Raw genomic sequence first — 72089 nt, forward strand, 5'->3', positions numbered from 1 at the left:
GTGTTCATCCTGTTCATCTCGTTTATCCTATGTTCAAGGCTCACTCGTTCAAACTAAGGGGAAACAGGGGCACGAAAGCCCCCTCCACTCCACCAGTTCCAGTTTTCCTAAGGTATGGCACTATTGGACTAAAAAAGATGAACCTTAAAGGTCCCAGGCAGGGAACACGAAGCACAGTGGCAGAAAAACGCAAAGAACAGGGAGAACTGGAAAACGGGAGCAGAAAATACAAGGGAGGGGTAGTGTGACTTACCAAAAACAATTGAAAAGTGAGTTAGGTCTCGAGAGCTCGATTGCAACGTCAGGAATGGCAGACACAGCAAGGGGCAGCAACGGTTGGGAGCTTGGAGCGATGGGAGGCTAGGGTTTGGAGCTCTGGAAGAAGATGGAGAGTGAAGGGTTCGAATGACCCTTGGTCTGTGCATAAAAAGGGGGAAACCACCCAAACGGCGCAGCCGTTTGAATTCTGCGCGTGCAGAACAACTGGCTACACGACCCAATGGCGTGAAGCCACGTGGCACTGGAAACACGACTGTCAGTACGGCTGTACGACCCTTGACAAGACTGCCGACACGATGGCCGGCCGAACGGGATAGCTCGGCGCCAGATATTTCCCCATGATGCTCGGCTCGGTAATGGCGCAATTCAACCGATTAGCTCAGTCACAGAGGCAAACCCAATCACGATAGCTCGGATGGGTTTAAGGGGCAATTGAGAGGGGAGATTTGCACCAGACTGTACGGCCGAGCTGAGATAACGTTAGACGTGACGGACTGCGTAGCGCCGAGGTAATCTCTTTTGACATGGCCAGCGGCCTGCCTTGCACGGTCGGAAATATTGACCGGTCAGGCAGGCCGGTGCACCTTGGACCGGTCAGTCGATATAGAGTGGCTTCGTGCGACCAAGATTGAAGGTAGATCGATTGGAGGCCGGCATGCATCACAACCGGATGGTCATGATGAACTGACCAATGTTAGTTCGGCCGAGGTGGGCAGGCGTTCGCCTGATTCCAAGTTATAGGTCGGCAACGCATAGCTCGGTTATGAGTTGTAATAGCGACTCTCCACAAGTGACAGGCCGGTCGTGGCACTCCAGTTAAGTATGCCACATGGGCCAATGGCGTGAAGGAGAGGACATCCGCTCCATGCACGCCTCAATACCGTTGGACAGTTCTGTGTGTACTGGAGGGAGGACTGAGCCTTTACACGCGTAAGGTGGAGAGAGGCGGGCACTGCCACCTGTCCAAGGAAGGACAGCAAAGGTAGTGCGCGCACAATCTTGAGGCTGCATGGCCAGCCTAGAAATATGGAGGAAGAGGGACGTTGGAGGTAAGCGAATTCATCCTACCAAAAATTCTCTCCCTGATAGCCTTCTTCTTCAGCTAGTGGTCTAACTTGATCGTTGGAGGGTCTTTCCGGCAGACCACCACCAGGTAGCTCACCATTCTTGTGTTGCAGAGATAGACGCCGTTACAAGAAGCTTGACGACCAAGGAGTACGGAGAACAGATGATATTTCGCCCCCGTACAGTACCTAAAAGGAAAATCTGGAGAATCTAAAAAGTTTCTTACAGTTCAATTTATAATGATGTAATTTGACAAGTGTCAGTTTTTTTTATTAGTCATGTATGGAGTTCACCATCTTTGCTATATTATTATGGGTGCATTTGTAGATGCAAAATGTGAATCTCTAATATTATTGGTACCTAAAAATTGGAGTCTTGTACACTATTTCCATCAAACTAATTATTTTTATTTTTTTAATCAAAATGGTAAGTTATAAAATTTTAATTTCATCCAACTAACTATTAAATCAACTATTTTAATTTTTATGAATATTGTGTAAAATTTTATATATATATATATATATATATATATTTTTTTTTTTTTTTTTGACAACATCTAACATTTCCGTTTAGAATTATCAAAACACCTGTTTCTTATTCTTATTGTCATATCATTGCCACCGACGAAGATTTGTATAATTTTTCAGTTGAAAAATGACATTCATGATGAAAGCAATATGTAAGAAAGTATAGAACGTACAATAATAATACTATACATTTTAAAAGATATTTTTTAAGTTTTAAAATTTGTGAAAAAATTCAACTTCACCGTGGTCCACAACAAATGAGGTCATGGTGAAATAAATTTGAATAATTAATTATAATTTAATAAATTATGAGTAAAAAATTATTCTCTCCGACTTTAAATTTGACCAGATATGTCAAGTATTAAAAAAATATAAAAAATCTAAATAAATTGTATTGCTTACTCAAGTATTTTCTACAACACACTTGTGTGGAATCCACCTACACCATAAGTAAATTAAATAGAAAAATATTACATATAATTATATTTTTTATTTCATTTTCTTATTCTTAAACACTATAATACAATTAAAATTTATCTAAAAATATTAATATATGATTCAAATTCATTTTACTTTTACTATATATAATTTTAATCTACAATACACAACCCACCCTGGTTCAAAATCTGTGACCTAAATTTGGGTCCAATTTGTGTATAAAAGGGAGGCAACCTTTTCCTCTCCTCTTCATCAACCAAATCATTTGAGAGAGAGAGATGGGTTCCATAGGTGGAGTTAACAAGCCCCATGCAGTGTGTGTCCCATATCCAGCTCAAGGCCATGTCAACCCAATGCTAAAACTAGCAAAGCTACTCCATCTTAGAGGCTTTCACATAACCTTTGTCAACACAGAGTGCAACCACAACCGTCTTCTGAGATCCAGAGGCCCCAACTCCCTCGACGGCTTGCCGGACTTTCGCTTCGAAACCATCCCTGACGGCCTCCCTCCTTCGGGTGCCGACTCCACCCAAGACATCCCTTCTCTCTGTGATTCCACCTCCAAGAATTGCTTAGTTCCTTTCTCCAATTTAATCTCCAAGCTCAACCACGCGTCATCATCGTCCGATGTGCCGCCGGTGACGTGTATAGTCTCCGATGCGTGCATGAGCTTCACTCTTGATGCTGCTGAGGAGTTTGGTGTTCCTGAAGTCTTATTTTGGACACCAAGTGCTTGTGGGGTTTTGGGTTATTCTTACTACAAGCATCTTGTTGAAAGAGATCTTGTTCCTCTCAAAGGTAAAAATATTATACTACTATTTTTTTAATCATAGATTTCTCTAACATGATTAAGATGGGATTTATACATTTTTTTTTGGGGAAAATTACATATACCTCTCGAGATTTAGTAAAATTATAGATATCTCTTAAAGTTTAAGAAATTACAGATATTCTTTGAAGGTGCTGTTTGCATAACAAATTAGGGGGCAAATTGTTATGAAAATATAAACCTCATGGGACAATTTGTTATGAAAATATAAATCTCAAGAGGGTATGTGTAATTTTCAAAACCTTAAGAATATCTGTAATTTAGTTAAATCTGGAAGGAGGTATATGTAATTTGCCTTTCTTTATTGCGTCCCACTTGATGTGATATGGTTGTTTGTAGTGAGTTCTGTGATGAAGTAGTCTGCACTTTGAATCTGTAATATAGGCTTGACTTTTATTTAAATTGAAATTTGAACATTATCGATATGTTGGATTTGCGATTCGTCACGAGTATTGTTATGGTTATTTTGACTGTTTATTTTGTAAGGAGTTTTATGCATATTATTCATGAAAAATGATGAGGTCCAAAAAATGGGAGGTTTATTTTATTATTATGTTTGTCTTTAAAAAATAAATAATTTTTTTTTATGATCCAAATATTTTATTTTGTAGGGCCTCCAGGTATATCATTTATGAAAAAATTATATCAATTCAATAATCGTATTGAAGACAAATGTATTTTTAAAACTATATCATTTATATTTTTAGAGACAAATATAATAAAATAAAAATATTATAATTATTGAATCAATTCAATTTTTTTCATACATGATATGTATAAAAGGTCTTACAAATCAACATTTCAAATTATCAAAACATGATTCGTAATGAGCCTCACAAACCCATCAAATTCTCTCAAATTAAAATTTAAACTTGAGAAAAATTCAACCTAAAATATTTACGTACATGATATTTATTAGACACACCTGTTAAAGTAGATTTAATAATTATGATAAATGTTATTATTTAATGAATGCCTCTAACAAAGTTTTAATCAATTCTACGATGCTTTATACACAAAAGTTCTCACGTAAATGCAGACCACACATGGGATCCATGTGAGAGCTTCTGTACGTGCTACATAATATTGTTTTAAGAGTTATGCTAAGGCGATTCAAACAAATTATTAAATTTTTTATCAAACTTTTTACGTGGGTGTGAGATCTACATACTTGTGATTTGTGTGAGTTCCACACCTATGTAAGAGATTTAATAGAAAATTTGATAATTCATTTGGGTCCATAGCATTTTCTTGTTTTAATTAATAAAATTGTAAATAACAAAGATATCATTAAAGCAAGTCAACAATATTATAATGAAGTGTAGGAAAAAAAAAATAAATCAAATGTCAAAACTCAAAATTGCCAAACATTTACTTTCCATTTAACTTAACCAAAAAAATAAAATAAAAAGCAATTATAAAAAGAAAGAAAGAAAGAAAGAAAAGAATTATAACTTATATTTCTTAATTTTTAAAATGTAAAATTAAAGGGTTGTTTGGAGTGTCCTAAATAAGTGTATTTTTTATCTTTTTAGAGTAAAAAATTGGAGAGAAAAATATGGATGTTTGGGTTAACTTTTTGACTTTTTATGAAAAAATGTGTTAAAAAATTGTAAAAATTGGTATGTAGGAGAAAATTAAGATTGAGAATTGTGCAGTCGTAATTATTGACTTTTAGTGAATAGTATTAATTTTTTAACTTTTTAACTTTTTCTCAATATCTCAAACTTGGCCTAAATATTTATGTTTGACACTCCCACAAGCACATTTTTTTTTTTTTTTGTTCTTTCTGACAAGAGATATATAATCATTATTAAAATATTATAACATCGATGTATTTTTTAATTAAGATTCAACGATTTTTATTTAATATTTATTTATTTAAGGCCATGCACGATGTGCCATGTGGTTTATCTTGGTATCCAGCTAAACAAGTCAAATATTTTATTTAACTTTTGTCTTTAGTAATTTTTTTAAAATTTATTTCAATTTTTTTTATTTTTATAGTCTATCTAAGATTAAAAAAAAAAAAATTCCAAAGAAAGTTCACTAAATTAAAAAAATAAAAATAACAAAGTGACTTTTTTTTACTTTTTTATTTTTAATAATTTTTTTCAATTTTTTATTTTTATTTTTTTGAATGGTCTAGTCCAATAAAATTTAGAACTCTAAAACTTTATATTTTTATTTTTGAAAAGGAGAATTGTTTTTAAGGTTCATAATGTTAAGATTTTATAAGAAAAAAAATATATAATATTTTCATTGTAATTAGAGTCCCTTGATATTTTTACAGAGAAAATTCGACTCAGAGAAATTTGTGTCTAACTCAGAGAAATTTTAGTCTCGGCACAGAGAAATTTCTTTGATTTCATAGAGAAATTTTGAAATTTCTTTGGTATAATCACAGAAAAATTTTATTGAAGGACCTTAGTTAATAAAAAAATATATTTTCGACCTCTTCTACTATACAAAGTTAAAAAATGATGTTCCACTAATTTCTTCTTTTAAAAATCATTATAAAAAATATAAAAAATTGAATCCCGAGCACAACTAACGTATATACATGTTTTTTTGGTGACTTTTGCAATGAAATAGTGTTTGAGAAGTGAGTTTTTATGTAGGTTTTTTTAAATTGTAGGTTTTTATTGGATAAAAAATTTTTAGTGTTTGGGAAGATAATTATGTTTTTATGTGATTGGATGTGATGTTTGTGAGAGAAAAAGTGAAATGATTATGAGATTAGATATAATATTTTGTTTGGATGTGATTTTTTTAATTTTATAAAAAATTTATCTTTTATAGTGTGTTTGGTTGGGGGATTTGGAGAGAGATTTGGAAAGGAAAAGAGAAAAGGTGTGTGAAACTATGTGAAATATAGGCATGATTTATTCACATTTCACCTACCTTTTCCATTTCTCTTTCCAAATCCCTCTCCAAATCTCCCAACCAAACACAATATTAGTAAAAAAAATGAGAAAAAAATCCGGAACCTAAGTTCCCAAACACCACCACAGATACGAGTTGCCTAACAAATGGATATCTGGAGACAACAATTGATTGGATTCCTGGAATGAACAACATCCGATTGAAAGATCTTCCAACCTTCATCCGAACCATTGGCAATGACCCAAATCACTTTATGTTCAATTTCCTCATCCGCGAAACAGATCGAACTAACAGAGCCTCTGCGATCGTCATTAACACATTCCACGCGCTCGAACGAGCCGTCGTCGATTCTCTCTCCTCCACCTTCATTCCACCTCTCTACACCATCGGACCACTACACCTAATGCTCAACAACCAAATCTCCGCCAACGATAAATTGAAATCCATAGGCTCCAATCTCTGGAAAGAAGACCCCGAGTGTGTCGATTGGCTCAATTCGCAACAACCCAACTCCGTTGTGTACGTGAATTTCGGCAGCATCACTGTCATGACCGCCCAACAACTCACTGAGTTTGCTTGGGGACTCGCCAAAAGCAAGAAGAACTTTTTGTGGATAATTCGGCCCGACATTGTTTCTGGCGACTCTGCCATTTTGCCGCCGGAGTTCGTGCCGGAGACCAAAGATAGAGGGGTGTTAGCCAGTTGGTGCCCTCAAGAGCAGGTCCTGAACCACCCTGCTATTGGAGGGTTCTTGACTCATAGTGGGTGGAATTCGACGATCGAAAGCGTTTCCGGCGGTGTTCCAATTATCTGCTGGCCGTTCTTTGCCGAACAACAGACGAATTGCTGGTACAGTCGTGGGGAATGGGGAATTGGGTTGGAGATAGATAGTGATGTGAAGCGAGAAGAAGTGGAGAAGCTTGTGAGGGAGTTGATGGAGGGTGAGAAGGGGAAAAAGATGAAGAAGAAGACCATGGTGTGGAAGAAGGCGGCGGAAGAGGCCGCCGGAGCCAGTGGCTCATCTTCCCTCAACTTCGACAAACTGGTCAGTGAGCTAGTGAAATAAATAAAATACTACTATTATGTCATTTTAAGTATTATTATTATTATTATTTTTTTTTTTGTGTGTGTGTGTGTGTGATGATTTTCAAATTTAAATAATTTTTTAATCATTGTAATTTGTGATGGAGTGAATCTCAATTCATTAATTTATGGAGATATCTCAGGTTTATTTGAAGTTGAAGACTAAAAAATTAATTGGAATTTTTTATAATCTTTTCGATTGTAATTTTTTATTTATTTTTATAGTTCAATTTTAATTTGAAACTCAAAACATTCACTATTCAAATAATTTTATTTATTCTAATTACAACTTTTTTGCATGACAATTACCCAGCAGCTATTCTTTTCACAATCAAAACAATTTTAAAAAATCTGATAAAATCAGCTCTAAACTATTTAATTTTGAGTCACAATTATTAATTCAAAATTCAATTTTCTGAAAATTACATTTTTTTTTTGTTTTTAGTGAATTTATATATATATATATTTGGCTTTTTAGATGTACCTAACCTATATGTAGCTAAAAAGCAAAATATTTGTAAAGAAAAATATTTTAAAAAATTAATAAATACACAAGAATATAAAAATGTATTAAATTTTTGTTTTTTGTTTTTTTTTTTGTTTTTTTGGTATTTGGTGATTTTTTTAAAAAAAATTACAAATATTATACTTTTTAATTATATTTATATAAACTATATCTAAAAGGTTATAAATTTTTTTTTAAATAGTAAAAAATATTCACTAAAAACTATAAAAAAAAATATGAAAAAAAATTCAATTTTTAAAAAGATGAATTCCGAAAATTAAAATCAAACAAAGTATAAGCCTTCAACCTTAAGGACTTGACCATGTGGTCAAAGCACGTGGCTTGGGATATGCTTCCTCCAAAATTTCAAGATAAAAATCTCTTAATTACAAATAATTTCTTAAATGCCCTGCCTTGCATATCATTATAAGTATGTAACTAGCATATCACCCGTGCTATGCACGAGATTAAATTTTAAAAAAAAATTATTTATATTATGTCAAACATATTTATAAATTGTTAGCATAAAATATATATAATTTTAAAAGAAAATATTGACATTGCATAATTAAAGTAATAAAAATAAGAATTTATTACATTTGTTTGAAATTCACTAAATAAGTAAAACAAAAAAATAACTAAAATCTAAATTGTTGTGAGCATTCCATCAGCATTCCTGCATTGTCAACATGATAGTTAGGTGGTGTTTAGTTATCATATTTGGCTAAATAATCACAAAAAGATTAAAAAAAAATATATTCAAAAAATCACAGAAAGCCAAAAATCACAAAAAGACAAAAAAAAAAAAAAATCCACTATTCCAAAGCTGAAAATCCAAAAATCCAATCAAGAATACCAAACGAACAAAAAAGTCACAGGCTAAAAAAGTCAAAAAGGCCAAAAAGCTAACTAAAAAAGTCATTGCCAAACAAAGGCTTAGTATTATAATTAATGAACAATACATATATTATGTATTTATAAAATGTTATAAAGTAAAAATGTTATACTTACATTTTTTTTTTAACCTTCTGAAATGTATAGACATTCTTCTGACCAATTTACATTTAAAAAAAATAATCGTTGAACTAACTACAATCACATTTTTTTCTTTGTGAGTGTTTATATTTATCTAACTTCAATCATATTAAAAAATCAAATTATAATTTTTTTTGGATAGACCAAATACAAATAAAAAAAAAATGAGATAACTTCAATCATACAAATCACAAATATTTTTATGCTATCTAACTACAATAATATTTTTTTCATAATAAAAAAATAATTATAAAGAAGAACCATTAAAGCAGTAAATAAAACGATTAAATCACTATAAAAAAAACCATTGAACAAACTACAATCATATCACGTTTTTCTCATAATAAAAAAAAATTAAATGAAAAAAAAGAACCATTGAACTAATTACAATACAATCACATTAAAAAAAAGAACCATTGAACAAACTACAATCATATCACATTTTTCCCATAATAAAAAAAACAAATGAAAAAAAGGAACCATTAAACTAATTACAATACAATCACATTAAAAAAAAAGAATCATTGAACTAACTATAATCACATTAAAAAAAAAGAACCGTTGAACTAACTATAATCACATTTTTCTCTTTGTGAGTGTTTATATTTATCTAACTTCAATCATACTAAAAAATCAAATTATGATTTTTTTTTAGCTAGACCAAATACAAATAAAAAAAGAAAATAATTTCAATCATACAAATCACAAATATTTTTATACTATCTAACTACAATCATATTTTTTCATAACAAAAATAATAATTGTAAAGAAGAACCATTAAAACAGTAAATAAAACAATTAAATCACATTAAAAAAAAACATTGAACAAACTATAATCACATCACATTTTTCTCATAATAAAAAAAAGTAAATAAAAAAAAGAACCATTGAACTAACTACAATACAATCACATTAAAAAATAGAACCATTGAACAAATTACAATTACATCACATTTTTCTCATAATAAAAAAAATAAATGAAAAAAAAAGAACCATTAAACTAATTACAATACAATCTCATTAAAACAAAGAATCATTGAACTAGCTACAATCACATTAAAAAAAAAAAAATTGTTGAACTAATTACAATCACATTTTTCTCTTTGTGAGTATTTATATTTATCTAACTTCAATCATATTAAAAAAATAAATTATAATTTTTTTTTTTACAAATCACAAAAGGAGATAACTTCAATCAAAAGAACCATTAAAAGAACTATTAAAATAGTACACAAAAGAAGAAATTGCTAAACCAAATACAAATTATAATTTTTTTTTTTGGCTAGACCAAATACATCAAAAAAGGAGATAACTTCAATCATACAAATCACAAATATTTTTATGCTATCTAATTACAATCATATTTTTTTTCATAATAAAAAAAATAATTGTAAAGAAGAACCATTAAAATAGTAAATAAAACGATTAAATAATTATGAGGGAGTTTTAACCAAATCTCCCAAAATGCATGGAAATTGAGAGAAATTAATAAATGCTTAGTTTTTTTTTTAAAACAAAAAATTAGAAAATTAGGATTGGGATATTGGAGCTCCTACAAGACTTGTGGGTTAAAAACCTCCTTTTGCTTAATATATAATATAGATAGATAGATAGATATATATATATATATATATATATATAGATACAGATATAGATAATATAATATAGATAGATAGATAGATAGATAGATAGATGTGTTGAATTTTTCAAGAAATTTTGTTTATGCTGGTCTTTAATGCATTAAAGTTTAATTATGAGGGAGTTTTAACCAAATCTCTCAAAAGGCATAGGGATTGGAAGAAATTAATAAATGTTGAGGGTTTTTTTTTTTAAATCAAAAAATTAGAAAATTAGGATTGAGATATTGGAGCTCCCACAAGGCTTGTGGGTTAAAACCCCCTTTTGCTTAATATATAGTATAGATATCAAGATGATCCAAATGATCCAAAGATACTTGTTTGGGATAGACTATAAAAAATAAAAAGTCAAAAAATTATTAAAAAAGTTAAAAAATTATCACTATTCATCAAAAAAATATCCAAAAAAAAGTACAAGCCAAATTTGTATTGAAATGATGGTACAAGCTCACATGTGAACAAGAACGTGTTAAAAAAATAAATAAAAAAAAATTAGATATATATCTATGGATGAGGCTTCCCTCTTGTCCTTTATTAGACTAGAGGGTACTGTTGGGCCCGTGGGGACTCACCAAGGGTCTCGTTCGATAATTCAAACTGTTCAATATGTAGAACTCGTCTAATAATATATGCCTGTAAAAAATCACGTTGATCGGATATGGATAGCTATGTGATCAAATCAGATTTTTGTTAGTCGTTTATTTTTCACCGTCCATTTTTTTCATACAAAACAGATTTGATCACATAGCTATCAATGTTCGATCAACATGATTTTTTACAAGCATATAGTACGCGACGAGTTCTACACATTAAACGGTTCGAATTATCAAAACGAGACCTGTGATGGGCTTTCACAGGCCCAACAGTACCCTTCAGTTCGATGAAGGACTGGATGGAAGAATCATCCTCTCTATATATATATATATATATTCTGAAGCATGCCTGCCCACCAACTCATTTGAAAGCAATTCGTATTGGTTCTTTCAATCATCACTGTCAGTATGCATAGGGCATAGGGGTAATACAGTAATTTTGCTATTTTATATAATATTTTAATACATATTTTTTTCATAAAAAGTCAAAAAATTATCTCAAACAAGCAATTTTTTTCCTTTACTTTTTTATCTAAAAAGTCAAAAAATACACTTATATAGTTCATTCCAAACAACTCCTTACTACCTTAAAATGCACCATTTGTGAATTGTGTGTTAAAAAATAAATTAATTAAAGTAATCAATTCGGATCTATCTAGACTTAACATATAGGGTTAACATTATTTAAATTAAAATAATATAAAATAAAGCAAAACTTGAGACAAATTATATGAGTGAAAATTTAAACAAATTTTCAAAATGTATTTTGAAATTAATTTGGAATCATGATTTGAAAACTCAAACCAAACGTAGCATTAGAATGTAAGGGTGGATTAATTTTAGAAAACTCTACCAAACACACCATTTCTTTTTAAAATATAATTCCACACTCAAATCATGATTCTAAGGCCTTGTTTGGGACCGTGCTATTTTAGTAATTTTTTTATTTTTGGGCTAAAACATGAGGTAAAAAAAATTAATATGTTTAGAATGAATTTTTAATTTTTTACGAAAAAATATGCAAAAATTTGACTTTTTAATATAAGTAATTGATTTTTAACTTTTTTAGTGATTTTTTAACTTTTAAATTAAAATATTAAGTTGCCAAAAGACACCTAAGACTAAAATGTAAAGTACTAAAAAAAAAAAAAAAAGTTGTGAAAATTCTGCAAACACTTCCGAATGGGTGTAAAAATTATTTTGGGTTATCATTAGTAACTCTCCTAATTTAAATTGTGTTAATACAATATCCAACGTATAAGAAATATTTTTATTTGATTCAACCTAACTCCGTTAATAAGATCTCGTTTGGCATGTAACACTTTTAATTTAAAAATTAAAAAGTTATTAAAAAAATTATAAAATCTATATATTTATATCAAAAAGTCAAAAATTTTCTTTTCTCTCTACTTTTTACACATTTTTTCATAAAAAATCAAAAAGTCATTCCAAACATACTAATCCCATCTTCCCAAATAGAATCTAATTTTTTTTATCTCATATTTTAACTACAAAACCAAAAGATTATTAAAATAACCTGTTTCCAAACAACGCCTCAATATCTTTAAAAGTCAAAGGTGAGTTTGTAATTTCAAAGACCAAAATGACACAAGGGGGATGCACCAATAAATCCCAAATTAATAACTTATGCACTGTTTAGTCTTAAAAGTTTTCTTATAGACTGAAAGGTCCCATTACAATGTTAATAACATCAGATACAATGTTAATAACATCAGAGTCATGTTACAAACATTGGATTTCAAACATCTAATGTTCATCAAATTTCAATAATGTTTGAAAATATAAGATGAAAAACATCTAATGTTCATCAGATTTCAATAAATTTTGAAATTATAGAATGAAACATCAGATCATTTACATCATTCACATCATGTTGATGTAAAAATGGGACTAAATGGAGCATAAGAAAACTTTTAGGACTAAATGGTTCAACGTTTCAAAAACTAGGACTTATGGGTAAATCATACATTTTAAAGAGTAAAAGTGTAATTTTCAAGTAATTTTACTTTAGTGACACAGTTCACATATTATGACATCTATTTTTTTGTTGTAAATTTAGAATATGTAATTAATGACATAACAACTACAATATATATTCTAATAAAATGATTAAAATTTAATTCATTCTAAATTATTTTTCTATACTTTTGAAATAAATTTTATGTTATTATTTAATTTTAAAATTATTTTTAATTATATATTTAGCCTGTGCATAACATGTGTTGATATGCTATCATTTATCCTTGATTCTAACGGAATCTACTGGGAAAGATAGTTTCAAAGACCAATTTTTTTTTTTTTTTTTACTTTTAAAATAATTTTTATGTTATTATTTAATTTTAAAATTATTTGTTTAGCCCTATCACGGGTTGATATGCTAGTATTTAATAAATTAGGATAAATTATAAATACATTTTCTGAGATTTGCTTAAAATACGAATTCCCATTGTGGTTTGAAAAATTACAAATATTTCCCTGTCATAACTTTTTATTTAACAGAATTAATTAAAAATGTGAAATTTCTAATTGTTTACCTATACAATAATAAAATTATCTAAATTATTAATTGAAATAAAATTTTAACATTATTAAAAACTGTTAATTAATTTAATGATTTATTAATAAAATGACCTATTTGTTATAAAATTAGAAACCTTTGAGGGCATAATGTAATTTCTAAAATTACAGGAAGAAATTTGTAATTTAAGTAAACCTTAGAGGGTGTGCTTGGAATTTACCCAATAAATTCAAGAAGAAATTTTTTTAAGTGTATTTTCACATTTATCCTTGATTCTAATGGAATCTACTGGTGGAGTTGGGTTCAAAGACCAAATTAGAATACTTTTTATAAAGATTAAATTGACATAATTTAATGATGATTAAAATGACACAAATAACAATTATTTGGGGACTAAAAATGTTAATATACCAATTCCATAGTATGCTTAGCATATTCCTCATGATATAAGCATTATTATAAATTATCAAATTTGTCATTGCAACTTTGCTTCAACTTTGTTTTATGAAAAAAGTAATTAAAATGTATATATAAATATATAAATAACTTTAAAATACATAAAAAGAAATATAGCGAAGTTATAAATATTTTAATATTATTTGTTGGTTAACGACAACCCATAAACAATGGCCCTTTTTTTTTTTTTTTTTTTTTTTTTTTTTTTTTTGGTGCTTTTGTGGGTTTTTGTGGAGATTCATGTATTTTATTTTCTAATTAAGTTCTTCTTAACTTTTTTAATTTAAAAATCGAGAGGTTTAGGGGTTGGTTGTATGGATGCGAGTAGCAATAGTAAGGGTATTTTTATACTTCCGAATTTCTCTCGATGCATCTCATCTTCCTGTTCTTTTAATTTCATGCTGTTAAATGAAATTTTTCTTTGCCGATAAAAAAAAAAAAAAATCAGAATGCTAATTGACCTCCGTCAGGTAATGCCTGCTCTGTAGGTGAATTCAAAGGAAAAATTAAAAAGTAATTAGAACTCTCAATTTTGATAAATAAGTTAATTAAGCAATGCCACTGAAGTTTTTTATTTTTAAAGTTTAAAATTTAAAATGTATGGATCAAATTTATTTTTGTTAAAACCTATCATCTACTACACCTACCACCACCTACTCCACTACACCTACATCTCCTATATAAGGAGCCCCTCACATTTGTAATTCATAACATACAATCAATCAATAATACATCAATTTTAACATGGTATCAGAGCAAGGTTAAAGATCTTGGTGTTCTTCGCCTTCCGGCGGGCGGCAACCTTGCCTTAACCACCCGCCGGATCTCAACCAATTCAAACCTCCCTCTCCCTCTCGGCACCTCACTTTCTCTCTCTCCAAACACCCAATTCAGATCCCAATTTCAAACCAGTTCACACCATCTGCGCGGATTCCTCAACCCTTTGTCGGAGGAGAGAAAGAAAATGAAGCTGTCGGCGCTCCAGCAGAGCTACACCAACCGCCGGAGCAACAGCTTCAGAGGATCACCGCCGTTGGAGCCTTCAATCGACGGCGGATCCAAATCTCCGGCAGCGGTATTTTGGCTAGTCCTCCACGGCCTCTGCTGTCTCATCAGCCTCGTCCTAGGGTTCAGATTCACTGGTGACATAGCAGTAATGGAGCTAGTCTCTCAGTCCTCTCTCGGCGTTCGAACTCGCGCCAAGTCTCTCGCTTTACAGAGACTCCAATCAACCACCACCACACCACCACCACTACCACCGCCTCCGAACCCTGAATCATCTTACCTTCAGCTTCGAAGTCGGAGACCCAACAGACCCGGAGTGAATCGACCTCAACCTCGAACTAGGGTGAGGGTTAGAACCTTTTCAGAGGACTACAATGATTTGAATGTTGAGCCTTCGTTTGGAGAGACCAATCTCGACTTTGAAGGCAGAGAGAGGAGCACTAAGGAAAGCACACCCATTCTTCTTTTATTTATTTAATCACACTCACCAAGTTTGTTTTACTCTCATTATCACATCCATACACACCGGTATCATGTTGTCTTTAACTTTCTTTTATTTATCATTTTAAAATACACCCTTATCATGTTGTTCCTCACCTTCTTTATTTTATATATATATATATATATATCTCTCTTTTTATTATATTCTATTACTCAAACTCTCCTCCTTTTGTTTTCAAAATCACTTATTTTTTATTTATTTTTTCTAAATCACTTTTCCTCCTTTTTAAATACCCCAACTTTATTTTGAAACCATCACACTGATATTTTTCATATAATCCATCTATAAATATTTTTTTTATCTATTTTCTTTCTCCCTTGTTTTCTTTCATTTTATTTTTATTTTTTCAACAAAACATTCCACCAACAAAAAAAAAAAAAAAAAAAAAAAAACCAATACCAAACCCATTGCAGGTTTTCACCAAAATCGTGGGCCAAGAAACCCACGTGAACCAATCTCCTTTTTCCCTCACTCTCTTGTTTTGATTTCACATATATTCTTATTATTTCTTTCTTTTTTTATTTTTCTTTCACTTTATTTTTAATCTTTTTTTCCATTATTATTTTTTGCACCAAAAAAAAAAAAAAAAAACAAAAAAAAAACTCATTTTATTCATGTCGGGGCTCACCCCGATCACCATTTCACACCACACACAAAAAAAAAAAACAAAACAAAACAAAACAAAACAAAACAAAACCAACACAAATCGGAACAGTGGGATTTTTCTTCTCTACTCTGCCACCGGTCTCTTCCTCTTGCCTTCGTCCTGGGCGGCCCTTGACGGTGTTGCCTCCGTGTTTCCCACTCCACTGGGCACGATCACTACTCCCTGCTCCTCCACTGCAGCATATGGCGGATCTCCAAATCGGAACATCATGGTGGCCTTCCGCTTCAGCTCCTTATTTTCCGCCTTTAGCACACTTATCTCTGCTCGCGCATCCTTATACATGCGCTGGAGCAGAGCCAGTTGGGCGTTTAACTGCTGCACCTCATTTGTCCTACTCTGCAGCCGATGCGACAAGTTTGTGACCGCAGTCATGGTTTCCACACATGACTTCAATGTATACTGATTGGCTTCAATATCTGATTGCCCTGCCATTTTTTGCTCCACAGACTGCATCGGAAAGTTCAACGAAGCAAACCCAGAGGCTCTTGGTTGAGGTTCCCGGGCCACCGCACTAGTTATTTCTCTTGTGGACTCGTTGAGGTCAGGAAAGAAAGTGAGCAGACCACGGGAAGATGAGGCCATTTTCTGTGCAACAGAGTGTTACAGAGTATCTCTCTCAAGACAACGAAGAGTTTCTCAGAGGTTTTTAGCCAGTTTTTTGTCTTAGCCTCAGCCTCAGCCTCAGCCTCAGCCTCAGCCTCCGTCTTGGTTAAATAGCCAAGGCAGACACGCGCATCATGCGCCGCTCGGCGCTCGACGACAGCATGGGCGCACCTTTTGATGGCACGCCTTTTTACGGATTGGGCACGCCTTTTTATGGCACGCCTTTTGAAAGAATGGGCACACCTTTTGAGGGTGCAGCTTTTCCAACGGTCCGACATGACCCCATAAACTGTCCCGACATTTGATTCCGGTTAGCTTTTCCAACGATCCGGCATAACCACATAAAACTGTCTCGACATTGATTCCGGTTAGCTTTTCCAACGGTCCGACATGACCACATAAAACTGTCCCGACATTGATTCCGGTTAGCATCTCCATCGGTCCGGTGTGACCTCGTCAACTGTCCAGACTTTATCTGCTACAACGGTCTGCCACAACCATACAGTGTCCTCTACAACGTTATGACATCACCATACAGTGTCCTCTACAATGTTATGACACCACCATACAGTGTCCTCTACAATGTTTGACACCACCATACAGTGCCTTCACCAACGGTCTGACACGACCATACAGTGTCTCCTATCCTCTTTTATTTTATGTATTAGTCTATTTTCTTGTTTTGTTACTCTCTCCAAACTCAAGTTGGTTAGTTCCTATCCCCCTTGAGTTTGCGGGGGGCTGTTAAAACTTATCACCTACTCCACCTACTACACCTACCACCAAACCTACCATCACCTACTCCACCTACTACGCCTACCACCACCTACTCCACTACACCTACATCTCCTATATAAGGAGCCCCTCACATTTGTAATTCATAACATACAATCAATCAATAATACATCAATTTTAACAATTTTAAATGTATCTCATAAAACATCAAATTTCAAATATACTTTGGCGAAATAATATCTTAAACAGTTACATATTCAGGACCCTTAACACAAATAAACGCATCAACAAGTTCCATATAAATTACTTTTCAGTATAATTTTTTTTTAATTTATTAAAATTCATATACCGATTCTTGAATATTTTGAATAGTTACATATTCAGGACCCTTGACACAAATAGACGCGTCACAAGTTCTGTATAAATTACTTCTCAATATAATTTTTTTTCAAATTTATTAAAATTTTATATACTGATTCTTGAATCTCCACTATAGTAGAATATTTGTGTGGTATTTTCTCAGATTTTGTATTTGTAATACACGTTCCTTTTAAATCTTCAAGCAAAGCTCTTCACATCACAATGCCTATGGTGTTGACTTAGCCTTTCAAAAATAGAGACAAAATAAACGTTCATAATAAAGACGCATACTGTCTACTCTTGAGTCAATATATTTCCATTGTAATGTCCGAATAGATATTGTTACTTTCTCTTAAATCATAATAATATTATTTGATCCGATCATTAAATCGTTTATTTCTCTTTAAAATTCTTCAATGCTTATTATTACACATGCCTGTTGCACTACTAGAAAAATCACCTTTTGCTACCATATAATTTGCGACCACCTGATTATCAGTTGCAAATAATCAATTTATCCTTTATTTTCTTTTATTTTTTTTTCTTTTCCTTATATTTGCCTAGCCCTTTCACAAACACTGATCATTCTCTCTCGTATGTGGTCTCACTGTCTCTCTCTCGGTCTCACATTGGTATGAATCTCTCAGTCTCACATTGGTATGAATCTCTAAATCTCGTTCTCTCACTCTCTCTCTTCTTTCGATCTCACTCACTCTCTCTCTCTGTCCCTCTGTCTCGTTCTCTCTCTCTCTCAATGTTCTTCTCAATCTTGTGCTCTCTTTGTTTCTTATATATATATATATATATATTCTAAAAACACAATTAACTTTTCTCGATTCTTTCGAACTCGATCATTGAAGGTATGCTCTTTCTCTCTCTCAAGTTTCTTTCTCTGTTTCTTCTTGTTTTCAGGTTTGAATCTACACCTAGGGTTTCGATCGAGTTCAAGGTACTCTCTTTTAGAAGGTACTCTCTCTGTTTCTATCTTCCTTCGTTTCTTCTTATTTTGTGATTTGAATCTGCTCCTAGGGTTTGGATCGACGGATGACCCTTGCAATATTCAAATTTGATGATTTATATCATTCCGTGAATGCAATTCAATTTTATTTCTTCATTTCATTTTTTTTCCCCTAAGCCTGAAAATTCAGCATGTTTTTGTTTTGTCTGACATATTTCTCCATTTTGCCTCTGTTTATCTGCTTAGAAATTGTCAAAAAAGAGAACTGAAGAAATTGAGTTTTATTCTTTAGCTCTGTTTTTAGTCCCTTTGAATGAAAATTAAGATGACAATTTTATGCTATACATTTTTCTTATAATATTTATAGTTTTTGCCTATGTTTTGTTGTTGAGAAAATGCCGGAAAAGAAATTCTATTTCATGCTTTACGTTTGTTTTAGTTCTTGAGAATGAAAATCAGCTAAAGTTAGAGCAAATTTTGAGTTTTATGCCCCAGGTTGGTCTGATCATATGTTTTGATTTTGCCTATGTTTGGTTGCTTAGCAAATGCTGAAAATGGGAAGAAAAGGAAATCGAATCTTATGCTGTAAACTTGTTTTAGTTAGAAATTTCTACTTAATAGAGCCAAAATTAATTAAATCATGGACATCCTTGGGTCTTCAGTGTTTTTGTATTGTTGAATAGAACTGATAGAAAGGCTGTTGGGGCAAGTTTTGATACATTGTTGCTCAATGATAAGGAAGAAGTAAATTAATTCTTTGTAGCCCTCCAGTTTTTTTGAACAAGAAAATTAGAGCAATATGTGAATGTTCAATGGGTGCACAAATGCAAACCAAACTAATTATGAAGCGGTTGGCTCTCTCTTTGTAAATGTCAATATATTGTAGGTATAAATGCTAGCTGTATTCGGTATGTGGGGAGAATTAAATCTTCTAAAAACTATAGGATGATAAAGCATGTGAAAGAAAAAGGGAAAGATTTGTGAAAAACATTAGCTTGTATTTCATTTACTTTTCACTCCACAAATCTCTCCCCAAATCTAAGTTCCAAAATAGGCTTGCTTGGAGCTTTACAATGGCATGTTCCTTTTCAAGGAAAATATGAACCCCCCCATCTTCCAAAAAGAAATGTAGAACGAACTCACCAAGAACACATCAAAGGTCTTCAAGCCATGATATCCTTGGAATCTCCTTAGAAGGGCCCCAACAAATTCCATGTCACAGTCATTAAATGCCCTATTAAATTGGGTGTCCATAAAACTCCTGTAGTAGAAATACAGATAAAATCTGCCACAACTTTTTTATCCACTGTAATCCAACGCAAATCAGGAAGAAACTCCATCAAAGGACAATGACCATACAAAATATCGTGGCAGAAGCATACCCTACTATCATAAACATAAACATTTTATTTATTTATTTATTTAAATTTTTGTGGTGAATGGGGAAATTATTTTAAGGTGCCACTTTGGGTTTGTTTAGAATGTTGTACGTCAAATTTTGTTTTGAATTTGGAAAGGGGTGTGTTCAAACATCTCTCTTGAAGGAAGAAAGTGGGGGAGGAAAGTTCCTCCAAACTTTTTCTTTGTGAACAGTAGTTTTACTGTGGATATATATTATGGCTTACATTCTTAATATGTTGTTTGAATAGGTTTTCAAAGGCAGAAAGATGCCTGGGCGCATGGGTGGCAAGCAACGGACAGTTAAGAATGTTTGGGTTTACAAAATAGACCCAGCAAGGAACTTGATGTGGGTGAGAGGCCAAGTATGATTCTTCTATCCTTTTAATCTTTCTGATGTGAATGCTTAGAATCTGAGTTAAAAGGCAAGGGATTGTGTTCTGCCTATGTGAACTATTGATATGCTGGCAGTCCAACAAAATCCTGACACTGCTGATATCCTACTCCTTCACCCCTTATTTATCATTTATTTTTCTTGGGATCCAATAGTAATGTTCTACACAATGGAGGGATGCCCTCCCCATGACCATAAAACTCCCAATGCTGATGACGGTGAGATTTGATCTTAGGTCTTCGGCACAAAATGCCAAAAGATATGAGCTCACCTTCATACCCCTCTTTTTTAAAGATCCACATGATGAATGTTTGAATAACCATCAATGGTACTCTACTACGAAATAAGTTGATAGTTGACAAAAATATCATGAGATAGATGCATAGGAAAACTCAATCAATGGAAGTCTTTGCATGCTAGGAATTCCATTGTGAACAATACAGCCAAGTTGATATCAGAAACCAAAAAACTTGTGATAATTTCCAATGCCTAGTACTTTTTATTTTTTTGGTGCTAACTTATTTTAAGTCTTTGTGTATCCTTACAGAGATGCTATTCTTTCGCAGGTTCCAGGAGCTGAAGGAAACTTTGTGTTTATAAAAGATGCTGTTTACAAAAAACCAGATATTTCGATGCTTCCATTTCCTACATATTTTGCCCCAGAAGATGAGAACATAGAAGAGTTGGAACCTCTGGTTGCTGATCTCGGGGAAGTAGATCCGTTTATGGTAGGGAATTCCCCAAAAAGTGAGTTTCCTTTGTTGTTAGGTTAACCCTTGGCGTTTTATATTTTTCTTCCTTATCCATGTGCATATGCGTATCACTTATCTTTGCCCTGTCTGTGCATAAATATCTCTATATTTGTGGCATGTGAAGTTTCTTTCTTGTATTTGATGTATGTTTTGTCTATGGTGTGAGGTAGGCTCCATTCATCACTTTCTTTATTAAAATTGATCGTACGGAATTTCTTCTTCTTCTTCTTCTTCTTTTTTTTTTTATTTTTTTTTATTTTTTTAAATGAAATGGCTTAGGTTAGTAGTTGGAAAAAATTTCAACTAGCCAACCCAAGGGCTTTGTTGTCTAGAATTGAATATTAGATGTAAAAAGGTGTGCAGTATGTGTTAGCATGTAAGGCTTGTGCAGGGGGCTTTTCCATCTCTGCATGAATATTGGGAATTTTGTATCTATCATTTACCATCTTCTAATGCAATTACTGTGTTTTGAGTATTTTGCTAACATGTTTGTGTTATTGGGTGAACCTCTTTAGTAGTTAATGATTGAAGGTTCAGTAAATGATTGGACATTATAATTAATTTAAGTATGTTACACTACAAAAAAATTGATTTTTTGCGACGGTAAAATGCCGTCGCAAATACTCAAAATGCCGTCTCAAAAAGTTTTTTGCGACGGTAAGTGACCTTTTGCGACGGCACGTGGGGGGTCGCAACAGAGGGGGTTGCAAAAGGGCTTTAGCGACGGTATAACGCCGTCGCCTTTGGTTTGCGACGGCAAAGAAGCCTTTTTGCGACGGAAAAATGCCGTCGCCATTAACTGTGAAAATCTGACTTTTTTTGAAACGGCACTGTTTTGCCGTCGCTAAAAAGGGTATTTGCGACAGCATAAGTACCGTCGCTAAAAGGTTATTTGAGACGGCACTTGTTGCCGTCGCTAAAGTTCTATTGGCGACAGCAAATTACACCGTCGCTAAAAGTCATCATTTTCAACCAAATACCTTATCTTTTGCGACAGCATTACTGCCGTCGCAAAAAACCACTATTTGAGACAGTGAATAGGCTGCCGTCTCAAAAAAATAATAATAAAATAAAATAAAAAATAATTTATATATCATATTAGATAGATATATGTGCATGTGACCAATTGAGCACTCAATCTTGTGATGTAAATCAGTCAAGCATGAGTATTCTAAAGAACAATTTATATTAGTAAAAAAACTTGTCCCAAAAATATTATAGAAGCAAGAATAGGGCCGCATGCACTACAGGCAATGTATATAACCATCTGTCATTGTCTATCCTTATTTTTAACAGCACATCAGAGCTTCTTTTCCAAGCTATTTTTCTTGTACTCATCTCTAACTACCACTTAACACAAACACTAAACTGAGTATAACCCCTGCAGCAACAGCATGAAGAATACGGTCCTTGCACTTCACATATCTGATACAGACCAAAGATATGCTTCGCTTTCCGTGGCCTGTTTCTCATTCGTCCTTTTAAAGATTTCCTTTTCAAACCCTACAAAACAAATAGAGAGTAAAATATAAGCTGAAGGCATTTTGGGGGCAAAAAATACATCTAACTGAAGAAAAGAGGTGCAAGTAAACAAACCATTACTACAATCGACCCCATCCCAGTGTCTCCCTGGTCTGATGGCATACCGGTTTGGAGGAGCATCTAATCCTCTTTTTAACCAGCTGTGACTAGGAATGTCTTGAGGGACTATAAACCCTGATTCTTTCATCTTATCATCATCTCCTAGGTCTGATAGAACAAGCTCAGGATACTTTTCTGAAACATTGAGGAACAATTCAAAAATCAGTACAAATTTTGGCATTTCAGCAAACTAGAGTCTACACGCACGCAAGTCACTACTAGTTACCTTGACCAAATGTGCCATAGGATCACCCCATCTAACTCTCACCTTATACATTCTGTCATGTTCTGGATCATCTCTGCAATACAAAGGATGTGTACACATAATAAGTTAGGTAATTGAAAAGAAACCATCATTTTCTAGTGTGATTTGACAGACAGACAGACAGAAGATATAATAAAATAATGCATCAGATCAGATCAAGCAACTTTACATTAGATGCTCCATAGTCAACAAATGACATCAAAACCAAAAAAGATCGGATGATATGTGTACCAAGTGCTTTACATCATCGGAGAAGTCATATTATATATATCAAACTAAGATTATGAGGGCGTAGCTATGAAGCACGGGTACGGGTACGAGTACTAGTACTGGTACGTCGATACAGTAAAATTTTTAAAAAATAGAGTACGGGTACGGCTTGGTACACCTGTAAAAAAAATATATTTATTTTTAATTTAGAGTAACGCAAAAATTAATTAAATGATTCAATTTGTTAAGGTCCAACCTACAATTAACATTTAATGTCAAAAGTAAAGGTATAAAGCAAAATTGAATGCCAATATATTAAATAACTTACAAATCATAGTTTAATTTTAAAATCATAGAAGTTTAGTAAGAAGAAAATATTGTTTTAATTGAGGTACGGTACGGTTATATACTAAATATGTCATGGTATGTCAAAAATTAAGAAAAAATTTAAGTGCACGTTTTGTGTACCGGTACATATGTAGAAGTACATAAGAGATAGTACGGCATGCTTTTTTGAAGTACCATGTTTTATAGGGGCATAGCAATGAAGTGTCATACGAGAATCCCTCACTAGAAAATAATTACTAACTATTACTTCAAACAAAACATGCATAAAAGGCCATCACAGATATGAAGCTTAGCTTCACCAGTTACCTTCTTTTTACTCCTTTCCTTCCCCCTTTTTTTTTATCCTACTAATAATATCTTGTTTGCATAGCTAATAAGTCGACCGACCTATGATTCCCTCCTTACAAATAAATAAATAGCACTCTTCATAGAGAAACAACAAGAAGCAATTTCAGAATCAAACCCTTAAAAAAAATTCACAAGCAATTTCAGACAACAACAACAATCAAGCAAGCAAGCAATTTCAACGCAATCAAGCAATTTCCAACAAATTTTAAGAGCAACCAAGCAATTTAAAACGAATTTTGAACCCCAAAAGAAATACCTGGATTTCGACCTTGTTTCGATTTCGACCTTAATATAGAATTTATACATATATATATATATATATAAAATAGAAATATTAGATATGCAGAGAGGGGAAAAAATAATAATAATAAAAAAAAGATACACAAGAGTGTGAACTTTAAGCTACAAATAAAATTTTTCAAAAATAAAATAAATAAAACTAATACTGCCCAGAATCAAATCTTTGCACAAGAGAAGGGATAATATGTAACAGATCTGTTATATATATATATATATATATATGTAACAGATCAAAAACCCCCATATATACACTCACAGATGTATATATATATATATATATATATGTGTCTGTGTGTGTGTATGAAAACCCCTATATCCGAAATCCCGACACAGAGAGAGAGAGAGAGATACCCTTTGAAATCGGCGGTGAGGGAAGATCGCCGGCGAGGGAGGAGTGGCGGTGAGGGGCGAGCAACCGTCAACGTCGTTTGTGAGAGAGAGAGAGAGAGAGGGAGGCAGCAGCGGCGGTAAGGGAGGAGGATCGGCGGTGACGGATGATCGGCGCCGTCGTTGTGTGAAAGAGAGAGAGAGGAAGGCGAAACCCTAGATGGAGAGAGAGAGAGAGAGCGAGCAGGAGGAGAGAGGACGGCTCTGTTGTGTTTGTGTTGTGTGTGTGTGTGTTCTCTCAAACAAAACCCTACACACACCCACAAATGTTATACTTAATGAATTTTTTATTAACATAATTTTTATAGTTGGTGAATTTTTTTTTTCATTTGGTAAAGTTAAAATTTATTTGTTTTATATTTATTTTAATGAATAAAAAAAATTTATTATTTTTTTATTTGGTAAAAGTAGGAATAATATTTTTCATTAAAATAAAATTAATTTTTTTGGTCAATGAAAAATATTTTTTTGTGACCCATTTTTTTTTTTTTTTTTGTTACTAAAAATCAAGAACTAATTTTTTGTGGTAGAAGATAGGAAGTGGCAGTAGTGGTGAAAGTGGTGGATAAGAGGTGATAATGGTGGTGGTAGTGATGGTGAAGAAGATAAGTAGTGAAGTTGTGGTAGTAGTAGAGGAGATAGAATAACAGTGGTAGAGGAGAGGTAATGGTAGTAGTAGTGGTGGTAGTAGAGTGGTAGCGATGATGGATAAGAGAGAGAGAGACAGAGAGAGTCAAATAGACAGACAGAGAGAGAAGAGTGATGAATAAGAAAGAGAAAGAAAAGAGAGAGAAGAAGATGAAAAAATGGGTGAAAAGATATAGACAAAGAGAGAGAGAGACAGAGAGAGAGAAAAAAAAAGCGAAAATAGATAAAGAGAGAGAGAGAAGAGAGGCAGAGAGATAAGATATATGAAAGAGATAGAGAGAAGAGAGATGGACGAGAGACATAGAGAAAAAGAGAGAGATAGACAGATAGATAGAGAAGAGTGATGAGTCAGAGTGAGAAAGAGAAGAGAAACAGAGACAGAGAGAAAGAGAGAGATGGACAGAAAGAGAAGAGTGATGAGAGAGAAAGAGAGAAGAGAGACAGAGACACATAGAGAAAGGGAGAGAGAGACAAACAGAGAAGAGTGATGAGTAAGAGAGAGAAAGAGAAGAGAGATAGAGAAGATTGTATAATTTATAGTTGATGATTTTTTTTTTATTTGGTCAAGTTAAAAATTTATTTGTTTTATATTTATTTTAATGAATAAAAAATTATTATTATTTTTTTATTTGGTAAAAGTAGGAATAATATTTTCCATTAAAATAAAATTAATTTTTTGTGGTCAATGAAAAAGAAACAAGATAGATGAGAGAAGAGATAAATGAATGAGATAGAGAGAAAAGAGAAGAGAGACAGAGAGAGAAGATATATGAAAGAGATGAGCGAGAGAGCGAGAGAGAAAAAAATAAGAGAGAGAGAAGAGAAACAGAGAGAGAAGATATATGAAAGAGATAGAGAGAGGAGAGATGGACGAGAAACATAGAGAAAAAGAGAGAGATAGACAGACATAGAGAAAAAGAGAGAGATAGACAGATAGAGAAGACGACTTTTCTAAATTTTTGCTGATATTTCTTCACCATACCCTCCATCCTCACCTACCCAAGAGACGACAGGTGTCGGAGGGAAAGTCGGAGGGAGGGAAGAGAGGGTAGTCGAAGTTGAGAGAGGAGAGAAAGAACCAGAGGTTTCGCGATTTGTGAGAGAGACAGGTGGTTCAAATGGCATCAAGAGTGGGGAGAAATGAGAGGATGAGGAGGAGGATGAGGTTCGGGAAGTCATTCAGGTTAGGAACGGTGGTGAAGTCACCGGTTGTCTCCGCCGTCGCCGTCTATCTCGAGAGATGGGGGGAAGAACAGATTAGGGATTTTTGGGTTTGAGAGATTGGGGATTTTTTTGTTTTTGGGGGCGAGGGAGCGGGAAAGCTAAGACAAATAAGAGAGAAACAGAGAGATGAGCGAGAGAAACAGAGAGATGAGCGAGAGAAACAAAGAGAGAAAAGAGAGAAGAGAGATAGAGAGAAGAGAGATGAGCGAGAGAGACATAGAGAGAAGACAAATGAGAGAGATAGAAAGAAGAAAGATGAACGAAAGACACACAGACAAACAGACAAACAGACAGATAGACAAACAGACAGAGAAAGAAGAGTGATGAGTGAAAGAGAGAAAGAAAAGAGTGGTGGTAGTTAAATGGCATTTGCAGTAGTGGTAAATGTGGTAGAGAAGATGGGTGGTGAGAAAGAGAGATGAGTGAGAGACGAATAGAGAAAAGAGATAGAGAGACAGAGAAAGAGACAGAATGATGAGCGAGAAAGAGACAAAGTGGTCGCTAAAAATGGATTTTCTTGTAGTGGATCGATAAATCGAAAGAGAGCTTAATAAATAAAGAAGACAGATAATTCAAAACTCTTTTCAAAACTTAATTCAAATCAATTTTTTAAATATTTTAAAAATATTTTAATTTTGTGAGAGACAGATAAAAAAGAGAGATAGAGAAAGAGAGAGACAGAGATAGAGTGATGAACGAGAGAGAGAGAGATAGACAAAGTGGTTGCTAAAAGTGTATTTTCTTATAGTGGATAGATAAATCGAGAAGGAGCTCGATAAATAGAGAAGATGGGAGTAAGAGAGTGAACAAGGCGAACATAGTGAGGGAGAAATAGACAAATAGACAAGTAGACAGAAAGAGAGTGAGAGAAGAGTGATGAGTGATGAGTGAGAGAGAGACAGGCAGAGAAAGATAGACAGAAAAAAAGATAGAGAAAGAGATGGAGAGATAGAAAAAGAGATAGAAACAAGAGATAAGCGAGAGAGAGACACAGAAAAAGAGAGAGACAGAAAGAGAAGAGAAATGAGCGAGAGAGATAGAGAGAGATAAAAAGATAAGAGAGAGAGAGAGAGAGAGAGAAAAAAGAAATGAGAGAGATAGAGAGAAGAGAGATAGGCGAGAGACACAGAGAGAATGGGAGAAAGAAACAGGCAGACATAGAAAGAAGAGTGATAAGTGAAAGAGATAAAGAGAAGAGAGAGAGAGATAGAGACAGAGAGACGGGAAGATGAAAAAATGAATGAAAAGAGAAATGGTATATCAAAAGAGTAAGACGACATTATTTTTTTTAATTTTTTTTGTGACAGAAAAATACCGTTGAATTTATTCAAACCATTTTGTGACTGTATATATATGAAGCTATCTCAAAACCACAATCACTATGCTAGGTTAGAGTTTTCCAAAAACTCTTTTGAGAAAATTAAACTTTCTTGTTTTCCATGTTATATTGTTTTTACTGAATTTTTTAAATATTTTAAGTATTTTTTAAAATTTTTAGACACACCTAACATAAATACACCTAAAAATTAAAAAAATTGTAAAAAAAATCTTTTGAAAATTCACTAAATACCAAAAATACAATAATTCAATACATTTTTTTTGTATTTTTATGTATTTATTAATTTTTAAAAATATTTTTTCATAATTTTTTTATTTTGTAGATACATCTAAGTAAGGTACATCTAAAAAAAATATTTAAAATTTTAAAAATATTCACTAAAAAAAAAACACGAAAGTCACTTTTTTGCGACGGCAGAAAATGCCGTCTCAAAAAAGTAGAGTATTTGCGACGGCACCATTTACCGTCTCAAAAAAGCAGAGCATTTGCGACGGCACTATTTACCGTCTCAAAAAATGAGAGTATTTGCGACGGTATTTAGTGCCGTCGCAAATGCTCTGCTTTTTTGAGACGGCAAATGATGCCGTCGCAAATATTCTGCTTTTTTGAGACGGCATTTTCTGCCGTCGCAAAAAGTGACTTTTTGAGACGGCAAGTGTGCCGTCGCAAATAATTCCGTCTCATATACCCAGTTTTCTTGTAGTGTTAGTTCATGTTTTAAAATTGTAATAGCTTCGAGATTGGTGTTTTAGGCTCAGCTTATGTTAGAGAGAGACATTTCTAGAAACCATAAATGCTATATGAAATAATAACCACATGGTTTATGTATATGTTGTGTCTATTGCAATGGTTTTTACAAAGGAACAATATTGTTTATTAAGTGATGTGAATTATACAATTATTCTCTCTGTCAGCTATGTAATTATGCTCACCATGCACATGTTTTAGCTAATGATTCTTTGTTTCTTGTCAAGTATCTAACTGATTTTTTCAGCATCTTCTTTGTTTGAACTATTAAGTTAGGTAATCTAAAGCCCAGACTCAATAGCTCAAAACATTGTTCTACATTTAAGCTCGATTTCATCTCATGTCTCTCATTCAGCTTTAGAAAAAATTTGTCTTTAAACTTGCAATCATATAGCAACCAAAAATAAATAAATAAATAAATAAATAAAATTTGTGAACATTTCTTTGTGGGGAAATTTTTTGCATCACCTAATGTAAGGCTTGCTTGTACTTGTTTGGATTAGTCCATTTTTTATATGCTGCAGTTTATGGTTTTGATTACTCTTTTTTTTTTTTTTTCTTTGATGGGGTTTGATTTGATTACTCTTACTTAATCATGTTATGCATGGAAGCTGTCAGGAAGATTGATTTCCATTGTCAGTGAAGAGGGCCCATTTTAGATTATTGGCCATGAAGAGAGGATACCAAGAATCTTCTTCGTCGGGTTCTCTTAGACCGCCTCAATCCAAAATCAGACACAACCCATAAGGTATTTTGTAGTTTTTGTGCTGTTGTTTTGGATACTGTGAGTTTCTGTGCTGTTGTTGTTGTATAAAAAAATCCTAGATGTCCAACTGGAACTGAGATTGAAGAATCTACTGTAATTTTGGGATCCAAAGATTATGATCGAGCGGGTGATGTTGGGAGCCAAAGATTATGTTGCACTTTTTTTTTTCTTTTTTTTTTTTAAGACTTGAATTTTTTAGTACAGTGTATTTAAGGATGGTTAATGGATAATGTCTATTATAAATTTAATTAATTTGTTAATTTTGTTATTTTTCATTAACAAAAAATTGTTTGGTGCTTGGAATTAATTTTTTTGTTGTAGCAAACCCGTATATGATTTTTTTTTAAGAAATAATTATTTGCGACAGTAAAACAATGGTCGCTAAAAGTGTTTTTTATTTTTTTAATTTTTTTTTGCAACGGCAAAATAGCTGTCGCAAAAAGTAGTTTAGGTGGTCGCAAATAATTTGCGACCGTTACTTTGCCGTCGCAAAAAGTATTTGCCACCCCCACATTTGCGTCCCCCATTTGCGGTTGCATAGGCCGTCGCAAAAAGTCTTTTGCGACTGTATTTTTATTATTTGCGACGGCTTGTAACGATTGCAAAAAGTGTTTTTTTTAGTAGTGTTGGTACTTGAATAAAAGTTATAGACCCTTTTTAATAAAAGTAGTTCTTCTTTGTAAAGTACAAAAGTGTAATTAAAGCATTTACACTATCAGACACTTCTTCTAGCGATGCTTCCTTAGTTTTTCAAATCATTTTCTGGAACAAAAGTGACCATGACTCCTTTGTGCAATGTTAAGGATACAAAAAAATTATCAAAAAATTTATCAAATACTCACATAAATGTGGGTAGAGATTTGAAAAAGTGAAAAAAAAAAAAAAAATAGTGAAATTTGAATAAAATATGGTTGCATTTCACATATCTTTCACACATTTTTTTTCATTTTCTTTTTAAATTCTTATCCAAATTTATGATCCAAATATAACCTAAAAAAATTTAAAGTGATGAAGCCTCCGTTTGGGAAGTGGGTTGGCTTTTTGGCTTTTTTGGCTATTTTAGCCTGGGGCTAAAAAGCCTGGTTTGGGAAGGGCTTTTTGGCTTTTTTGGCTTTTTGGCTTTTTGGTGAGGTGTGATGTTGTTAAATGATGAAATTGCCCTTTTCCATTTTTTTGATTTTTTTATTTGGGTTTGGATTTAGCATATTTTCGGGTTTTTTTTTTTTTTTTTTTTTTTTTTTTTGTTTATACAAATTTGCCTTTTTGTTGGGAACAAAAATTTGGTTTTTTTCTTTTGGTATTTTTTTTTCCATTTTTTGATTTTTGTTTAAATTTATTTATTTATTTATTTTTGGATTTGGCATTTTTTTGTTATTTTGTTTTGGTATTTTTTTTTCCAATTTTTGATTTTTGTTTAAATTTATTTATTTATTTATTTTTGGATTTGGCATTTTTTTGTTATATTTTTTTTAAAATTTTTTTATGTTATTTTTCGATTTCACGTATTTTGCTAATTTTTTTTTTAGGGTTTGGATTTGTCTTTTTTTTTTGTGTTTATTTTCTTTTTCTTTTTTTTCATTTTGGGTGTCGATCTGCCGACTTTTGATTAATTTGTTAATTTTTTTTTTTTTTTTTTTGGAATTGAATTTGCCATATTTTGGTTCTTCTTTTTTATTTTAATTTTGTTATGTTGGGGTTTCGATTTTGCCTTTTTTGTTGTTTTGTTTTTTTGGAGGGGGGTTTCGCTTTGGCATTTTTTGCTTTACGTTTTTTTTTTTGACAATTTTTGTATGTTGTGTTTCGATCTCCCGAATTTTGCAACTCCAAATTTTGTCTTTTTTATTTTTTTAATTTTTTTTTTGTAGTTTGGCGGATTTTGCGTTAACTTTTTTTTTTCTTTGACATTTTTTTATTTTGCGCTTGGATTTTTCATATTATGCTTAATTTTTTTTCCTGTTACTTTTTTTCATTTTCGGTTTGGATTTGGGGTATTGTGCTTAAATTTTTCGGTTTTTATTTGGGAATTTATGTTTTTGTCTTTTTAAATTTTTATTTTTTTACTATAACTATGTTTTTTTTTAACTATGTTTTTTTTTTGTCTTCGATTTTTATTTTGAACTAAGTCTTGTTTTTTTTAATTGGTATACAATAACTTTTTTTTAATATATTTAAGTGTTTCATTTATTTGTAATTCACGTCGCACTTTACAATTTGTGTATTAGTTTTCTTTTTAATTTGTTTTTATTTGTTTCACCTTCTTTTTATTTTTCCAAAAGCAAAATTCATATGGATTGTTGTTTTTTTAAGTTAGGCACGTCAGCAACTGGAAGGGGTTACATTCCCCTGGCAACTCATACATATTATACATAATAATATATTTGAATACAGTCTGTTCCACGTGTGTCATTACGTGACGACCATACGAACATTATTTCGAGTACTATATATTTCCTAACATTCCGTTATTACGCATGTAACATAATTTGTCACGTATGTGAAGGCGGACCAATGCCATATGGGGGTCCTCATCTCCAACCATTAAACCATCCTCGTCATGTTCAACTTCTGGTATGGCATTTACTATTGTCATAGCCTCTTCCTCGTCACAGATTGGCTGAACAGTTGTTGGGTTACCTGTGTTTCGCCGTATATAATTATGTAATGCCATTGACGCACCTACTAACTGAACTTGCACATTTGCAAAGTCATACCGAGGCATGTCTCGAATAGACCCCCATCGATTTTTCCAGGTACCGAAAGTGCGTTCCACGACACTGCGTAAGGACGAGTGGACTTTGTTAAATAATTCCCTTGGCGTGTTTGCCATCGCGTTTCTTGCAATACGCCGGAATTCTTGTTGGTGGTAACGGTGGCCTTTGAATGGTGCTAAGTAACCAATCCGGTTTGCATAGCCAGAATCGACAAGATAATATTTGCCTGCAGACATGACGACAATGTATGACACCAAAACCAACATTCTGCGTCATTTTCATATAACGCTTTGTCAGCAAATAAATATTTGTTAACAAATCTAATAACATGGCCATGTGTTACCTTCGTCAGGATGTGGGAATGGGACGTTGTCATTTGTTAGTATCTCGTTGAATATGCGACTATCATGCATACTTCCTTCCCATCCGCAAGAAATGAATATGAAACACATGTCAAAATCGACAGCGGCCATTATATTTTGTGTGTGACAGTATTTCCTACCGAAATATGTTGCCGCATCTGGCCCCGTAACCCATGCACTGACATGTGTTCCGTCTATTGCGCCAATGCAGTCCTGTCAACATGGATCATATGTTTTGAGTCGTAACTTTGTAACAAGTGTTTCACATTTGTCACGTGCAGTTAATAACAAAAAACATATATATTTTCTTCACTTATATGTCAATCATGTTTTGCTGAAGTACCTTGAACGGTAGGTATTTCCGTCTAGACCTCACGTATGGATGTATACGATGCTGACTGTATGTGGGCCGGCAATGGACAACAGTGAACTCTTTCATGGAATTTAATACGTTATGCACGTGCCTCGACACAGTCTCCCCAGAATGTTGGAAGCGTTCCTGGATTTCCCGATTTTGCTTCCCTTTCAAGACATGGATAAACATCGCAACGCTTTCTTCAACAGCTAAGCCATGTGGACGTTGCGGGACTTGTAACCCAAAATCATTTACTAATGTCTCACACAAGGCGGAAAACACTTCCTTCGGCATGCAAACATTTTCCTCAAAGCGACCCATATGCCCCCGCATATAGTTCGCATATCCATGTATTCCCGGTTAGTATAGAAGTGCGACATGGCGTTTTATGCATGTGTTTTTGGTACCATTCTGTCGCCAAGTGGCATGCTTGTAGAAATGTGCAGTTCTGTTCTTGTTGCAGCTGGACCGCCATTTGATTCAGCATTTCCATTATTTCATCATGGTTGCTTCCATCCCAGGGATTCATCGCGTTTTCGTTGATGCAAAACCTACAAAAGTGGCAGGCTTTCAATTAGTTTGCACGTGATTCATTGAGTTAAATTATATTGAATTTTGCAATTATACAATGTCGACATTGTTTGTAATGAACGCAATGCTGTCACCAATGTCCTTTGGAAGGCATGATCATATGATTTGCAAAAAAAAAAAAAAGCTGTTCAACGTATGCTTCACAGGGGGGCCATGGTTGTAATAACCACAAAACTAAGAAAATAACTTGCGACATATAGGCATTCAGAAGCATGCATCGAAAACGTATTTCCCTGTCTTAAACGTAGCGCCACAAAATATTAAACCGTAAACATCCCATTCATTTCCCAAAAACGAAGCACAACCATGCTTCCGGTCCGTCAACCCATGGACTTACCTACAACTTGTCACTGCCCGTAGCTAGCAAGAAGAAAAAAAAAAAAAGACATAATGCAAAACATGCACACACCACCATCCTGTTTTAGTACATAACAAACAGTACCATAAGTCTAAGTTTTAAAAAGGAAGAAAAAGACATGCATCTGCAACACTCGTAAGACCGTAGCATCACATCCGCCTACCCCCAAACAGGTTTGCAAATGGCCCCGACGCAGTACACTGGAGCTGCTTCTGTGTAAGCCAGCCAATGATGTGGTCGTCATCAGGCTGGCACATCATGACCTCCCGGTAATCAGCGTTATCCATAAGTGTGGAGGCGAAGTGGAATAACGGTGTACCAATCAGAGACGGAATACTGCTCAGTTTATGCATGCACTCGGAAATAGTGTACAGTGCTTCGTTGCCTGTCAGGTGCCTGACCGTGACCTGCTGATTCTTCGAACGGACCACATCTGTCATTCTGTTCATGCTCTCCGCAATAATAGACGCACCACTTGTTGCCTTCTTCGACTTTGAAACACTTGTTGATGGCGTCTTTCTCCGTTTTGCCTTTTCAATCGACACATGCTCCAGTGAAGAATCGGAATCCACGTCCTGTACTCCTGTGGGTATCGGATCAGCGAATGGCTGGGCTCCCAAACTACGCACTGAATCAGATGAGTCCGTAGCAGCTTCAGGAATGTTCTCTCCCGGGGTCCAATGGTGCTTCCCAGTAGCTGCTGCCTCCATGAAAACCGTCTCCAGCAAGTCACGGTGTTCCAACGTTTTCTTCCTGAACTTCGCACACACCTTGTTGATCTGCAGACATGTACATGTGTAAAAGAGGTTGACGTTATATTTCATATTCATAAATTTTATTCAAGTTGAACTAAGAAGTAAAAAATGTACTGGTAAATGAGAAATATAAAACTTGTTGGTACATGTACTTACTGATTCCATCTTGTCCCACCACTCGTCAGGTGCCTGAAACAAACCGGTGTCATAGTCAAAGCCTATCCCGGACACTCCCTTGCTTGAATCCATCAACTTCATCCACGCTTGCCACTCTTTCTTCAAGCTCATGTACTTATTCTTCAACTGTTTAAGTCCATGTTTTTTTCCTGTTTTTCTCTGAAATTTCCTTGACAAGGACTTGTACCCTGCCTGGCTAAGGACTAAGAATGGCCGATTTCCTTTACTAATCTCATTTGCAATCAACTGGAGGAAAACTCGGACTGACTTACTGTCCCATGAGGCCTTGTGGCTTAGCTGCGTTTGTGTCTCTTCAAGACTGGTTGACTTGTCACTGACAACGCCTTTGCTTTTCGAGTGGTTACGAGGTGAAGTACGTGTGGAAGCCATTACTAATGTACGGTTACAAAAGATATACATCACAAATTTGGTTGTTACATACACACACACAACAGATGACACATTAAAAACAACAAACGCAGATATATGATGCTGAAGATGAAATTTGCATATACCCATTGAAAACATTTTTTACGTACGTACACAGGTTCCATGGGAGTTAGTAGTGGACAAAAACATGATAGTTAGTATTACGGCTCCCATATGCGACAACATAATACCATCGTACTACAAAATACTAACTACATACTAACAACATATTCAAGACATACTAATGTCTTTGTACATACTAAGAACATGGTAACGGTGCTTACATACGGCACAACAAAATAACAACGACAATGCAGAGCACATACACAATGGTCTTAAGCACACGCAAGGATTGTTGAATGTCTATGACATCAGCCCGCAATTGCATGGCAATTTCATCTCCGGGTGACGCATAGCCTTGGTTCTCATGGCTTCGTTCTTCACACCAACCAATCCAACTGACACAAGGCTGATGAGTGAAAAGTATGCAACTATTAGTTTCATGGGTTGTTAATGTTCATTAAGTTATGACCGGTAAAGATTGGGTCACTCACCACAGGGCGGGGACATACAAAGTACGAACGCCCTGGATTCTTGGTGGACCTGGAAATCCTAACAATACACGGGCCATATCCACAGGCACACATTCGTCCTGGCCATGTACTGGAAGTTGCCGTTGAGGTGAACGATGCCATGCTACGATTTAATATAAAGTAAATTGACATGAATGAACATGAACACGATTACGTACTCAAATTAATAAATCTATGTTGTAATATATTTTGATAATATTTTTTATGCTAGGCAGCAAAATGGATTGGTGAGCATATATTTGTACTATATTTACGTTTTTGAATATATTTATGATAAAATTTTTCATACTTACATGTAGTCATATCTGTTTAATAAAACTTTTACACTCTTTAATATCTGTCTAACATTTGTTTAAGATATATTGGAAATAAACTATTTATTTAATATATTTTTAATATAAATTTTATATATATTTTGTAATTTGTTGGTAATATATGTACATAATGTATGTAGCTTCCTTACCAAATGTAGTTCGAAAATAGTTATGGTGCTAATTAATTTATTTTTAGGAAATGAGAATTGACCCTTTCGTGTTGAGTTAAAAAATAAACGCAAATTAATACATCTAATCTGTAATATATTTTCAATATATATATTTTCTTTATTTAGAAAACATTTTGGAATATATTAACGATATAGTTTTTCATAATTAAATGTAGTCATATCTGTTTAATAAAACTTTTACACGCTTTATTGTTTACCTCTAAATTTGTAATATATAATATTAATACATTATTAATATCTGTCAAACATTTTCGTAATATATTTTTAGTCAACTGTTATTTTTCTATATTTCTAACATAAATTTCATATATTTTGTAATTTGTTGTTAATATATGTACATATATCTACCTTCCTTCCCAAATGTAGTAATAAAAATATTTACGGTGCTAATTAATTTATTTTTTAGAAATGAGAAATGAGCAGTTCGTCCTGAGTAAAACATATATGCAAATTAAGACATCTAATTTGTAATTTATTTTCAACAATTTTTTTTTTCATATTTTGAAAATATTTTTTGAATATATTTATGATATAGTTTTTCATATATAAATTTTGTCATATCTGTGTAATAAAAGTTTTACACGCATTTATTTTTAACTGTAATGTATTTTTAATAAACTGTTTGTTTAATATATTTCTAATATAAATATAATAAATTTTGTAATTTGGTGTTAATATCTGTAGATAATATATGAACCTTCCTTCCCAAATTTAGTTGGAAAATAATTTTTATGTAATTAATTGATTTTCTTGAATTGAGAATTGACCATTTCGTCTTCAGTAAAAAATATACGCAAATTAATACATCTAATTTGTAATATATGTTCAATATATTTTTTGTCTCTTTTCAAAACATTTATTCATATATTCATGATAAAGTTTTTCATAATTAAATTTTTACATATATGTGTAATAAAATTTTTACAGTCTTTACCTTGTAAATCAAAATTTGTAATAAACATTTGACATATATTTTTTTAATATCTTCGTAATATATTTTTAATATATTGCTTAATTGATCCCGATTTTCAATTTTTTTCTTTTTGGACAAAAAGTGATATATATTTTTTCACAAGTTGTTGTTAATATCTGTAACTTGTAACCCAGAGTTGGAATTATTTTTTTTATGTAATTACAAAAAATTTCACAAATGGAAATTGAGCATTACGCAACAATCAGGGCAATAGAGCATTTCACAAATGGGAATTTCTAATTTCTGTTAAGCACAAATGGGAGCCACTCAGAAATGGGAACAACATTTCTTATTAAAAAAAAAAAAAAAAAAACAAAAAAAAAATGGAACATCTGCATTTCAAACAATCCGAACAGATATTCGAATTCAACACCAGATTTGCATTTCCGAACTTGTATATATACAAATCAGACCAACTATTTGAATCAGATCATATATTATATATATATATCAGACCAACAATTTGAATCAGATCATATATTATATATATATATATATATATGTATATATACAAATCTGCCCCAAATTTGGTGGATGCGAACAGATTTCGAACATCAGAACAGATCTGAAAGAGGAGATTTAGGGATGAGACAGATCGGTGGCCGGTCTGTGTATAATATCAGTGTAATCAACCCAATAACGACCGTGAGCCAACAGATCGGCCATGAACCGATGCTGTTATGAACATACACTACGCAGATGGGAAGAAGAAAAAACAAATCAAATAGGCCATAGATTGTCACCTGTAGATCGGTTTGAGTGTGCAAGAGATGGTTGTTGTTCGCGGCCGCGGTTTCAATCTCCGGTTGCGATTTCGTCTGCCAAGGTCGGTCCGACCGCCTCCAGTACCTCCGTTCTTCTTCTCCTCTGCTCCGAAATGGGTGTGTATGAGCTCTAGTGTGAGCTTCTGTTTGCAGAGGGACAGACTTTAGCCTCTCGGGGCAATTCGGTAAATTCGCACGAGACACCCTCGCCCAACACCCGCTCAATTCCATTTTGTCGTCACTTGGCTAATTAGCCTTTTTTGTCGTGACTTGGCTAATTTAGCCTGAATTGTCTTCCCAAACAGACGCGAAGTGGTCAAACTTTTGTGTACTCAAATTCAGATTGGGGCAAGCAAATTAATTAACCAAAAATAATTCATCCGCATAAATTTTTCCCTCAAATTTCCTCCGAATGTGTTTCTGACTAATAAGAAAATGATTTTGACTGGTAATAAATTATTTTTTTACCCGCCAGAAATATATTCGGGTGGAATTTAGGAAGAAAAATTGTATTGATATAACATTGCTGATTATTTGATGTCAACTTATAATTAATATTTTTATTTTTTTTTTATCCAGCCGTAACCCATATTTTAGGAGGTCAGTTCAAGATTATGACGACAAAAGGCTTGATTTTATCTTTCGAATTACATAGGCGGATATTAAAATCAGTTTGAATTTGTTTTAAGTTTTTCTTAATTTATTTCAAAAGTTAACTTTTTATGTGATTTGATAGTTAACGTAGCTTTTGATATTTAATTTTGAACATAAGTCAACTTTAAAAGTCAATTGAAAAAAAACTTGAAGAATGAGTGACAAAGCAGAAGAAAAAATGTAAGAGTCAAAAATTTTAAAAAAAAAACGACTAAATATAGCCTCTGTTTGGCAAGATGGTTTTCAGGCTTTTTTGGCTATTTTAGCCACAAAAAACAAAATAGGCTATTTTAGCCATAACAAACAAAACATCACATCCAACCTATAATCATTACATTCTTCTCTAAAAAAAAAAGTCAAAAAAGCCAAAAAGCCAAAAAGTCCTTCCCAAACTAAGCTTTTTAGCCCAGGCTAAAATAGCCAAAAAAGCCAAAAAGCCAAAAAGCCAACCTACTTCCCAAACCAAGCCATAAAAGAAATAAAATGTAATTTACCATTATTATATATTTTTTGTACCATGTATATTTATACTATATATTAAGTAAAAGGGGGTTTTTAATCCCAAATCTTGTGAGAGCTCCAATCTCCCAATCTAAATTTCTTGATTTTTTGATTTAAAAAAAAAAACCTCAACATTTATTAACTTCTCTCAACCCTCAAGTCTTACACTCATAATAACACTTTAATGCATTAAGAACAAGCATAATTTTTTTTTTTTTGAAACCCAGCACATATGAATTTCTTAAAAAGTTCCAACACATATGCTTATTGAGCAAGGATCCTCTAGAGTGATTTTTCCCTAAAGTTTCTTAAAGTGCTACAGTGTATGGTTGAGATTTACTGGCAAGTCACATCAATTTTTCTGATGTGACTTGCCAATAAATCTCAACCATACACTGTAACACTTTAGGAAACTTTAGAAAAATTTTACTCTAGAGGATCCTTGGTGATGCTTATTATCCCTCATAATAACACTTTAATACATTAAGAACAAACATAATAAAAATTTCTTAAAAAGTCCAACACATATGATTATTATCAAAATATTAAACTTTAATATAATATAATAAAAAAAAGAAATTTAATTCCTTAAAAAATCTAACACATATGATTATTATCAAAATATTAATCTTTAATATAATATAAAAAAGTAAAAAAAAGAAAACATTTAAAAAAAATATATTTAAAAATTATAATTCACATATATAGATAATTATAAATACAACTCGTACATGTAATACGGGTGATAGGCTAATATTTTTTAAGTGAAAGTGTGATCAAACGCACATTGGAGATATTAGGTTTTATTCTTAGTAATTCCGTTTGACAAAACTCTTTTCAGTTGTATTTATTTTCGCACTTTTACTTCAGTGAGGCTATGAGTGTTTAGATGCGAATCCAACCCGAATTGTGCCTTTCCGAGAAGTTTATGATGCTAAAGCTTTCAAGATTGCCACTTCGCTGATTATGACGGGGATCGAGCTGTCCGGTCAGCTCGCGGGGGTCCAGGGGGCAGCGCCCCTTGGCGGGTCCGGGGCAGCGCCACGGCGGGGTCGAGGGGCAGCGCCCCCGAAGCAAAATGCAAAAATGCATTCAAAATTGCCTGTCCGCTCGAGCGGACATACCCGCGCTCGAGCGGAGAATCCCTGGTTCCAGCAGTTTGTCAGGTCTGTAAAAATACTGGAAGGTGTGATTTCGCGCTCGAGCGGGCTTTCTGGCGCTCGAGCGGACCTCTGTTATATCACGCGCATATTTTGCTGAAGCCGCTCGAGCGGGCTGTTGGGCACTCGAGCGGAGATCGCGGGACAGATTCTATAAATTCGCGTGTTGGGTCAGATTTTAGGATTACTACTCCAGATCTTATTTTTGGTTTCTAGGGTTTATATCTGGGAATACTTTGTGAGTTTTCTTTGATGTTTTATTGAGTATTCAACTCATGGTTTAAAGAGAGTACATCAAAGGTTGTGTTTTGTTCTACAAAAGAGAGAGTTATTCTTCGGTGGATTCTGAAGAATTCGAGCCTGAAGCTTTGGTGGATTCCGAGGTGGCTCATCGTAAAGACAATTCCGAGGTGAAGACGGGTTGGAAGAGGCACATAGAGGTTGGTTCAATTAGGCGTGGATTCGCTAGGTAATTGAGAGTATACCTGTGTAATTCCTTTAAATCTTCTTAGTGGATTGTTTTTGTGGCTGTTGCCCGTGGTTTTTTGATCACAGTTGGAGGTGTCCAATTGTGGTTTTTTCCACGTAAAATCGTTGTGTCTCTTTGTCTTGATTGTTTGATTGTTTGATTGGGATTATTATATTTTGCTTAAAATTGATACATAATCACAAATCAACATCTAGGGAATTTTTAGATTTTTCAGGAGATTTGAATCTTTGATCTGCTACCAATTGCCCAAATCAAAGAGATTTTGTTTTGTTTTTATGGAAAAAATAAACGTGCAAAATGCCCCATGCCTTCTTGTAAAAGTGCTGTTTTTGAGACTAGGCAAATCAAAGAGATTTTGTTTTGCTTTTATGGAAAAAAAACAAGGTGATACTATAGTATCAAAATTTCTATCAAATATTTTATATAAGATGAGTCTTATATAAATATAAGGTTCACATCCATGTAAAACTTTTGATAATACATTTAATAAAAATTTTAAGGCTTCCAACATTTTTCTTTTATAAAAGTGCTGTATTAGAGACTCCGCGTTCCTGGGGGATTGATTGTCTTTGTGGGGTGGGCTTTGTTCAAGTGGCCCATCACAAATCTCATTATAATAATCTATATTGATGAAATTATTAGATAAATAATCCATAAGTCTTCTTTGAAACAAATGTATTCTATAGTATTTTTTTTTTTCTCTTTTTTTGAAATCTAGTGAGCACGTTTTCTTTTTTCTTTTTCTCTTTCTAATATACAATTATTGACAACTGACGATTACTAACAATTAGGGTTTCATCGGCAACCACTAACCACCGTTTCTTACTTCAATGTACTCAGATCTACTCAGATTTGAGTTTTTGACGAACGAAATGAGTAGATGAGATTTTGGAGATGAGTTTCTAGTGAACGAGATGAGTAGGTCTGAGTAAATCTATATTACATCCGGTCAGATCTAAACCAAAAATAGTTGTCAAAGTACAATCCTCACTCTCTCTCTCTTTGTCTGTCTCTCTCTTTTGATGCCTTGATTTTTCTACATTTTCTCTACTGCACACTTCTCTTTTCTTGTTTTAATAGAAGAAATTTTCAAATTCTGAATAGTTTTTTTTCAAGTTTTAGGTACAGGCGGTAAAAACTGTAAAATTTTTCAGTTTCATTTTTTTTTTTAAAAAAAAAAAAAAAAAAAATGAATCATGCTTTAAAATTATAAAATTTTACAATTTCATAGCATGCTTTATTGCAAAATTTTACAGTTTTATAATATGTTTTTTTGTTTGATTAATAAGGAGAAATACTTAATAGAATCATATTTTGAAACGGCAACAATTTTAAAATTTCAAAATATGCTTTTCAATTTGATTAATATAGGAGATTATGTGCTTAAATTTTACAAAAATTGAAAAATAACTTCCGTTTTTTTTTCTCATTATTGTTGTTTCTTGTTGTTATTTTTTCCCCCTTACAATTTATCAATATTTAACACATTTTATTATATTTCTTTACTCTAATTTCTCTATTTATTCTTTTTTTTTTGGACAATATTCTGAATATTCCGATGAGTCTTCGGCAACGTTCTAGATATTCCGATGACTTCTAGTAACGTTCAGAACACTCTGGCGATACTCCATTGACTTCCTAGTGATGTTAAAATATTTCGGTGAGCTTCCACTGATCGTCTAACAGAAGTTTGACGATGATGGGATGTAGCAGCGTCTTTAAATTATTTTTAAAAAAAAAAGACTTTTTGATTACAATTGAAAATATGTAAGACTAATTGTTGCAAGTATTTTGTTTTAGAATCAGATGAGTTTTGAACTTTGTATATGAGATGTCACGACTCGCTCCCCGTACCAAAGGGTTAAATATCGTGATAACCAGTAACTGAAGTTACCTTTAGCCAATTCTTAAACAACTTACTAAACGTGAGCGGAAAAATATTTAAGTGAGGGTACCAAAATAATCATTGGAACTTCTATTTTTACAACAAAATTTATTGACCAAAAATGCCGATATTTACATATGAAAATTAAAATTATAAATACTATAAAAGTGATACGTGTGTCTATTCCGCAACCTCGCGTCTAAGACTCTCCAAAAGCTATTTCTGAATTGCATTGTTTCTTGAAAATTGGTAAACAACTATAAGCACATGACAGAGTAAGAAATATTATGCCAAGAGTATAAGGGACACAAAATAACCATGGATAGTTATTTAAGCGAAAACATTAACATAACTTAATTTGAATCAACAAATTAATCAAAGTGGCAGAAATTGAAATACAGAAATTATGTAAATAAATTATCATAACCACGGTACCGAACAGAACTGAACAGAGGTCACAAGAGTGACAGTCAGAACAGAGGTTAAGGGATTCATGACAATACAGACGTACGGATTTAAGAGGTGGTTCGTACGGATTTTAGAGGTGGTTCCCACAGTAGTGTAGCACTTAACTTCGCACAACACTTTGTTCCGCATAGAACAGAGATCAATAGATTCATGGTAAACAGAGGACCACAAAGTAGCTAAACAGAGGCCAGTGGTTATTTAAGTCCCCCAACACATGAGACTCCCGTGGTAGTACTTATAAAACATAATTGTTTATAAAATCATTATCAACTAATTATTAAAAGTTAAACAAACATATCCATGAGTTGCAATTTAAACAAAATGAGGGAATATTGTAATAACCCGAAAATTAAATTATCCTTTAACTCTCATATTAGTATTATCTAATTATAAATGGGAATAATATAATTCTATATAGAATAAATTGGGATCAGGGTGCAATTTGTATGTAATTTTATAAATATATGGGCCAAAAAATAATAAGATATTTAAGTTACTTGGGGGTTACTCAAGTCTAGAAGTTGCTATGTGGCAATTAACTAAGGGGGTGTTTGGGAAGGAAAAAAGTAGCCTAATTTAGGCTATTATAGCCCCTTGTCTAAATAAGTCAAAAAGCCTCTGTTTTCATTTTCAAAAAAAAAAATAAAAATATATATATATATATATATATAGGCCAGCAGAGCTGTCACTGTGACAGAACCTACCACTGTCATAGTGACAGGTAGGGAAATTACATTTTTGCCCCTTTGTCTTTATTTTGAAAAATGTGAGATTAGGGCTAAATTAGTCATTTTAACTTCAAATATCATTTCAACACATTTTTCAATACACCAACTCAAATAAAAATCTATCTCATCTTCCCAAACACAAAAACTAAAATAGCCTATTAAAATAGCTAAAAAATCAAAAAACCTCTAAAATAGCCACTTCCCAAACGAGGCCTAAGAGTGAAGCTTTACTCACCATTCCTATAAATAGGAGATTGGTGAGAATGAATAAACACAAGTCAACAAACAAACTATGAAAGTGAGAAGGAGAGACAGCGTGAAGGAAGGCCTTAGAATGGCGAAAAAAATATTAGGAGTGATATTAAGATAAGTTATATTATACCTTGAGTCATCATAATATAGTTTCTGCATATTTTGAATTACCATAATTTATTTTACGTAAGTTGTGTTTTATAGATTAATTAATATTTCGATTTCGTTAATTATTTTCTAAACTCTATTTGCTTAAATTGAAACCCATAGATATGTTTGTTTGATTTTAGAAATTATTTAACAATGGTTTTGTAAACAATTATTTTCTGTAAGTACCACTGCAGGAGTCCCATGCCTTGGAGGACTTAAATAAACTATTGGCTTCTAATTGGTCACATTGTGGCCCTTTATTTGTCATGGATCCATTGATCTTTGTTCTGTTTGTCACTCAAGTGACCTCTCTTCTGTGCAGAGCAAAGTGCAACACTATTGTAGAAGCCACCTCTAGAATCTGTACGAGCTACCTTTTGAATCTGTATCTCTGTCTTGTCATGAATCCATTGACCTTTGTTCTGTTCTGCACCATGATTATGGTTATATATATGATTTCTGAAACGGATTTCTGTTATAATATGAGCAACTTATTTACTCTAATAGAAAAGTATTCTATTTTATCTATTTTAAGCCTAAAGCTTATCTATGGTAATTATGCTCTCAGTATAATATTCTCACTCTTCTATGTGCTTATAGCTGTTTATCAATTTTCAGGAAATAATGTCATTCAGAAATAATTTTTGGAGAGTCTTAGACGCGGGGCTGTGGAATAGACATACATAGCACTTTTATAGTATTTATAATTCTATTATTCATATGTAAATATCGGTCTTTTTGGTTAATAAATTTTTGATATAAAAGTAGAAGCTCTGATGATTATTTTAGTGCATTCACTTAAATATTATTTCCATTTGCGTTTATTAATTTGTTCAAGAATTGGCCGTAGGTAACTTTTGTTATTGACTATCACGATGCTTAACTCTTGAGTATGGGGAGCGGGTCTTGAATAATTTATAAAACATAAATTGCGTAAAATAAATTATGGTAACTCAAAATATACATAAAATATATTATGGTGATTCAATATATAATATAATTCACCTTAATTTTAATTCTAACTTTCACCTTTTGTTCACTGCGACTCACTAAATACTCCAAACTAAACTCAAAGTTTTATATATAAAAAACACTAGATAGCAGAGAGACAATTAGAGAGTTTGGGAAGATGAAGATGCTGTTGACGATGGATAACTATATATGTAGTGAAGAATGCGTGCAGAGCAAGATGGCTTGGGGCGCATGTATTTTGTCGTATAGAAAATGTTTTATTTTAGTGTATTTTGGTCTAGAAAAAATATAGAGAAAAGTATAATAAAAACACTATAATACTTGGAAAATAATATTGAATAATAATATAAAGTTAAAATTATTTTTTCGAAATCATTTATAATTAAATAATATTAATATAAAATTCAAGGGACAATTTAAATTTTTGGGTTGTTACAATCTTCCCTCATTTAAAAATTTTGTCCTCGAAATTTATCATATGTGTAAACTATTCGCTGCGTACTCTGATAAATATATATTTGATAATTAATCTGATATAAAATATTACCTTAAAAAAAAACTTTATCAAAAACAACTCACTGTTTATTTGTCAAAAATTATTTTTGGCCAAAATAAGAAACAATGGGTGACTTTAAAAACTTTTTTTTGGTTTTGTTTACAAAAAAATAAAAAATAAAAAATGAGAACACAATTAAACAAGCGATTGAAAGTGAAATGACAAAATCATATGTAAGAGTTGAAGGAGTTTGAGATGAACTTCAATTTTTTTATCCGTGAACTTTCCATTGATGAGAAATAGTTTCAAAATCAGTATTTATATATATATATATATATATATATATATAAATTTTGAAAGATTATAGATTTGAACCCACTTCTAGAAAAGTCGAAGTGAATTTATTTATTTTTTTCAAATGCTACGGAACATATAAGACGGAATTTTTTTTTTGTAATTGTTTCTTTTTCTTCAAATTATTCAGTATATACATGAAAGATATATATAATTATATATAAAGTAACAAATAACTCATCTTAATTACAAAATTTAATGAAATACCATAAATATACACACCACGATTATTGCTACACAAATATTTAATTTAAATACAACATGTAATCTAACTCAACGTTTCCCCCATTCTATTTGTGCATGTGTCTTATGCTCCAATGCTTTGATAAAAATAATTTAGAAACCTAGGCTCTAATACCATTTGTCATGACTTGCTCCCCGTATCGAAAAGTTAAGCAACGTGATGGCCAGTAACTGAAGTTACCTCTGGTCAATTCTTAAATAAATTACTAAACGCGAGTGAAAAAATATTTAAATGAGGGTACCAAAATAATCATTAGAGTTTCTATTTTTATAACAAAATTTATTAACCAAAAAGGCCGATATTTACATATGAAAATTAGAATTATAAATCCTATAAAAATGATATGTGTGTCTATTCCATAGCCCCGCGTCTACGACTCTCCAAAAACTATTTTTGAATTATATTGTTTCCTAAAAATTGGTAAACAGCTATAAACACATGGCAGAATGAGAAATATTATGCCAAGAGTATAAGGGACAAAAATAACCATGGATAGTTATTTAAGCAACATTAACATAACTTAATTTGAATAAACAAATTAATCAAAGTGGCAGAAATTGAAATACATAAATTATGTAAATAAATAACCATAATCACGGTACCGAATGGAATAGAACAGAGGTCACAAGAATGACAGCCAGAATAGAGGTTAATGGATTCATGAAAATGCAGAGATACAGATTCAAGAGGTGGCTCCCACAATAGTATAGCACTTAGCTCTGCACAAAACTTTATTCCGCACAGAACAAAAATCAATAGATCCATGACAAACAGACGACCACAAAGTAATCAAACAGAGGCCAGTGGTTATTTAAGTTCTCAAGGCATAGGACTCCTGTGGTGGCACTTACAAAACATAATTGTTTATAAAATCATTGTCAACTAATTATTAAAAGTTAAACAAACATATCCACGAGTTTCAATTTAAGCAAAACGTAATTGTAATATTAATATAGTTTATAAAACATAAATTACGTAAAATAAATTATGATAAGTCAAAATATACGCAAAATATATTACAATAACTCAAGGTATAATATAACTTATTTTAATATTAATTTTAAATTTTATCTTTCGTTCACTGCGACTTAATATTTGAAACTAAACTCAAAGTTTTATATATAAAAAATACTTAGATAACATAGAGAGAATTAGAGAGTCTGGGAAGATAAGGATACTGTTAACGATGGATAGCTATATAAGCCCTGTTTGGTAGAGCTGTGGGAAAGTGCTTATAACTTATGCCTAAACAGCTTATAGCTTATAACTTTCAGCTTAAGCTGATTTCCAACTTATTCTTAAAGCATCTCCTGCCCCACTCAAAGAATAAGCTGATTTCTGACTTCCACAAAGCTATAAGCTATAAGCTATAAGCTAAACCAAACACATCAAAATAGCTTAAATTAAGCTGAAAGCTGAAATAAGCTGTAAATAATTTTTTCCAAACAGGCACATATATATATATATATATATAGTGAAGAAGGTGCGCGGTGCGCGGAGCAAGACCGCTTGGGCGCCGCACGTATTTTGTCGTACATAAATTGTTATATTTTAGTGTCCTTTGATTTATGAAAAATATAATAAAAATATAATAATATTTAAAAAATAATATTAAATAATAATATAAAGTTAAAATTATTATTTTAAAATTATTTCTAATTAAATAATACTAATATAAAATTCAAGGAACAATTTAAATTTTTAAGTTGTTACATGAGAACTACAGGGCAGTGCCCCTTTATGTATATATATATATATTTAAAAAATTAGATTGACTTAATAATTGTAATATTTTTATTTTATTACATTTGTTATAAAAAAATGTATAATTTATTTTTTAAAATATACTTATCATCATTTTTTTTAGAGACAAATGTCAAAATTTGATGGGTAACGCACACCAAATATAAACACTAAACTATACTAAATTCTTTTAGTGTAATGGCAAGTCCAGGTATTGATCCATATGGACAATTCTGAAATTAGACTAATTTAATCGTTAAATTCCTAAATTAATTTTGATTAAAAAGATTGAGAGATTTTATGACTAAATAAGAATTAAATGAAATTGAGAAATTAAATTGATTAAATGTGTGATTTGAGAGATTGATTCTTTGGAAAAAAAATCCTAAGACAAAGAATTCACCACTAACCATATAAACGAGATTAAACATCGGCCATCAATTACAATCTGGTTTGAAATACCCAATATTTCACTACTACAAGTTTGAAATATTGATTAAGAGGGTTGTTGCATTCAATGTACATGCACGAGTTATCCCGAGTAGCATGAGGCGTTTGCTCTAAACTATGGTAGCAACACGACCCGTCTTTCGTTGCATGACTCGTCTCGTACTTTAAACACAAATACAAAGAAAACTAATGTATAGAAAGCATGAAACAATCACAAAGAGTAAAATACTTGAAAAGATGAAAAGAACAATTATTATAAACTTCTAAAACATTCATACATGTGTTCAAACCGTTTCACAGTTAAAGCCTAAGAAAAATCCCTTTTACATGGATAGGGTTTCATCAAAACCTTAGAAAACAAGAGCTTAGCCACTCATGGAGGAGTGGGAAGAGGTGGAAGAGATGGAAGCCCCCATGAAAATTGCCTCTCAAGTTTAAGAAAAAATCACATTCTCTAAACCCTAGCCTCTTTCTTTAGAATAAAAATTTCGAACTATTTATAAAAAGGGACAGCTATTTCCACTCCATCTTATTTCATATAAACTCTATTTTTTGTTCTTATTATACATAGTTACTATTTTCACTCTACTTTGCTCAAAATACACCCCCCTCTATGGATAATAAAGAAAAAGAAGAGAGTGTATTTAGAGCAAAATGGAGTGAAAATAGCGACCCACTTTATAAATTCATTAGAAAGTTTATAATTTTATTTTTTAATATTTATAAAGTTTATCATTAATTTAAAAATATTATTAGATTAACCAATTTTTTTTCATGGATGATACGTTGAAAAACTTACAAAATGAACGGTTCAAATTATCAAAACGATACTCATAATGGACCTTATGGATCCAGGGGTGTAATTTTGGTCCGGCCCGGCCCATGTCTAGAAAACTAGGCCCAGGCCCAAGCCCAGGCCTAAGGGTGTTTAGGCTTTGGGCGGGCTAGTGGGCCGGGCCCCTAGGCTTGGGCTTGGGCTTGGGCCTTGGCTCGGGCTTTGGGCAGGCTTGGGGGGGCCTAAACAATTTTTTTAATTTTTTTTTTAATTTTTTCCACCAAAATCTTATTATTTTCTATTAAAAATAACACTGGGCCTCGGGTGGGCCGAGCTGGAGGAGGCCACGGGCTGATGGGCCAGGTTGGGCATCAAAACTATGGCCTAGGCCCTGGCCCAAGGCCTCGGGCTGGGCTTGGGCCTTAACGGGCCGGGCCCACCTCGGGCTGCGGCGCGGGCTTCGGGCTGCCCAGGGGCCGCGGGCCAAAATTACACCCCTATATGGATCCCTTAAGTTCAGATATGAAATTATAACATTTGTGTTTTGTTTTTTTTTTCTTTTTTGGTTCTATGTGAAGTTTTTTTTTATAAAAAATTGTTATATTTTTAAATTCTACTCAAGTAGATGGATTAGAAGCAATTTTTTTTAAAAAATTAAAAGTTCACTTGTGGGAGCCGGATTTTATTAGATCCATAGGGACGGATGAGCGTGTCCGGTCCGAAACGTAACCTGTATTCGGTATATACCCCAGCCAATCAAGGAGCCGAATAAAATAACCAGCATCCCAGCCAATAGAACTGACGCCGAGCAGAGGTACATGTGACGGAACAAGGATGGGCCCAGCCCAAAGGCCCAAAGAAAATACTATAAATATGGGATCACCCATTAGAGAGAGGCAGGTGAGAACTATTGTGCTTAGTTTAAAATACAAGTAAACTTGAGCGTAAAAACTGACTTGTCTGTCGGAGTGCTAATTCCGGCACCTCCGACCAGAGTGTTTATTCCTTTTCAGGTGTCTAGAAGAGGATCATTAGCGTCTCCCAAGATCAGAAAAGTATTTCCAAAACCACTTCTCCACAATTGGCGCCGTCTGTGGGAATACTCAAGCATATCCATGGCGGGCGTGACGGAGGATCCTCCAATAGTCACTGATGAAACCACGCAGAGAAACGACCTCACTCCACCAAACTTGCTTGGACCGGACACCATCCCCATAAGACGCGCTCTGAACTTCGCCTCACCCTCGACTCTAGAGCATGAAGCAATGCAAACGATCATGGAACAGGCAAAGCAAAACGAACAAAGGTTGGAGAACATGATCGCAGAAAACGAATGTCTTCGTGAAGATTTGGCCTTGGAAGTGGCAAAGTCCAAACAAGCTGTATGCCTAAATCAGGAACGATCTCTGAAGGCAGGTGGTCGACGACCTCGAGCCCGACAGAACGACACTGATAGCGACTTCGACTCGTTAGCCCCGGAGCTTAGGAAGAAGGGGCGACCTGAAACTACCAGTTCTTCTGAAGAAAGTCCTCGTATAAGGCACAAGCGAAGAAGGAACAGTTCGGACGAAGATCAACACGATCCATTCGTACGAAGGATTGCAAAGGCCTACCCAAGAAATTCAAAGCATCGTCATTCACCTTGTACGACGGCAAATCAGGCCCCACCGACCACATCCGCCACTACAAGCAATCTATGACATTGCATGCAGATGACGAGGCCCTCATGTGCCGAATATTTCCCAACAGTTTGGGACCATTGGCTGTCAGGTGGTATTATAAACTGGAGCCGCCTTCGATCAAAACCTTCCACCAATTACAGAAATCCTTCAGGGCCACATTCATCACTAACGAGGTCCAGCTGTAGACACCCCATTTTTGGCCGATCTTAAGACTTGGGCTCTACTAATGGCTTACTTGATGGTGAAAGATGTGCAGAGCAAAAGTTTGATTTCTTCGGCAAGAGGAGAGTCAAATCCCAACCTCACATCCCTTTTTGAACCAAAGCTATTTTGAATGGTTTTTAGACCTTAAAACCCTCTCTTTAAAAATATTTTTGAAATAAAGTTTCTACAATGCTCTAAGGCTCGTATTTTGTCAAATGTTGCACTTTTCGGTAAACCGAGCGAGGACAAAGTGGAAATGAATGAAAGAGAGTTGAAATCTTTGAATTTTTTTTCAAAACAACTTGTTTAGGGGTTTGAAATTGAAGAAAAGAGGAGAAGAGGGAAGAAACCTAGTTGGAGAAGAAGATGGGCATGAATCGCTAAGAGAGAGTCAAACAGCCCTCGCTAAATCAGGCCTATCCTTTTGAATACTTAGATTTCAACTATGAGGCCACCACTGTTGGAAATCTTACTTCTGGAGCTTCATTTTTCACTTAAGAATCTCCTAAAGCCGTGTCCCGATGGGGGAGATATGATTGGTTGAAGTTGGGCATCATTCCGATTGGACCGAAATTGAGAAACCTTTACTAAAAGAGGGATATCTCTTAGCAAAAATGGAATTTTGAGGTGAGGCTTCCAAATTTGGAAAGAAGACTTTCGGGGCTATAGCTTAGGCTCAAGAATGACCTGAAAAGGAGTCCAGATGAAGGAATTATGCTTGCTTCAAGTCAGGGACCAGGACTGATTTTTTCCATCGGCCTCTATGGAAGTGCATCGGCCACAATTTGACCTCATCGGCCATAGGTCGGCCAAAAGTGAACCTTATCGGTCAAAAATGATGGCCGGTCAGCACCAAAGATAGTCGATCGGCCAGAAGTGTCCAAAAAGCCCAGAATTGGCAGATATTTCTCCTCCAACTGTTTCTAGCAAGCTCCAGCTGTCCTATAATCAGATATTTTCGACCTTGAGCTCATTTTTGCTATATATGAGGCTATATCTCTCATTTTCAAGGGTGAACTTCTTGAACAAGTTTTAGGAGCCTCTCTCTCTAGAAAAGCTCTCTCTCTCTAGAAATTTCAAAGCAAAAGTTCAGCTTTTCACTCAAGCTTGCTCTCCCTCTTGACCTTGTGTGCATGCAAAAGGTATACTTGAAGATATACCTCACCTTTGCCTAGGCATCCTTGATCAAACTCAACAACCATTGGGCTGAGGTTCTTTGAGGATCATTTTGAGCTCCAAAAGTTGGTTTTAGCTTAGAGTTTGGACCTGTTTTGCAGCTGTGCTTCAAGGGTAAGCCTCTCTCTCTTTTAAGCTCGTTTTGTACACTATCTTGGCCAACTTTGCATACTTGTTTTACCACCTTTGCAAACTGTTTTTGGCTTGGTTTTGAACTGAGAAAATCTCTGTTTTTCAGTCCTAAAAATGATGGTTTAGGCCTATTTTGTGTTAGGGGGTTGTTTCCCCCTTTTGTTCCTTAGCTTGTATAGCTTTTGAGCCATCTTCTAAGGCCTTTCAAAATAACTTTTTGTGGCCTTCTAACTACTGAAATCCAGAGGATTTTCAATGGTAAAAACCCTGTTTTGAGGTCCCAAATAGGAGGGGGTGGTCCCCTCTCCTCTTGTCTTGCTTGCTAGTGTTGATGGCCAACCAAATGAGCATGTGTTTTTACTTCTTTGTGGCTTTGTTTAGGCTCATTTTTATGACTTATCAGACCTGCCATAACTCTGTTTTTGGATGTCTTGGTCACCTCTTGCATACTTATTGCACTTGTAGTGTAAATCCTCTTTGCTAGCCTTATATGCCTCATGAAGTAGCATGTTTGTTAAGCATGTGTGTGTAGACGTCCTTGAACGCCCCGGGAGGGACGAGCTCCCCCGTTCCGTTCGATATTGGGCTCACTACAGTTCAGGAATCTCAAATTATCATGGTTCTAAGTCTGAACCAAAAAGTCCAAATTCGGCAAATCGTTTTGAGAAAACAGATTTTTGAAAGAAGTGCCAAACATGGACTGCTTTGCCAGATACAGAGTCGCCACCTAAATATTTTATTTTGGGAAAATTTAGGAAACCCTGACTCGTTTGCCTAAGGCCACGTGTCCGTCATCACCAAAGTTGCCTCGGCTCGAGAACTTGGGTACGATTGGGGAAGGTCACTTCGTGAGCACCCCCACTCGCCCGATCAAAGATCGGCCTCTACTAACCATGATATCTATTTTTGAAAACATTATGCGTTCTTACTCCGGTTATTAGCCTAGATTTACTCTGTGATGTGCACAACATACAAGTATAGACTGGATCGCCTGAATTGGAACAAAACATTTCATGTTTGTTTGTTTGAAAATGGTTTGATGGTGCTACTCGCAAGTAGGCTAAGACGTGGATTTTCTACCCTCAGGTGGGCTTAGAAAATATGATTTTGCCACTATCTAGTGGGTTTAAAACACACATTTGATGAATTGTTCCAATTCAAATAACCCAATCTTCACCCACAGGCATTCAGGCAGTTATATCACATAAGCAATTAGCCTCATGGTAAGCATACTATCATGACAGTCACTCACACGCATGCAAGGAAGCTAAAGCATAAAACTTACCGAGTACTCCAAGCCAAAACAGAAGCTAATTAGAAATCCATGCATGATCCTAACTATACAGAAGTGCCTAATGCAACACATGCAAAAATGCAACTATAGCAGGCTTGGCTATTCTAGACATGGCATATGAAATGCTACAGCTAACATGTATTCAACTTGGAATTGAAATACAATGCAGTTAGTATGATGCGCCGAGCCCGGTGCATGCAAAACAGATGAATGAATGCAAACATGCTATCATACTGTATGCTAATTGAAACATGCCCTAATCTAACCATCATAAGCGGGTAAATAAAAGGGAGAAAGACGTGGGGTTAGAAGACATACATCGCACACACGCACACTTATTACAACATTGCCCTCGCGCAGAAGGTCCGAATAAAATAATATACAGTCCCAAATAGTACAGTTCAAATAAATAATACAGTCCAAATATGTACAAAAATCCTAATTAATTACCAAATTAACTAAGAAAACAATAAACTGGCATGCAAGCTAGAGACTGCCTTGACTCTTCTTCAGATGATGAATGATGCATGCTCGGGTTGCTTGGCACGGAAATCCACTGCGATGCCCCAATTAGCCTCTGTTTGCGATTGATGCCGGAATGCTGTGCAAGGCCTTTGAAAGGCTACTGATTCTTGATTTGCTGCAACAGAGAGCAGGAAAAGGGTATGGCAATGTATTTTTACAAATGTATGCATGCCTCGATCCTCGTGCCACCAATCACGCATCTCGATGCATGATGGCCGAGGAGCCGAATTGCACAACTCAATATGAAATGAATGCATATATAAACACAACAAAACCTAAACTCCATCATGGATAATCCGGAGTCTCGGTGACTGGGAACTGAGAGGTTTCGTCACTCGAAGTACGAAACGTCCCTCGTTTCCCGTGCTCGGGCTAACTCCTATCCCAAGCACAATGCAATATGCATGACATGCATGGATGCAACTAATATACAACCTAATATGCACAATGCTATGAAATGGCATACACGATGCACGAGATAACATGGCATACATAATGCGCTAACATACAACTTAGCATACACAATGCTATGAAATGAAATGGCATACACAATGCAATATGGGCTTACACTAACATGAGTGGACCTCAGCCGCACTCACATAAGAGGCCATGAGATGAAAATGAGACACTCGAAATGCGTGCACACATGTACGCAAACCGAGGACCAACCCTAAGGCACCAAATGCCACTCTAACGAGACATGGCAAGACATGGAATATGGCATACTAGCATGCAAATTTTAGTAGCAAAATATGATGCAAAACAGCCCCAAAGCATGGAAACATGGCACCCGATGCATGAAATGAGACCCGAAACTCGCATGGAATGACTTATAGCTATACAAAGCATGCATTATTTGAATATGAAGCATAAAGACAGAATCAAGGCAGTCCCAAAAAATGCATATTTCCAGTTTTAAGCAAGGCCAAAAAGTGAATGCAAATAGGGCTAAGTTAATATGCAAAAATGGCCCCAAAAGAGAGATAATGAAGCAAGTAGCAGCTACTGGCCCCAAAAAATGAAGATCCATTCAACAAAGTCGAAGAGGGGCTCAAAACAAGGTATTTTACAGTTTATGGCCGAGCCCAAAACAGTGCACAAGTAAGCTTAAAACACTATGCAAGAAATAGGCCTAAAAGAAGGTTTAAACACAAAGTGTAAAAAGGGAGCCTCAAACAGCAAAAGACCTTGATCAAATATGAAGAGGGGGTCAAAATAAGGCTATTTACAGTTCAGACCAGAGCCCAAAAATACAAGCACGAGGGGCTAACAAAACATGCAAAAATAAGGCCAAAAGAGGGATAAAGAGGCAAGTGACAAAAGGAAGCCTCAAACAGTGAAGAGCCCTTCAACAATGTTGAAGAAGGGCTCAAAATAAGTCACTTTACAGTTTATAACCAAGCTCAAAACAATTTAAAAATAGGCCTAAAATATTATGCAAGAAATAGGCATACAAGAGAGGTAAAGAAGCAAGTGTAAAAAGGAAGCCTCAAACAGGGAGACGCGCATAAACAAACATGAAAAGGAGCTCAAAATAATGCTATTCTCAGTTAGGGTCGGAGCCCAAATATGCAAGCAAGAGGAGCTAATATATTGAGCAAAATAAAGCACAAGAGAGGGAGAATGAAGACTTACCCTTGTAGACCAAACTTTGACAACTCTTGGACCAAGTTTGGTGGCTCCTTAGCTCTGGAAAACAGCTCCAAGTGGCTGGAATGGATGGTGGTGGTATGGTGCTAGGTGGTGGTGTAGAAATGGTGTAGGGTTTGGGAGGTTTTGAGCTTGGAATAAAGATAGAGAGAGGGATATAATGCAAGAGCCTTGAGCCAAATTTTCTAACCCCTGAAAACACAGCTGGGGGTGCTGTTATATAGGCAAAAGAGGGGGGAAAAAAGAGGGGGAATGGAATTCAAGTTTCCCCCCAAAAAGGCCAAACCCTCGGACATGGGTGAAGTGCAAAACAGAATACATGGCTGGAATGCACTTGGGACAAGGATCATGGCCGGCCGGTTATTGAAGTTGCAGGTGGCCAGCCAGCCCTCCCCATGGCCGGTCGGCCAAGGGTTAAAAGGCTCAATGAAGATTAATGGCCGGCCATGCCAAAAAGAGAGCCTCTCATGTGTGCACAACACAACCATGTGGTCAAAAACTGGAGAGAATGAACCAGGAGAGAGAAAAGGCCACTTTTAGGAGGGGTTCAAAAGGGTCACACACAATTACTGACCGGCCATACGATATTGGTGGCCTCCCAGGTGTGTACAACACAAATATGTGGTTTAGGGCTGGGAAAAGTGGCCTTAGGGTGGTCAACATTGGCTTTCAAGTGAGAAAAACGGGCGACGGAGGGCGGTGGAGGAATAAAACTGGTTGTCAGAACAATTGCTGGCCTCCCACCCTTCTACGACCTTCTTAACAATGAAACAGAGGTCCCTGCCAAAAATGAACCCAAACCGATGCAAAATGAAGGTTCGGGGGCCGAAACGCGCAGCCCGAGGCCCCGAAAACTGGCTGTTAGGCACCGGAAGTGGTGTTCGACCACGAAGTTGGTCTCTTGAGCCTCAGTGTCCCTCAAAAGGGAGCTAATAAGATGCATGCCAAAAATCAGAGCAAACGGAGGTGGTTAAGCGGTCCCGAACCGAGGCACAGGGCCAACAGCTCCAAAAAATCGAAAACCGGACTCCAAACGGGCAAAATGGCCTACGACCACGAAGCGTAGCCTACGGCCACTGAGAGATGATCTACTAGACCTCTCCCTCCCTTCGGAAAGAGAAAATAGAGCCTGGTTCGTAAACCGAGGCAAAGCATGAAAGAGTCCGGAAGTCCGGAGGCAAGGCTCGCAGTCGAGACTCTGAAACTTCTGAACGAGCACTATATGCAATATCACCGAGCACTTAACTGGTGACGTCTGAGTCTCAAGGTCGGTCAAAAATGGGGTGTCTACAGTGTGGGCTCCATTTCAGCAGGTTTTTGGTCATTATTTAGCATGTCATAACTTTGTCTAAAGTTGGTTTGATAGCCTCTTGCATGCTTCATGTACTTATAGTGCAAAACTTGCTTACTAGCCTTGTATGCATGATGTTTTGGCCAAGTATGCTAGCTTATTTTGGCTATACTCCATACATGTTTTAGCATTATTTTGGGCTATTTTAGGACTGTTTGGGCTTCCATGGTCATATGACTCATGTTCTGTATAGCTATAGTGCAAATGCCTTGACTAGTCTTGAGTTTTGAGGCCCCTACCATGCTATACTTGTGATGTTTGCATGCCTTGGAATCATTTGGTATTGAATTTCAGAGTTCATATCTGTGCCATACTCCTATGTTTATCACTCTTTCATTGTGTTTAAGAGTTGTGCCTTTATGCCTTGTTTGTGAGCTAATACATGAGCATATCTTTCTTGCCATCTATGCTGCGAGTCTAGCATGTTTTTGCTACTATTTTGACTTGCCTTAGGTCTGTTTTGAATGGTTGAGGCCATTTGAGCATTACTTAGTATGGTTGTAGTGTAAAGCCCTTGACTAGCTTTGTGTTTCAAGCTTCTTGACATGCTTTCTTTGAGCTATTTGCATGATTTAGCATCCTTTGAAATGTAATTTCAGAGCTTACTTCATTGCTACATTCTCACATTTGTCACCTCTTCATCATGTTTGAGAGTTGTACTATTATGCTTAAGCCATGGGCCAATGCATTGAGCATGTATTTCCTTACTTTTCAAGCCATCATTTCATCATTTTGGCCACTGAGTTGGGCATGGCCGAGGTCCTCCCATTTTGGTTTAAGTCCATCTTCGCATGTTGTTGCATGCTTGCCTTGCATGTTGTTACATGCTTGTTGCATACTTAGTATATTACATGTTGTTGTATGTTAGTATATTGCATGTTGTTGCATGCTAACCCCATTGCATTTTGTTGCATGCCATGCTAGTTTACATGTTTAGGTTGTATGCCTATTGCATATTAGTTGTATGCTTGCCTCACATGTTGTTGCATGCTTGGGTTCTTTGCATGCTTGCTTGCATGCTTAGGTTGCATTGCATTGAGTGTGCATTCCCTTGCCTCTTGATCCATCATGATAAAGGTTGGGACCCCTTATGTGTTTTGTGCATTTCATTCCATATTGAATTGCACACTTGGCCTCTTTGACCATCATGCATTGAAATGTGTAATTGGTGGTCCGAGGGTCGAGAGCCATACTCCATTGAGCTCATGACATGATATGGAGGGTGGTTGTGCACACATTGTCTTGAAAATGCATTGCCATGCTCTGTTGTCCTCTGCTGCAGTAAAACAGCATTTTGCAGGAAGGTATGGTCGACCGACCATGTTCAGTGCTGATCGGCAACAAACATTTGGCCGAGAGCCTTATCATTGATCGATGGCACCATTCCCTTGGCCGATGGCCCTATCGTTTGGCCGATGGACTCCCAGCATGTTCCCAAGGTGGTTTAGAAGTGTCACAGAAGTTGGCACAATTTTCAGAGGTGCAGAGCAGTGCAAACAGAGGCAACATGAAGCATGGCGATGGATTTCCGAGCGAAGCCGTCCGAGCATGCATGCATCCCTCTTCTCGAGGCCTTTTTACTGTTTTTGTAATTTAATTAATTTGTTTAATTAGTTAAAGTTTTGTAATAATTAATTAGCTTGTTAGTTAGTTAATTAGTTGGCTTGTATTATTTATTCGGACCCTCCGTCGAGAGGGCGAATTTTGTAATAAGTGTGCATGAGTGTGTGAATGTCTTCCAACCCCACGTATTTCTCCCTTTTACTTACCTGCTTTCAGTGGTTAGTTTTAGGTCATGTTTCAATTAGCATTCCTATGCTCGCATGTTTGCATCCATTCATCTGTATTGCATGCACTGGGCTCAGCGCATCATACAAACTGCATTGTATTTCAATTCTTATTTGAATACATGTATCAAGTATTGCATTTCACATGACATTTTAGAATAGCCGAGCCTATCTCTATTTGCATTTTGCATGTGTTGCATTAGCCTATCTCTATTTGTTTTGGCTCGGAGTACAAGGTAAGCTTTTTTGCTTTAGCATCCTGCATGAGTGTGAATGCCGCCATGAAAGCATGCTTGCCATAAGGCTAACTGCTTATATGATATAACTGCCTGAATGCTTGTGGGTGAAGGTTAGATTACTTGAATTAGAACAATTTATTGAAATGCGAGTTTTAAGCCCACTTGATTGTGGCAAAATCATATTTTCTTAAACCCACTTGAGGGTGGCAAATCCATGTCTTAGCCTCCTTACGAGTAGCACCTTCAAACTATTTTCAAACAAACAAACATGAGATGATTTGTTCCAACTTAGGCGATCTAGTCTATACTTGTGTGTTGTGCGCATCACATAGTAATTCTAGGCTAATAACCGGAATAAGAATGCATGTGTTTTCAAAAATAAAATATTATGTTAGTAAAGGCCGATCTTTGATCGGGCGAGCGGGGGTGCTCATAGATGACCTTCCCCAATCGTACCCAAGTTCCCGAGCCGAGGCAACTTTGGTGATGACGGACACGTGGCCTTAGGCACGAGTCAGGGTTTCTTAAGTTTCCCTAAAATAAAATATTTAGGTGGCAACTCTGTATCTGGAAAAGCAGTCCATGTTTGACACTTCTTTCTTAAAAATCAGTTTTCCAAAACGATTTGCCGGATTTGGACTCTTTGGTGATTTATCGGTTTTGCATTGAACTTTGCGAGATTAGATTCAGAACCGACACATTTGAATTCGAATTGTAGTAGCAAAGCCCGAGGGCACATCTACACCAGCCGAAACAAGCCGACTCTCTCTGGGCAATGCAAATCCTGCCAGGAGAAACACTAAGAGCATATTCGGTACGATATTAGGAATACTTTAATCTTGTTGATGACATTTGCAACGACTCCATGGCCATCATCACCTTCAAAATGGGATTACATCCAGATAGTGCCATCCGTAGTTCCTTAACTTGAAGACCCCCCAAAACAGTCTGGGGGTTGATGAAGAAAGTAGAGGAATACTGCAAAGTGGAAGATGACGCATTGCAGGTTAAAGCCGGACACATGGCCAACAAAACAGCCCTTCCTGAAACTGCTCACCCAATAAGTTCCTTACCACATCAGAGCCCCGAACCACGATAATGGGCTAAACGAGACAAGAAACGGGATTCTCGCTGATCAAGTGATCAATGCTCACACCGAGCAAATGAGCAACTGCAAGTTGATAGTAGGCGCACAAAGCGCGCTGACAAGAAATATACGGAGCTGTCAGAGCCAATCAGCTCGGTTATTTCCAAAATCCAACATCTTCCGTTCTTCAAATTGCCGTCCAAAATGGTGGGACCTCCTGACACGAGAAGGCGGGATAGGCGGTGTAACTATCACAAAGATCACGGTCATGATACGGACAATTGCTATGTTTTGAAAGACCACCTTGAGGAATTGGTGCAAGATGGTCGGCTCCAGCAACATGTCCGAAAGAGTGCAATCAAAACAGTTGCCCTTCGGCAGGATTCATCTTCGCTCGGCGTCATTCATATGATATACAGCCTTCCAACGCTTCTTACCGTATACGCAATTCAGTCAGCCCCCTAGAAGCAACACACCCCGACGAAACGGCCCCACGAAGCTCTGAGTATTATCTTCGACGATTCCGATCTTATCGGCATCACACTTCCCCATGTTGATCCATTGGTCATTGAAATACACGTAAACCGATTTACCGTTGAACGCGTCCTCATAGACCAGGGGAGTACTTCGAAGGTTATGTATTACGAGACCTTCATCAAACTCGGCTTCAACGAATCAGACCTGTCTCCGGCTCCTCATCCATTATTCGGCTTCAACGCAAATCCGGAGTACCCGTTGGGGAAAATCGCATTTCCCGTTCAAGCGGGCTCCCAAACAGTGGATGTGAAATTCGTGGTCGTCAAGCTCCCTTCGCCGTATAATCTCATCATGGGGCGAACTTGGTTGCATACTATTCAGGCCGTCCTAAGCACCTATCATCAGCTGCTACGCTTTCCGACTGAACACGGCATTGAGCAAATCCGTGGTTCCCAACAATTTGCACAAGCATGTTATCTTCTTTATGGAAAGACACCAACGGAGTCGCAGGTCAACTCCACTGAAGTGCTGAGTCGTAGGTCAACTCCACTAAAACCATGGAAGCCCTAAGCGATACCAGCAGCAGCTTGCCAAGTCGCATAATCAACGCGTTCAGCTGCGTCGCTACACTAGGAGAGTTGATCCTGAAGGTACTTCCGGATGACAAGAAACCGGTTGATGGAAAATTGGGTCCTAACTAAGATGGCCATTATCGGATAGATTCCATATCAGCTCAAAAATATGTCAGGACGGAGCCTGCCACGGCCCTAGAACCCGACACACTTGCGAAAATTCTGTCATTAAACCTGACTTGTGGGAAATGATCCTAGTTCTAAATGATTCGCCATGTACACATTCCACTTTTGAAATGCAAGGATTCTTGTTTAAAAGTTGTAATCCCACCCACTGCAAAATATAATTAAAAAGTGCTGCGGCAGAAAAAGCCTCCGGATTCGGAGCCCCAACGGCGTATGACGTCTTTGGGCCGAAAAAGCCTCCAGATTTGGAGCGCCCTTCGTGGATATCATGATTGGCCAAAAAGTCTCCGGATTCAGAGCGCCCGTCATGGATATCACGATTGGCCGACTAAAGCCTTCGAATTCGGAGCCCCATCGGCGCATGACGTCTTTGGGCCAAAAAAGACTCTGGATTCGGAGGCGCCCGTCGTGGATATCATGATTGGCCGATTAAAGCCTCCGGATTTGGAGCGCCCTTCGTGGATATCATGATTGGCCGACTAAAGCCTCCGGATTCGAAGCCCCATTGGCGCATGACGTCTTTGGGCTGAAAAAGCCTCTAGATTCGGAGCGCCCTTCATGGATATCACGATTGGCCGACTAAAACCTCCGGATTCGGAGCCCCATCGGCGCATGACGTCTTTGGGCCGAAAAATCCTCTGGATTCGGAATGCCCTTCATGGATATCACGATTGGCCAAAAAGTCTCCGGATTCGGAGCGCCTTTCGTGGATATCACGATTGGCCGAAGCCTCTAGATTCGGAGCCCCATTGGCGCATGACGTCTTTGGGCCAAAAAAGCCTCTGGATTCAGAGCGCCCTTCGTGGATATCACGATTGGCTGATTAAAGCCTCCGGATTCGGAGCGCCCTTCGTGGATATCACGATTGGCCAAAAAGTCTTCGGATTCAGAGCGCCCTTCGTGGATATCACGATTGGCCAAAAAGTTTCCAGATTCGGAGCGCCCCTCATGGATATCACGATTGGCCGATTAAAGCCTCCGAATTCGGAGCGGCCTTTGTGGATATCAAGATTGGCCAAAAATTCTCCAGATTCGGAACACCTCTCGTGGATATCACGATTGGCCAATTAAAGCCTCCGAATTCGGAGCGCCCTTCGTGGATATCATGATTGGCCGATTAAAGTCTCCGGATTCGGAGCCCCATCGGTGCATGACGTCTTTGGGCCGAAAAAGCCCCTGGATTTGGAGCGCCCCTCGTGGATATCACGATTGGCTGATTAAACCCTCCGGATTCGGAGCCCCACCGGCACATGACATCTTTGGCTAATAAAGCCTCCAAATTTGGCTAACCAAATAGTGTCCCACCGGGCGACGCTCAAGGGCCGTATGAAAAAATGCTTAATTAAAGCAGGGATATGCAAGTTGAGCCGGCACAATCACATGAACAAAACAAAACGTGCCACCATTCAAAATAAGATGTTTAATTAAGCATAAAAAATTTAGAACGAGATATATAAACTTTTAAAATAACACATTTTATTCGATTAAACGGTAATTACAAAAACGCAATCCGCGTTCGAGCATTACAATATCTATTTTCATACGGCGTCACCTTCGTCCTCATCCTTCTCAAACTTCGAAGGCGAAAAAGGAGAAGTGGTCGCGTTGGTACAGTGCCCGCTGACAGTCTCCGGATTCAGAGCCCCGTCGACGCACGACATCTTTGGGCCGAAAAAGCCTCCGGATTCGGAGCGCCCTCGGCGCGTGACGTCTCCGAAGTCGAAATACATGTGTGCCGAATAAAAATTACAATGAAACAAAGTTGAAATAGGCAAAATTGAAATAAAATAATGTACTATTCAAATTAGATTGTTCAAGCCGTATAAACGTAATACGTGCGCACATTCGGAATAAAATGTGTACCAAGCATTTTATTAAAATCAGCTAATAAATACATAATTTCACTTTCAATCTACGTAATCATTACAAGGTTTTCTTCGGTTCGTGACTTCTTCATCATCACTCTTCTCAATTTCAAAAGCGGAGAATGGTAAATCATTCTGTTGGTACGACAGAAACGCCGAATCCAACCCTACCGCCTGGAGATTCTCAGCTTGCCGAAGTGCCTTGAGCCAGTCGTGCCTAAATCCACGATTTTCACATCGGTAGACTTCTTCAGCGAGTTTCTCATTGGTCTTCTGAATTCCGACCTTTCAGCCGTCGTGGAAGCCTTTTTCATAGGCTGTAGCCCTCGCAGTCTCAATAGCGAACATGCTAGCTGTATTACGATCGGCGATCGCATCACTAATCAGCCTTTGAGTAACCCTCTCTTCGACAACCGAGTTGGGGTGGTTGGTTGCTTGGGGCCCGGCAAACTTGATTTTCCTTAGCTCACGCTTGGCCTTCTCGGCGCGAGCTCCTAACTTCTGAATGTGTTCATCTCTCTGTTCTATGTTGCGACGAGCGGCGCGGAGACGCATGTCGATGTCATAAGCCGTGCACAATCCCCTCACCGCCCCGTGAACTCCTTCACGAAACACTTCGAAGTTCGGCCGACCTACCATCGACTGCTGAACTTCGGGTGAAAAAATCTGTCGAGCAAACTCGACTGCCACATTTGGATCTCGAATGATCGAATCCGCCTCTGTCGTTGGTCTATTACCCACGAAGATTGCGAAACTCAATGGGCGAGGAGTTGCATCAGATTCCCTTCTAGGACGAGGTTGAGGAGACTTACGCTGTGGCTGTTTGTCCCTCCTGGGTGACCTATTTCGACGACGAGGAGATTGGTGTCTCTCCCGATCCCTCGAAGTCCTACTGACCGCGCATGAAGGTTCACCGCTTCGACTTATGGCACCTCCCAGCTTAGCTAGCGTCTTCGCTTCACCTCTGCTGTTGAAGAAAAGCTTATTTGACATTCACACTTGTTTAATCTTCTTCTAAGAGCTGGACTGAGTTGTTGACTGAGCACATAAATAGGACCCTCGTTCACGAAGTACACGCCCATTTATTCCCTACGAGGGCAGCACCTCCGAGGCAATCTCATTAATATTGAAGCGTCAACAGCCCGGCGCCGACTGAGTCATATGCCCCAATCGCCCCATCCACCACTGATAATCGGCATTCTACGATCATGAACCAGCTGGGGCAAGGGTAGATTCATCAATCTAGACGGCTTGAGTGCCCCAGCCATTCCACGAATCGATTTTGCAGTACAAGATTCATAAGTAACATGTTAATCGGCGTTCTACGATCATGAACCAGTTGGGGCAAGGGCAGATTCATCAATCTTGACGGCTTGAGTGCCCCAGCCGTTCCACGAATCGATTCTCCAGTACAAGATTCATAAGTAACGTGTTAATCGGCGTTTTACGTTCATGAACCAGCTGGGGCAAGGGCAAATTCATCAATCTTGACAGCTTGAGTGCCCCAGCCGTTCCACGAATTGATTTATCTGAACAGTAGTCATAAATTCATTTTGTTTATGATTATATCAGATCCCTAATTTTAATTGGCTGATTAAGTCTGCCGTCTTACGTAAGCTTGACATTTTGTTCTAACTGCTGATTCTCCTAACTATATACTCATACAGTAAACAATACGAGAAATAATTTGAGAGCATATAAAATTTTCATTCATAAATTGGGCGCTAGCAGCGGACATTTTACATATGAAAATCCAAAAAGATGGAAGTCAACTAACAAAAAACATACATTGCAATTGAGTAAAGCCTAACAAAACTAGAATGTCACCCAAATCAAGTCTCAAGATCAGACTCAAGCGGCTCAACGTCCACTTGCTCGTATGGAATTGGCATGGCCAATATAACTCCAGCGGCAGCAAGGGCTTTGAGCCAGCCGTGTCTGAATTTTCGATTCTCAAATTTGGGGACTTCTTCTATGCAGTCATCAAAAGTGGCGCTCTTTCCAGCCTCGAACGCCGCGAAAGCCTCAGATTCGACTTTTTCCTTGGCCTGCTTCAACCCTTCCAACTCGGCCTCTAGTTTCGCAAGCGCCTCCTTGGCTAACTTGAGCGATTCCTCGCTCGCGTTTGACCTCTCCTCGGCGTCAGACCTGAGTTGATTAGCAGTCCTGGCCTTTTCCTTCTCAGCCTCCGCCTGTGCACTTTCCATTGTGGCTCTCATTACCTCAAACTCTGCCCTACTCCTTTGGCCATCAACTTCCGATTGCAAACGGCCAATCCTTTCAACAGCGTCACGCTGGCGTCGGCCTAATTCGGCGATCCTTCCAATTGTCTGCAGAACAAAGGATCGTTACATTCCAAGAAACATCGAATGTAAACCAAAAGATCATCACATTCCAAGGATAAACACGTACCAAAAAGGACGACTGAGCAGCTAATGCTACCGTTGCTAAGTCCGGCTCGACAAGAAAGGTCGCCATGTCAGCCAGCAAGGAGACCGCAGTAGCCAAGCTCAATGCCACAGCTGGATCTTTCAAAGCCGACGCTTCGGAGGATATCGGCATGTTTTTTATCTTTGGTTCAATGATGAAAAGAGCAACCACAACTGACTCCTCTACGCGTGGCCGTTTATCAACAGGGCCGTCTTCGGGGCCGCCCTTGTCCTCGGCGTTTCTTTTTTCGCCTCGATCCTCCTAAATCAGCCGCTCTTCTATAATCGGGCGCTCGACGTCCTTTTCCGTCTCGATGACGACAACCTGGGCCGATTCCTCTACAACAGTGGGTTGAACAGATTCAGTTGGGACAAATCCAGAACGGATGGCCTCGGCCTTTTTTCGGGCGGCCATGCGTTCGGCGTTCCTCTTCCGTGCCATCTGCGTAAGATTTTCCCCAGTCATATCTTCCGAGCAATTGCCGGGAAGGTCTCCCAAGTTTGAAAAAATATCTTCGAAGGCTTCCCCTTGGCCTGATGTAGACGGAGGGTCAGAATAGTTCAATCTGGCTTCCTCAAAGGCCGAATTAATCGCTTCGTCAACTTCCGCGGCTGACCGGTCTGAATCCTCGGTGATTAGTTTGGCCACTTGTTCTTCCGCTTGTTCAGAATTAGATGACTCTAAACCGATTTGCCTCAAGTTTTTGAAGCTGGGGAAGATGAGGGCAGCAAGTTGATTGTCGCCTCGCACGATCGGAATGTTGTCTGTCGCCGAGAACGTTGTGTAAGTCGGCTCGTACCGTAGGAGAATGTGGGCTGCCCTCCCTTGTTTCCGAAGGTTTGGACGGCCGATGAACTGTAGTGCGGTTTTGATTTCTGCGAGCACGACGTCGTCGTCTGAAACCAGTACTTTCTTCAAATCGCTGCCTGCACAAACAAAACGATAAGATGAACATAGTGCCGAATACATATACATACAAATATGAAGACCAAAGTGATCTAATCGGCCACCTGGTTCGCCTTTTTTCCTCGGCACCGGGTCTAGACGATCTTCGCCTTCGCCGAACTCCCAGTTGCCGCTAACAATGACCATCACGTCATCGACACGCTTGCCAAAGCTGGCGAGCATAGTCACTAAGTAATGATCAGTATCCTTAGCTCTAAGAAAGTAGCGCCCTAGCCGGCCAATAGATTTGGCAAGGGCGTAACGGTGTCGAATGGTAGGAATACCTAAATTGGTCTTAAGACGACGATTTAGTTCTACGATCCCCATTATGATACGAAAGAAATTGACGTTGGGCTGGGAGGGGATCAGACCCCAGTATCTAAGAACAACCCTCAAAAGTGGGTGAAGAGGAAAGCGGACTCCGCCCTCAGCAATTGATAAGAGAGGAAAGATGATTATGCTCTCATTTTCTCTCTGCATATCAGTGATGCTGTCTGCCAAAAGTGACAGATGGACGTCATCAGGGATGGAGAAATGGCGTCGAGAGCCGGAGATTTAATTCGCCGAAAGGAGCTCTTTCAGATATTTTGCCATTCTTTTTAAGCCAAACCCAAGGATTACGGAAAGTTAAAAGCCAATAAGGAAGCGGTATCAAAAATGAAAGAGAAGAAGACTTGCAGGAAATAAAGCGAGAAACGAGTTGTAGAAGCCACGAAGAGATAGAGTTGCACTGGAGGGCGAACAAGATATCTTTTGAACATTCAGGACATACACTCGAAGAGACAATTTCAAATCATATTAAATGGAAACAGTGTACGAAGAGACGGGAAAGCGCTACGATGACTAAGAAGCGTGTGCGCATTCTGACATGCATTGGGAAGAGAGTTAACTGCCGAATTTTTGACTTTTCAGGCTAAAAGCCAAACACGCCGACTAATTGATGATAGTAGGGTGTTTGGGGGGCAATTGTAGGAGCCGGATTTTATTAGATCCATAGGGACGGATGAGCGTGCCCGGTCCGAAACGTAACCTGTATTCGACATATACCCCAGCCAATCAAGGAACCGAATAAAATAACCAGTATCCCAGCCAATAGAATTGACGCCGAGTAGAGGTATATGTGACGGAACAAGGATGGGCCCAGCCTAAAGAAAATACTATAAATATGGGATCACCCATCAGAGAGAGGCAGATGAGAATTATTGTGCTTAGTTTAGAATACAAGTAAACTTGAGCGTAAAGACTGACTTGTCCGTCGGAGTGCTAATTCTGGCACCCCCGACCGGAGTGTTTATTCTTTTTCAGGTGTCTAGAAGAGGATCATTAGCGTCTCCCAGGATTAAAAGAGTATTTTCAAAACCACTTCTCCACATCACTAAAGGCAATATATATATATATATATATTTTTTTCTTTTTTAAGATCATTCTACACTAGATAGATCTAAAAAGTATTTAAAAAAAATAACTTAAATTTTTTAAAAAAAGAAATCAATGAAAACAAAAAATTCAAAAAGAAAATGTAACCGTTTAACTGGATGTCAAAAGGATTTGGCACATGGTTTTCAATACTTTATTTATTTATTTTTAAAGAAAAACAGCTGTAACAAAGTTTTTTTATTTTATTTTATTTTTTAGGATCAGATAGCTGTTACAAAGTAGAGAAGTTGTTATCAGTTCCGTGAAAATTTAATTTTTTTTCTTAGTATAGTTATTATATTTTAAAAATATTAATTTTTCAATACAATCTTTGGTAGTATAATCATTACACTACAAAAGTAATTTTATTGTATTTTAAAAGAATGACAAAATAAAAAATTTATGTTATTTTAGTCGTTGATCTTTGAAAATAAACTAATATTTTGGAATAAAAAAAATAGAATAAGGAACTATTATTTTAGAACAGAGTAAGTATAATTTTTTTTAAAAAAATACAGATAAGTGATAAATTTTATACACGTTAATAATTAAATTTATAAACTTTATATATATTTTTATAATACCATTGATTGGTAATTCCCCCTCCTTACCCCCCCCAAAAAAAAAAAAAAAATTCGTGGGCCATCTTGCACTTAATCAATTCCCACAGTAGTTATATACAAAAATAATAACGGTGCTACTACACACTAATTATATTAAGAAAAATGTTTGGTAACTCAAATTTTTGTGGTTCAAATGGCTCAAATCTGTCAAAACGACGTCGTTTTACACTCAAAATCTGTCAAAACGACGTCGTTTTGACAGATTTGAGCCATTTGAGTCACAAAAATTTGAGCTACCTAGCATTGTCGTTATATTAATTAATATATTAATGATAATAAAATAATGTTAGAGACATCAAAAATTCTATCAAAAATTTTATCAAATGTCTCATATCAGTGTAGAAACCACACAATGTAGGTCTCATGTGGATCTTACACTTATATAAGACATTTAGTAAAATTTTTAAAATTTCTAACATTTTTGATGATAATAATGTTTGTAATCAAGAATTGAGTTATGATTTAAATTTAATATTTGTACGGTGAGATGTACAATTTAAATGAAACTAATTACAAGATATTTTTATTAGTCTTTTTCTCAATCTCTAGCATTATTGAAACAAAAATACTACTGATTAACTATTAGGTGTTCTTTTCTTTTCTTTTTTTTTTTTTAATTATTTTGTTTTGGTGAACTAGATTAGGGGGCCATCTTGGGCATTATCAATTCCCACAATACCTGTATACAAAACTTAATCATTTAATGCTAAAAATTAGCCAAGTTTAGTTCCTTAACAAGTATTGATAACTGCTAATATGGGTCATCTTCGACCTAATCAATTCCTACAATGCCTCTATATGGAAAATATTTGAGATTCTCAAAAAAAAATTCATACTTCTATTTATAATAATATCTTAAAATAGGTGCCAATTTTTAATTTATTACATACTTAATGATTGAGAGCCTAATTCCTTATCACATTATTGTGAGTGAATTTGTGAATCAAATGTGTAGATTTTTAGCATTATTTCATATATATAATCCAAAACAAAAGGTTAGGTTAGAGGGTGTCACTACTAAAATTTCAATTTTTTGCGACGGTAAAATACCGTCGCTAATACTCCTAATGCCGTTGCAAAAAATATTTTACGACGGCAAATGACTTTTTGTGACGGTAATAGGGGGTCACAACTGGGGGCGTTGCAAAAGAGTTTTTGCGACGGCACGTCGCTAATGTTTTGCGATGACATTTTAGCTTTTTGCGACGGCACTTTACAGTCACTAATAACGTTTGAAATTTTTGGACTTTTTGCGACGGCATTATTGCACCGTCGCTAAAAATGTTATTTTAGACGGCACAAAATGCCGTCGCTAATAATCTTTTTTTTTTTTTTTTTTTTTTGCAATGGCAAGAACACTGTTTTTGCGACGGGGTGGTGCCGTCGCAAAAAGTATTAAAAATATGAAAATTTCTATTTTTTGCGACAATGTACTGCCGTCGCAAAAAGTATTAAAAAAATAGTAAAATTTTTATTTTTTACAATAGTTTAGTGCCGTCGCAAAAAGTAAAATCTGTAACAAAATCAATAAAAATATTAAAATTTTCTGTTTTTTGCGACGGTGTAATGTCGTCGCAAAAAAGAAAAAAAATCATGCGATAAAAATATTAAAAATATTAAAATTTTTCCATAATAATTGCATAATAATATAAAAATTCCTATATAAAAATAACAATTTCTTCATAATAAAATATTATTCCATTCATAATTACACATTAATAAAATTATCCCACTACATAATGTTCCATAATATATATATATATATATATATATATATATATAATGTTTAAGAGCATCTCCAACGGTAGTAGGCATTTTACCTATCTAAATATTACCATAAAGTATATATTTTATTTTGCCTATCAACTGTTTTATATTTTTACTCCAACCATACTCTTTATTTTAGCTATTAATCCAAATACTATTAATTTTATAGAATGCCACGTCAACAACAAAGATGGAGGGAAATGATCCTAATGATTGAATACATTTTGCCTAGCGTTGAAGGCTAGCTACATGTAGCTAGTGAATATGAGTTGAGCCAAAATGCCTAACCATATGCCTAGTGCGTTGGAATTGAAAAAAATGAATCACACTAGGCATTTTAACTAACAAGTATTATATGCCTAGTGCATTGGAGATGCTTAAATGTTTTTCTCATCATTCTTCGTAGATAACAAAAACAAAAGTTAGCCACATTCTTCACTGGCATGCATTCCATAAGAGGCAAACTCCTACATAGGAAATACCTGAAAAATAAAAATAAAAAATTAATGACAATATAATTATATGTTAATATTTGACTGAAATTACTGTGTAAAAAATTTATGACACTTGCTACACTACCAAACAAATACAAGCATTAAAAAAAATTCAAGATCATAATAAACAAAATAATAATTTGTAAATAAAATTTGTAAATAAAATTTTCAATCAATAGACATTTACAAGACAAAAAGTATCAAAAAAAGATTTTATAAAATATTTTACAAAAACCAAAACAAAAAAAAAAAAAAACAAAAACAAAAAAAGATCAAAATATAATAAAAAATATGCTATAACCACTTTTTCCACATTGATCACTGTTACATTGAGTCGTGATTAACATCAATTGTATCCATAACCGAAGATCATTTTGATTGCAATCAAAACCACCATAATAAATCGTAAAACACGTCACTTTGAACATAATTAAACATCATAATAGGAAGTAACTATTTATTATTTATAACTAACATTAATTTACACTAAAATTTAAACATGGTATATATAATGTGTATTATAACTTGAGTTTAGCTAAAGGCTTCAAATAAATTGAAACTTAGTGTGGGAAAATGTTAGAACTTGAGGGGGACATTTACAAACAAATATAGTATATAAATTAGTATTTTTGAAATAGATGCAGGGGCCTTGGGGTCCCTCCAGCCACCCCTGCATCTGCCATGCCTTTGTATCTAATGTTAAGAAAATTGAATGAGAAATCCATTTATGTATAACATTAATCATATCTATGTATGCAAATAAACCACATAAACAAAAAGGAAAGAAGAGAAAACCTAGGAACCATTTGTGAACTAATTCTAT

At 35.6% G+C, this 72089-nt stretch overlaps 2 protein-coding genes, 2 long non-coding RNA genes and 1 other non-coding gene across 7 annotated transcripts in view; 2 read left to right on the top strand and 3 right to left on the bottom strand.

The window, feature by feature from the left end:
* Nucleotides 1–2341: 2341 nt before the first annotated feature.
* On the top strand, nt 2342–7261 carry LOC114320160 (7-deoxyloganetin glucosyltransferase). The gene is made up of 2 exons (XM_028267285.2): nt 2342–3107; nt 6153–7261. Exons 1-2 carry the CDS (start codon nt 2588–2590, stop codon nt 7088–7090), a joined length of 1458 nt encoding a protein of 485 aa, XP_028123086.2. The 5' UTR covers nt 2342–2587; the 3' UTR covers nt 7091–7261.
* A 10978-nt stretch (nt 7262–18239) lies between these two features.
* On the top strand, nt 18240–21167 carry LOC114311810 (uncharacterized). Of its 3 annotated transcripts, XR_014360915.1 has the most exons (4): nt 18240–18401; nt 18657–18710; nt 20352–20465; nt 21061–21167. It is a non-coding gene; the product is annotated as an uncharacterized LOC114311810 (transcript). The 3 variants fall into 3 exon arrangements; XR_014360914.1 differs by lacking the exon at nt 18240–18401 and having other exon boundaries at nt 18454–18710; XR_014360916.1 differs by lacking the exon at nt 18240–18401 and having other exon boundaries at nt 18454–18710; nt 20352–20453.
* Nucleotides 21168–22428: 1261 nt separating this feature from the next.
* Nucleotides 22429–23248, bottom strand: LOC145819540 (uncharacterized). Its single transcript, XR_014360299.1, has 3 exons — nt 23114–23248; nt 22843–23022; nt 22429–22749 (listed from the first exon to the last, which is right to left on the bottom strand). It is a non-coding gene; the product is annotated as an uncharacterized LOC145819540 (long non-coding RNA).
* Nucleotides 23249–33995: 10747 nt separating this feature from the next.
* Nucleotides 33996–35168, bottom strand: LOC145813557 (L10-interacting MYB domain-containing protein-like). The gene is made up of 2 exons (XM_082909140.1): nt 34758–35168; nt 33996–34625 (listed from the first exon to the last, which is right to left on the bottom strand). Exons 1-2 carry the CDS (start codon nt 35166–35168, stop codon nt 33996–33998), a joined length of 1041 nt encoding a protein of 346 aa, XP_082765266.1.
* Nucleotides 35169–71149: 35981 nt separating this feature from the next.
* Nucleotides 71150–72089, bottom strand: part of LOC145819541 (uncharacterized) — a 3177-nt gene continuing 2237 nt past the window's right edge. Inside the window, exon 3 of the long non-coding RNA XR_014360300.1 lies at nt 71150–71254. This is a non-coding gene — a long non-coding RNA (uncharacterized LOC145819541). The remainder of the gene's footprint in view (nt 71255–72089) is intronic.

The sequence above is a fragment of the Camellia sinensis genome, chromosome 2, assembly GCF_055761805.1.
Source record: "Camellia sinensis isolate YWXY chromosome 2, ASM5576180v1, whole genome shotgun sequence".
NCBI classification, from domain to species: Eukaryota; Viridiplantae; Streptophyta; class Magnoliopsida; order Ericales; family Theaceae; genus Camellia; species Camellia sinensis.

Excerpts from the sequence above, each read along its gene's own strand:
- LOC114320160 (XM_028267285.2), top strand. The coding sequence starts at position 2,588 with ATGGGTTCCATAGGTGGAGTTAACAAGCCCCATGCAGTGTGTGTCCCA. Across the intron at positions 3,108-6,152 it reads AGATCTTGTTCCTCTCAAAG|ATACGAGTTGCCTAACAAAT; the intron begins GTAAAAATATTA and ends ACACCACCACAG.
- LOC145813557 (XM_082909140.1), bottom strand. The coding sequence starts at position 35,168 with ATGGCTTCCACACGTACTTCACCTCGTAACCACTCGAAAAGCAAAGGC. Across the intron at positions 34,626-34,757 it reads GGTGGGACAAGATGGAATCA|ATCAACAAGGTGTGTGCGAA; the intron begins GTAAGTACATGT and ends ACATGTCTGCAG.